This window comes from Prunus persica, chromosome G1 (genome assembly GCF_000346465.2).
Source record: "Prunus persica cultivar Lovell chromosome G1, Prunus_persica_NCBIv2, whole genome shotgun sequence".
Classification (NCBI taxonomy): domain Eukaryota; kingdom Viridiplantae; phylum Streptophyta; class Magnoliopsida; order Rosales; family Rosaceae; genus Prunus; species Prunus persica.
Window position 1 is genome coordinate 1261250 of NC_034009.1, and position 68414 is coordinate 1329663.

A 68414-nucleotide genomic window follows, 5' to 3' on the forward strand; every position below is an offset into this window, starting at 1 on the left:
ATTAATTAAGTATATCAATGAGTACCTGCAAGGAAGTTCCTCATGTGGTTTTGGGCATTGATTCCAAACCCCACCAGCCTCAGGTTCTGGTTTTGGTTGCCATTGTTGTTGTTGTTTTGGGCAACAATGGCAGTAGGATGAGCAGCTGGATCACAAAAACATCATGGTGATAAGTCAGCACTGAACTTCCTGTACTGTTGAATTTCTTGTACTTGATCCATGCTCTCTTCTTGGCCTTAGCTCCTGAGGTGTGGGCAGGTACCTGCCATTTCATAGCGTCCCCTTCCTTCTGTTAATGTGCAAAATGGTAAACTGATTTAGTAAGTAATTGTTGGTTTAGTGTTATACTTAGCTCATAGGCTAAGCTGTCTATAATAGTGTCAAAACGGTTTGTTAAGTCTCATAGGACTTGACTGGACAGGTGTCATAATCTTACCCATAGTGTAGTTGGATGGTTGAGATTGAAGCTAGGATTTGTCTAGCTCTCTCTCTCTCTTCTAACTGTAATATGAGCTGTGAGTGATACAGCTCGATATACACAACAACAAATATACGAAAAAGTTTTTACAGAGCATTATTATTCTCTTCACTCTCTTCTTCAATATTCTCAGTTTCCTCCATTTTTATCAGTAGCTTATTAAACACTAACATGGCCTCAGAGCCAGGTTGGGTCTGAATTTCTGGGCGTTGTGACTGTGAGGTTGGGTTTGAATCTCTGAGCAAAAGCTTGTTGTGTGATTCTTGAGCTCAAATCAGTACTCTAGACTAACATGTCTGGATCTGGAGGAGGAGAACTCAGGGCACCCATTTTTAATGGTGAAAATTTTGATTTCTAGCAAATCAAAATGAAAACCATCTTCCGTTCGCACGAGCTGTGGGATCTTGTGGAGAATGGGTACAAAACTCCGACGAAGGAGGCGGAGGAGCTCATGGAGGCAGAGAGGAAGCTGATGCGTGAGAACTTGGTGAAGGACGCTAGAGCTCTGGGTATCATCCAAGGGGCTGTATCAGATCAAATTTTTCCACGAATTGCAACTCAGGAATCTGCAAAGGCTGCGTGAGATATTCTGAAACAAGAATTTGTGGGTGATAAGCAGGTAAGATCTGTGAAACTTCAAGGTCTTAGGCGTGATTTTGAATATACTCGGATGAGTGATAATGAATCTTTGTCTGGATATATTGCTAAGTTGTTTGATCTGATCAACCAAATGAGGAGCTATGGTGAGGATCTGAGCAATCAACGAATTGTTCAGAAACTACTTATTAGTCTGCCTAAGTCCTATGATAGTATTGCAGCTGTGATAGAGAATACAAAAGATTTAGACACTATTGATGCTCAGGATGTTGTTGCCATTTTAAAAGGATATGAACAGAGGCTTGATAGGCATGGTGACAATAGTGCAGAGAAGGCTTTTGCTAGCTTCAACGTTGGATCAAAGGCAACACGGTCTAATGGTCACACCAGTAAGTCTCAGAAGAATGCCAAACCACAGGGGCAGCAATGGGGCAACAAGGGTGATGGAGGTAATAAGTCTAATTCCTCTGTGAAAAATGAGACAGACAACACTGGAAATAAATGCAAATTCTGTGATAAATTGCACTATGGAGAGTGTTGGTTTAAGAACAAGGTCAAGTGTCACAAGTGTAACAAAATTGGGCATATTGCAAAATATTGTCATACAAACAAGGCTGTGCAGCAGGTGAACTTTGCTAATCAGGTTGAAGAAACCGGAAACTTATTCTTTGCTAATCATTCTGGAGAAGTAAAGAAGATGAGTGATGAATGGTACATAGATAGTGGATGTAGCAATCATATGACATCCAGGGAAGACTTGCTTGTAGACATTGTCAGAGGAGTGAAAGCAAAGGTTCAAGTAGGCAATGGAGTTTTAGTTGAAGTGGCAGGAAAAGGGACACTGATCATTGAAACAATGAAGGGTAAGAGGTATATAAAGGAGGTTATGCTTGTACCTAGTCTAGCTGAAAATTTGCTAAGTATAGGACAGATTACAGAGCATGGCTATTTTCTTGTATTTGGAAATCACAAGGTTGACATCTTCGATGATAGTTCCCTAAGTAACATGGTGGTAAGTGTAAAGCAAAAGGGGAACAGGTGTTTTCCTTTAACTTTCAACACAATCAAGGAGATTGCCTTGAAAACAAATGTGCAAGAATGCTCCAAGATATGGCACAAGAGGTTTGGGCACTTAAACTTTCGAAGCCTCCAGCTGCTGCAGAGCCAAGCAATGGTATTGGGGCTGCCTGAAATCCAAAATGGTGAAGTGTTGTGCCACGGTTGTGTATTTGGGAAGGGTCACAGGGAGCCATTTCCTAAGGAATCAAAGTGGAGAGCCAAGGAGCCATTAGAACTGATTCATTCAGACTTGTGTGGTCCAATGCAAACAGCAAGCCTATGTGGAAATAAATATTTTATCACATTCATAGATGATTTTTCAAGGATGTGCTGGGTTTATTTTCTGAGAAATAAGTCCGAGACATTCCATGTGTTCAAGAAATTCAAAGTAATGGTGGAGCTTCAATCCGGATACCATGTGAAGAGGTTGAGGACTGATCGGGGAGGAGAATACATCTCAGCTGATTTTCTTCAATTTTGTGAAAATCTGGGAATAGAAAGGCAACTCACAGTAGCTTATTCTCCACAGCAAAATGGCGTTGCGGAGAGGAAAAACAGAACCATTGTAGAAATGGCAAAGTGCATGATTCATGACAAGGAGCTTCCCTACACGCTTTGGTGTGAGGCAGTGAATACCTCTGTGTATTTACTTAATAGAAGTCCAACCCGAGCTTTGGAGAATACTACACCTTTTGAGAAGTTTAGTGGGAGAAAGCCTGGAGTTAAACATCTCAAGGTGTTTGGCTCAGTGTGTTACTCACTTATTCTTGGAAAGTTAAGGCATAAGCTAGAAGCAACAAGTGCCATAAGAGTTTTTATTGGTTATGGTACATGTGAGAAGGGATACAGAATATTGAATCCTGCAACTCAAAAGGTTTTGCTTTCAAGGGATGTGGTTTTTGATGAGCATGGCAAATGGGATTGGGAGCAACACAAAGTGAAAGAAATCTGCATTCCACTTCCTGCGGATGAACTCTCAGATATGAGAACAACTGAATCAGAAGAAGAACTTGTTTTCCAAGCACCTGAAACAGAAGAAGAACCTGCAGATGATCCCTCGGTTGATGACACACCTTTGAGGTACAAAAATATGAGTGAGATCTATGCAAGTTGCCATTCATGCATAGTGGAGCCTGAGAACTTTGATGAAGCTGCACAGGATGAAGCTTGGAAGAAGGCAATGGAAAATGAGATGAACATGATTGAGAAGAATCAGACTTGGGAATTGGTAAATAGACCTTTCAACAAACCTATAATTGGAGTAAAATGGGTGTACAAGACTAAGTTGAACTTGGATGGTTCGATTCAAAATCATAAAGCTAGACTAGTTGCAAAGGGCTATGCACAAAAGCCCGGAATAGATTATAATGAAACCTTTGCACCAGTGGCAAGGTTGGATACTATACGAACTCTCATTGCCTTGGCTGCAAAGAATAGTTGGAAAATGTATCAATTAGATGTGAAATCAGCCTTTTTGAATGGAGTGCTTCAAGAGGAGGTGTATATAGAGCAGCCCGATGGTTTTATTGTGCAAGGTGAAGAGGATAAAGTGTATAAATTGCACAAAGCCTTGTATGGCTTGAAACAGGCTCCTAAAGCCTGGTATGGAGAAATAGACTCTTATCTCGTGCAATGTGGTTTTAAAAGGAGCACAAGTGAGGCAACATTATATGTTAAAGGCAGGGGAACCTCGGATCTGGTCATAGTATCTATCTATGTGGATGATATAGTTTATACAGGGAATTCTCAAGAACTAATGCAAGATTTCAAGACTGATATGATGCAGAGGTATGAGATGACAGATTTGGGTTTGCTACATCACTTTCTAGGAATGGGAATTATCCAAAGTGAAGACTACATTTTCATACACTAGAAGAAATATGCTTCCACACTTTTGAAAAGGTTTGGTCTGCAGGATTGTAAACCAGTTGGTATTCCTCTTGTACCAACTGACAAATTGAAGAGAGATGATGAAAGTGGAGCTTTAAATGAAGCTGAATACAGAAAACTAGTGGGAAGTCTACTCTACCTCACTGCAACTAGACCGGATATAATGTATGCTGCTTGTCTGTTGGCTAGATTTATGCATTCCCCCACAAATAAACATTATGGAACTGCCAAGAGGGTACTAAGGTATGTTCAGGGTACACTTGACTTTGGTTTGGAATATAAGAAAGGAGAAGGATCGGTTTTGGTAGGCTTCTGTGACAGTGACTGGTCTGGATCAGAAGATGATATGAAGAGTACATCGGGATATGCTTTTACATTCGGTAGTGGAGTATTCTCTTGGGCATCTGTGAAGCAACAATGTGTTGCTCTATCCACAGCTGAAGCAGAATATGTGAGTGCATCAGAGGCAACTGCACAAGCTACTTGGTTACGGTTTGTGTTAGAAGATTTTGGTGAAATGCAGACTGTGGCAACACCCCTAAACTGTGATAACAGCTCAGCCATTGCTATCACCAAGAATCCGATCTTTCATCAGAAAACCAAACACATAAACCGGAGGTATCACTACATCAAAGAAGCTCTACAACAGGGTGTAATCAACTTGATTTATTGTCCTACAAAGGAGCAAGTAGCTGACATCTTCACTAAGGCTTTAGCAAGGGAACAATTCTCTTATCTCAGAGAATTGCTTGGGGTGAAATCAGTTCACAATTTGAAGGGGAGTGTTAATGTGCAAAATGGTAAACTGATTTAGTATGTAATTGTTGGTTTAGTGTTATACTTAGTTCATAGGCTAAGCTGTCTATAATAGTGTCAAAACGGTTTGTTAAGTCTCATAGGACTTGACTGGACAGGTGTCATAATCTTACCCATAGTGTAGTTGGATGGTTGAGATTGAAGCTAGGATTTGTCTAGCTCTCTCTCTCTCTCTTCTAACTGTAATATGAGCTGTGAGTGATACAGCTCGATATACACAACAACAAATATACGAAAAAGTTTTTACAGAGCATTATTATTCTCTTCACTCTCTTCTTCAATATTCTCAGTTTCCTCCATTTTTATCAGTAGCTTATTAAACACTAACACCTTCTACCACCATCATCAAGTATATTGATTTTGAATTGTAGTGTGGCATCATGGACAAACAAGTACAGCCGCGCGGCTATACCCGGTTTTGTTTTTAAAAATAGTCTAGCCGTGCGGCTTTACTACGGTAATTTTTTTTTTTCAAAAAAAAAAAATTAGCCTTGCCGAGCGGCTATACTTGTTTTGACACACATGGGCGCCTAAGCGCTAGGCTGGTCCTTTTTTTCCTATAAATAGCGGCTATACTCTCGTGAATTTTTTAAAATAGTAAAGCCGCGCGGCTATACTCGGTTTTTTTTATATAAATAGTATAACCGCTCGGCTATACTCTGGTATTTTTTTAAAAAAATAGTATATATTTTATTTTATTTTATTTTATAAATAAATAGTATAGCCGAGCGGTGATACTTTTTGTATATAATGGGATTTTTTTCAAAATAAAAGAAAATTTTCCCTGATTTTCTTTTATCGATAAGAGTAGTTTAGAGCATTATCCATTACTTTTAGGTCATTATCCAAGTCTCTATTGTCCTCTTTGATTTTTTTTGCTTTGCTATAATTGTTACCCATGTAAAGAATTTAGCATTTTCACGTTTAATACTCGTATTATACACCATTGAGAATTATAAGTGTAGAATTATGTCAGTTAGTTAATGGTAATTATATAATTAAATTAGCCAATAAAGGAGCTCACCATTGAGAGCAATGTAAATTGCTTCAGCATTACAATGGTGTGGAAGAACGAAAGTGTTAGGCTTTGCCTCAAAGATGGCCATCCAATAGTTCTTGACGCGGCGGAGAGCCTCAGATTGCCTCTTGGTGAACTTCTCGAGCACATAAAACCCACCTTCATCAGACTTGAATCTTGACTTAAACATTTGTGACGGGAAGTAGAAGGGGTTGTCCCTCTCCTCCTCTTCCTTTTCTCTGCCTCCATGTTGATGTTGCTTAATTATAACCAAAAGTTGAAGACACAGAGGCAGCAAGGAAAAGAGTGGAAAGGAAGACCAGCAAGTTGCTAGCCTTGATCACCATGGTGATACAAAAGGTTTTTGGTGGCATGCAGAAAGAAGGTTTTACAAGCCTATTTGTGGTGGAGACAAGTGACATAGCTTAGGTTGCTTGGAGCTTCTACTAGCCACAAGTTTATGGGTTGCTATAAATTTTGCAGTAAACCTAGTACTCAGATGTTTGGTAGGATTTCTGTAATATAATTATTGACATAGGCCATCTCCATTCTCCAGAATTATGTAGAGATTGTGCAAATGTGCATTAGCTTTTAACAATATAGTTTCATACTAAAATGGATTCATTATATTTTCATATTAGAAAAAGAATATCTCTTTTTACAAATAAGCCCATTATAACATGACATTTTATTTACTAAAAAAATTCTTAAGTCCAATACTTTAGGAAAACTTCATTATGTACTTTCAAGTGAAAAAGTTGTAACACATGGCATGTTTACTAATCCGTAATCAGATTAGGAGGAATTAAATTAAGGAGAAGTTGGATTGAGGAGAGTTAGATTACAAATTCCTATTAAAGTTGTTCACTAAACTATATGGAATTAGGGTAGGAGTGGTTCTAATTATTAAAATGTCCTCGTTGTTAGGTTAAAGTTGATGGCAAATTTGGAATTTTTAAAATTGCATGAGGATATAATGGGTAAAAAAAGATGGATTCCTAATGGGTTAGTTCTTCATGAATTAGAATACCACCTCCCATCCAAGAATCCAATGTCTCCAAAATTAGGAATTCGCGGGCCCCACTTACTTTTAAATTCCTTGATGTGAAGTAAACGCATGAATTATCCATAATTTTAATTCCAATTTGTGATTAGCAAACACACAATAAGAACCAATTAGATAATGACAAGTGGCTAATTGAGTACTGTTTTTCTCTAAATAGGCTCTCTAAACGTTGTATACATGTTTAAATGGATCTATTTTCTCTCTTTTTCTCAAGCTTCCCCCTCCCCTCTTAAGCCTGGCTTTTACGAGAGCTCGAAATATTCAAAGATCCCGACAGGCTTAGCTAGCCCAATTTGAAATCCAAAGTTTCAAAATTTAGCCCAACATGTCGTTTAGAAATTTTGAATTTATCCAAGCAAACAAACAACCCCCAAAATAACAGAAAAAGAATGTAGATAAACACAGAAATTTCGAAAAACAAAAACTGGAGGAAAAATCCATTTTAAACACAAAATGCAACTAATCACAATCCGTAAGGGACTCGAACACAAACTTCTTCAAGTGGCGGCAAATCGTGTCATAACCGTTATGGGAAAAGAATTCAGAATCCTAACTTATTTTCAAGAGAAAAATCCTTCTCCACATTCTCTGAGGATTAAATGAAATTCATGTATAAATAATATAAAGCCACCTTGCTCTCCCATGCTCACTGCTCCCTCCGATCAACCACTAACCACCTAGAAACCCAATAGTTCTAACCTAGCAACTCCCTCCCTCTTTCTTTTACTTTTCCTTCTTCTGCAAGTCTAATACTTTCACACAAAAACCCTAATTCTAGCTCACTCTCCCCAATTTGAATAACTAAACATAAAAAAGACTTCATCTTGAACATTTTTACCCAAAACCCATATCCTAATCCCTGTGATTTCTGCTTCAAAACCATTAAAAGCCCAAGCCTTTTGTTCTTGAACCCAGAACCCAGTTGCAAGGCAATGGTTTCAAAACGGTGCCGTCTTCTCCGCTCATCAAGTCAGGGTGAGACAGGGTTGTACACCCATATTCAGCCTCTTCAGCCGTCTGTGCCTCTTGGGGAACCGGCGCGGCAGAAAAGGCCTCAGAGCCAAACCATAAAACAGCTGGAGAAGCAGCCTCAGTCTCAGCATCAGCCGAGTATCTTTAGGTTGAATTCGCCGACTGAGGAGAAAAGCGACTACGTCTTTAAGGAGCAGCCTGATGAAGGGTTCAGAGCTTTCCTCAAATGCTGTTCCTTGTGCAAGAAGCAACTCAAACAAGATGGAGATGTCTACATGTATGGGTACGTAAGTCGACTTTGCTTTAATTTCTTTTTTCTAATCGGGTTTTTAGGCAAATAGGATTTAAAATCTTGGAACTAGTTTATAGCGCCAAAAATGTTGATATCAGCTTGTGATCTCCCTGTTTTTAGTCTAATCTAATTTTAAAAGTTCATATCCCTTAAAAAATAATTTATATTGATAAAATTATGTGTATCCAACGTTGCTAATACAAGTCGGTTTAAGAAAAGAATGTGATTCGTGTAGCATTACTTGTAAGTTATGTAGAAGCTTTCTTGCTAGTCATCAATTTTAGAAACTATGTACAAATGTGGAAAACTGGAGGGAATGAAGTAGATTATTTGTGAAAACAGGGTAACCCCAATTATTTGTTTTATCTGGTTTACCTTATACATTACAGATACTTGTTTTTGACTGATTTCATGCATGTTACGCATTTTTAACAACTTTTTGAAATGTTGCAGGTTTTCCTTGTTTGTTAGATTAGATTACATCAAAATACGTGATGTTTCACACTGATACTAATATGACCTGAAATTTTGATGATGCAGATGCCTAACTGCATATTGCTCCCCTGAATGCCGAGACAATCAGATGGCTTTGGACGGGTTTGACAAAAAAATTGCTGCAGATCTTGAAATAAGAAAAATGGAAGTTTTTGGCAAACCAAATGCACCATTGCACTGAAGCTGGCACTGTAGACTACATTAGTGTAGGAAAAACTATTTTTTACAAATTCTTTCGTAGCTTGGCATGTTAATTGTCAATGGTTTCTGAATAAACAGAAACCAAGATGCCAGCTACAATTCTTAATGATAAGGAGACGTCTGCTAATCTACTGATAATTTTTTATTCTTATTGGATGGCAATTAATTGTAGGAAACTTTTTAGGCCTGAGATCATGTGATGTTTATTTATTTGATTGATGTATAAAGCCAAATATCTGTTTGTATATTCACTTCCAATTGCCACTTAAAATATTTAGGAAATGTGACTGCAGAATAAATTAAACTTCTTTACCACTAGCTTCTCATTTGTTTCCAGAAACAATTAACAATATGACTTGGAAGCTCCGTTTTAAAAACCAATTTACTAAATTTGAGTTATTGTTGCTGTTGGGTTTTTGAGTCCACCGCCAGAGCCCATGGATGGATCATGGAAGGAGAGATTGGACAGACAAAGAATAAAAAGAAGGAACCACACTGACACCTAATGCAACCCAAGTTTATTTAGTGGGTTTCAACTTTTTAATTTCTGAAAAATAAAAAAAAGTTAAGCACCTTCTCGGCAAATTTGGTTTTAGTGCTTCTGTTGTTTCAGACTTTTAGCAGAAACATACAGAAGTGATGATAGGGTGATAGCAATCTCTCCGTTAGGAAAGAATCTCTAAATCATGACTTCTCGACATAAACTGGCAGGACTGTAAAATTTGGTTTGCTTGTCAAGTCTATGAAGATGAAGTACACTGCATTTTCAGTAAATAATCACCAAGGCCCAGATAGCTATCAGAAAACTTCCTTTATTCTGTGCTGCTACTCGCACTTTATGTAATAAAAATTCATGAATTCTTTTCCCCTGTTATTTAATTTTAATGTAAAACTAGAAAAATAATCCCACCCTTCACGTTTTTAATGATTTTTTTTTCTTGGGCGAGGGTTCTAATGCATGCGTTTGTTTTTGGTTATTTATTTGTCCACTGAGTATAAAAATCATGGCAGTTTTCTTTTGTTGGCTGCTTGCACCTGTTCTAAGTGGTCCTTACTAGAAGGTAATCATGAGAATTTGGCGCATGCAAACTGGTAAAGACAAATGTGGAAATGCAACCCACTACAAATGAAAGCAGTCTCTAAATCATGGTTGCTCATCCATATACCTGTCAAAACCTGTAAAAACTGACCCATGCTTTCCTAGTTTATTTACCAACCTCACAGTTAAAAAAGGAAAAGCAGATGCAGAGTGGGGATGGGAGACTATCAAGAGCAGCTCCAACTTTTGCAGTAAAATCAATTGCCACAACAGGAAGATACAGGAGGCTTTAAACATTTTTTCTATTTTTTCTTCTTTGACAATTGCCTCAACAGGCCTCCATCAAATCTTTTACTTCTTCTTTTGCATTTAATACAAAAAGGATGTAAGAAAATGATTATTTTGACCCTTTCACTTTCATTCACTCATCATATATATTCCTAATTCCTAAACACAAAGAATCATGAATAAAAAAATCCTTCATCTTCCCACTTGGCTAGTTCTGGTTGGCTGAGATTACCCTGCAAGAGAAAAGTTTTTAATGGTAAGCTTATGGGCAAGTAATTATTACCATAAGCGTAGAAGTATTCACTTTTCAACAAAATTATAGTACCTAATAATTGTGCAGAAGACGAAATGCTCGAGTTGCCAGTGGGGTAGGTATCTGTTAATTGAGTGACCAAATAATGCAGTGTTCTGACTGCTGAAACTGTTTCTTACTGCTAACCAACTGTTGTTACTGTACAACTTGCTGTTGATGTATAGAGTTAAACTGACCAAAATTGCAAAATTAACACCTGATAAGAGAAAGTAAAGCGTCAAATTAGACAAAGCAAAACCAAGATGTACAGCAAAACCAAGAAAAGTGAAAAAGAAAAAAAGACTAACCTTTTTCGGTTTGTGGGCTAGGAGAAGTCTCCATCACCCTTCAAGATTAGTTCTTCAAAGTGATTCCCGCCTGCAACTGGGGACCAAATTGTAAATTAGGAACATAAAGAAGCAAGAGATCTACTGCTCAAGAAAATAGAGAGAGAAAATTTGAGAGACTTTCAGGTTACTTAAAGAGGCATCATTCCTCTCCTTCAATGAGATTTTTTAAAGGTATATTCTACAGGATGACAGATGTATAGATTGAAGGATCTGATTGAGCCGGACAGCGGTGGAGTTAAAAGGTTCCTATACCCCCCAGACAACCAGAATGCTCAGGAGTGTGACAGATGAAACTTTCATGAAACAAGGGTCAAATGGGAGAAAGGGAATGGGTCGCTTGAATAATTTAGGATGCAAAACCAATTATGGTTTGCAGGAAATAAAAAATGAACTTATTCAACATGTATTGGCAACCTAGTGGAACAACTAAACTATATAACTTTAAAATATTAAAATATATATATATATATATATATATATCTCTGCAAGTGAAACACACACTCAGACAACCATATCATTTGTGTGCAGGCATCAGAGAGGGAGAGAGAAAGCATACTTGAATGCAGGACCGGTGTCGGTCATCATTGTTCTCTCATCCTTCAGAAAAAGTTTAGCTCAGTATATCCATGAGAATATGGAAGAAGCTCCTCCACTTCAATCCTGGAACTAGAATAACTCGTGCTTTTCTTCAACCGGCTCTGGCTTGACTCAACCTCAGCCCAAAATACACCATAAACTGGTCTGTGATCTGAGAACCTAGATTCTCCACGGACATAAGATAATTGTTGGAGACCTTCACCATACCACAATATTCGATCACACCTTCACCGACAAAAGTGAACAAATTAGCATTGCAAGTTTTTGGTTATTGGCATGCCCATGCATAGGCTGCAGTACCAACTTTCATCATTTTGCTCTAAGATCAATCCATTTTTCTTCACTTTACACCCCATTTTCCCTTCTATTTCAAGCATAATTCTCCATACAGTAGGAAAGAAAGTCTTACCAAGCAGGTGTTCGACGTTTCTCCTTTGGGTGCATATCATCCCCTGCGTATCTGTCTGAGTTAGTTGAATACTTGTAAGTTGGTGGAAAATAAATCTTCCCCTCATTCCAGCCAGCAAAGACACGACCACGTTTCTGCTCTAGCCGTAACTGTCAAAAGAACCAACGTCAATTTATGATGAAACTTTTACTACTGCAGTAGTAAAGAACAAAGGCAAGGATTTAAAAACAGAGAAATATATTGGGGGACTTGAAAACATGCCTGGTCATTCTCTAACAAGGCCCTCCAATTTTGCATCTCAACTAACGCTTTAGCAGAGCGGTATGAGAGGGAAATTCGATAATTCAAATCCCCAAGCCATATAACTCGACTAGATAAGAAGTGAGAGAAAACATTATTAGTTTATTATAAGAAAATCATTGGGCAATGGTACTTATAAAAGAGGCATATACACGCAGCTGAACACTATATGTAATATGTAATCAATGGTTGATGAGCAAAAATCTTACTCATGCTCCAGGATTGTTTCTGGGGATTTCAGCGCGCGGGAGCCATTAACCCGTGGAAACCTGGTCTTCCGAAGGATTTCCATGACATCTGAATTCCTTCTTAGTTCATCACCCTCCTTCTGTCCCGATGTTAAGTGAGTACAAACAAAGCAAAAGGTTGTATCGTGCAAAGACATACTTACAGAGATGGATCCCTGTTAATCCAAACAGAAAATTTGCATTTGCTAAGTTGATTACAATTGAAAAAATGCATTGAAAAGAATCAAAACAACCATATAATTAATTCAATCAATACCTTATTCCCAAGATAACCCATCAATCCTCTTCCAACACATGATACTTTCATGTTTTGAACATAATCCCTCAGTTCACTCCTGACCCATACTGTAAGAAAGATGCCAACCATTTGCTTGCTTGCAACTAAGTTGTACCTTGAATGCCCTCCTGGCATTCTATATCCATTTTCATTGGATGCAGATCCACCATAGGACATTGGTGAGAATAAAACAGTACTTGGTGAATCACCTGGTCCATTATCATCATCAGACGAAGCCCACCTAGAATAGTCACTTGGCCTTGAGTAGTCACTTGGCCTTGAGTAGTCACTCGGCCTTGAATAGTCACTTGGCCTATGACCCCATCTGAAACTGGGATCATAGTCACTTGGCCTGTGACCAAAGATCACTCGATCACAAACACTGAACCTTCGATCAAGTCGAGGTTGTGAGATTGAAGGGTCATTCTCCGTTCTCCAGCTTTGGGTCGCCTGGAATGATCGGCGTTGAAAGAAAGAAGAGCTCTTCTGCCTACTTGATCCTTCAAAATCTGCATGCAGTTCTACAATTGGATGAGGGATGGGAGATGGTGTATAGCACCCACTACCCCCGCTGGTACCGGGAAGATTGTTTAAAGTCTTTCGAATGAGAGCCAGCCATTTCTTGGCAGGGCCATTGTCTTCTGCTCCCAGAACATTACCAGCATTTAGGGGAACTATCTCTTGAAATCTGAAAGAGAGAAGTATACATATATCTTTTAGCAACGGGTCAATAACAGAGTTTGTTCAGAAAGATGATAGCATATAAACAACCAAACCTTACCCAAGAACATAAATGTCTGCAGGAGGTGAGGCATGAAGCCACTCATCTAGTTTTAAATTACTTGGTGGAGATCTTCCAGCCACATTCCATGTAGCAACAAAAATGCTGCTCCAAATCAAAAGGAAGAAAACTTGTCAATAAATAATATATTAGATAAAGTACTTTATCAAGAACATTGTGAAAGAAGATATAGACATTTACCTATGGTTTTCTACATCTATGATTCGAGGATGGTCAAGATTCATTTTTCGTCGACGGACCTGCTCTGGGTTCTTGCTAAATTTCTCTGTGCAATAAAGTGAGAGAAAATAATATGAGGAAAAGAGACCAATAATGCCTAGTCTTGAGACATGAAAGAGAGGGGCTGATTCAAATAGTTTCTTTCAGATTATACCCAACCTGTCTTGCTTTTCTTAATTGTGCACGGTTCCCTCTCTGAGAAGCTAGTCCTGTATTCGACCTGATCACCTCCTGAAGAAGAAAATTATTGGCAATGCATTAATTTTGAGTTCAAAAAAGAAAACACAAGAGAGGTCAAAATAAGCACCAAAAGAGATTTACATGTTTCAAATTGGTTTCATATATAGCCAAACCAGATAGGACAATAAGAATAGCTATGAGAACGAAAATAAGTCAGAATTTAGAAGTTAGCATTTTACATTACTTCTGAAAAATAAGTCAATTTTAGAAGCTATAGCAGCATTTACCAATTACTTTTCTTTTTATAGTTTCTCTCAGTTTTCTGTAGTGAGCTTAAGATTATGTCACCCAGAACCCCAATAATGATTTAATAATAGCAAGAACCAATCATGTACCGCATGGGTAAAGAAAACAAAGCAAAGATTTCGACCTCCAGAAACAACATCATCTGCCTGAAAGTCCTCAGTTTTGCTCTTGATATTGAACCACTTTCTGACCATTTTCTTTGACCATGAGAGCTTCACCAAACAACAAATTGAAGAATCAGCAAACCATTTCCAGAAATCAAAACAAAACAAAACAAAAGAATAATAAACAAATTCATAAATTTTTCATTAAAATAAATACTTTTTCCAGCAGAAGAAAGTAAAAAACCTTGCTTTTCTTGGAATTCTCATCTCTCATTGTTTCACTATTACTTCATACAGCTCTGCAGTATTATTCTCTGCAATTCTTGGGCTTCTGGTTTTTTAACCAGTATCAGCCAAAGATACTCTCCCCTTCCCCAATTTCTGGGTTTTCACTCTGAGGAGCTCTAGACTATGAACAAGTTCAGTCCTTTGTGTTTTCCCAATAGCTCCTTAAACTCTCAGAAATAATAATAATAAAAAAAGCTCCAAATATTGAAAGAAGGAGAGCAAACAACAAATGGGTTTTCTTGTTTTGGTCTTGTTGTGCTATGTATACACACACTCTCTCTCTGTGGCTAAGTGTTGAGGCTCAGAGAAGCAAAAGAAGCGCAGAAGAATATGAAAGCACAACGACTGGAATGAGAAAGAGAGAGAAAGAGAGACAACGCTTTAATGCGTGGAAGTGAGATGAGATTCTGAAGTAGAACAAGACAATGCGGCAGACATGGAGAGAGAGAGAAGCGAAGCTTTCTCTTTCTCTCTCTTTGAACCAAAGGGCCTCGTTCTTAGTAACAACAGCAAAGTATCGAATTTGAACAGTATAAAGTGCCCAGAGACAGAGAGAGAGAAAGACACAGTCTTTGTGGGCTTTTCTTTTTAATTTCTATTTATTTTTTTAATTTGAAAAATATTTTACCTCAAAGCTCAAGGCAGGCCCAACATGATGGGGCAACGGGCATGTCGTTTAGCTTTAGCTTCTGAACAGAAACGAGCCGGTCAGCAGAACAAAGGCTGCCCACGGTCAGCAAAGTGAAGGGCAGGTTTGAGAACCAGACATATACCCTCCTCCCCTATAGCTGTATCCTTCTACCCCATTTCGGTCTACCCATCAAAGTAAAAAGCAGTTAAAGAAGGAAAAAGATAAAGGGAATGTATCTGCTCTTGTTCTAGTACTAATACTATATTTGTTTTCTGCTGCTCTTTTTTATTTTATTATTTTCTTCTTTTTGCTGGCAAAGAATGTTTGGGGTTGAAGAAATAGTGTCTTGAGTCTTGACAATAAACAAAACAAATTGATACATTCCCTACTTGGGTTTTTTGTGTTTTTGTGAAATTGTTGGGTTTTTGTGGTTTTGGGAGGCATTCAACTTTAGCAATGTATAAAATTCCCTCAACAAACTTCATTTTTTGTCCTTTTAGGTTTTTCCAAAGTTCCAAACTTTAATTTTTTTGAGCAATGTGGATGTATGTGTCATGTGTGCGATTCTCTATGTTGTTATTATAGATGAAATGATTGTGGATGTTGGGTTGGGAACTTGGGAGAATGTTTATTAAGCAATTTTGAGGCTTTCTTGGCTCAATCTAGGTTTTGTGTCTTTGGAAACATATGCAGCTGTCCCAAATTTTGGGTGTTGGGGTTCTCTTTTTAATTCTTTAGAAGCTACCAACTTATAAAGATGTGAGCTTTTTTTTTTTTTTTTTTTTTTATACAAACGATATTGGGAGAAAAGGGATACTGTCAATGTGTCATGAAAATTCGAACTTGAGATCACTTATCTGCAAGTCAAGGCTCTTTCCACTAAACTAGACCACATTAACATAGATTTGAATTTATATAACATTATCTTTAATTTTTATTTTCATTATTATAATTATTATTTGCACGGGGATCTTTTGACTTAGAAGGCATTTGAGCAATATTTGTGTGGTCACACAAAGTGTCCTACTTCTATAGTTTGATGTGCCCGCCGCCCATGCCAAACTCTAGCTCTTCTTGAGCCTTCAACAACAACATGTTTGAAAGCCAATCTTTGAACAAAACAAGGTCTTTACCCTTTTTGGTTTAGGATAGGCTCTCAAATTTGAAGTCCTAATTTTTTTTCCCCAAAAGTTTGAAGTCTTAATTGACCAGTATTAAACTCTTAATACCCATGACCCCATAAGCATCCAAGAGGCAGAGAGAGCTAGGCTGTCTCTTGCATTTTGTATTAGTTGTCGCAAATCCTCATGATTATTATTGGGTCTTAAACCATTGATTAGGGGCATGCTTTACATGTTAGAGGACAAAATGTATTGTGCAAACGGCGGAACAATTGTTGTTGGGGGCACCACAAAGGCATAAATCAAAATCCACCCACATTCCAAATGGAAATCCTTAATAGCTTCATTAGCCTCCACTAACTACTTGTAGTTTTTATGATGACCAATTGGTCCCAAATAGATATGCAAGATTGGGACTTGCATATAAATGCATTGTTTGCCTTTGTTATGAAGATGAAAAGCCCAACTGTACCACAATTTCAGGCTCTAGCAAAAATAATTAGTAATAAATTCAAATTTTCAACATTGGAAAAAAAGTACCACTAAATTAAGCCATTCCACATCTATCCATGTGGACAGAAGTACGAACTCCCAAAACGACGCACAATCGCTTGTACTTAAAAAATAAATTAAACAAATTACAAACCCTTTGAAATAGCACTTAAAATAGCATACATAAAAAGACTTCCACTCAAAAACCTAAGGCATCCACAACCCCATTTATATACAGAAAACAATTAGGCCATGTTTTAGCCTTTTTCATTCTTTTTGGTCAGACAGTCCATGTTTTAGCTAGGCTGAGCTAAATCATGCTCAATATCCGCAAGAGAGTCTGCCACCAAATTACTTTTCTCAATCCAAAGTTTCCATTTGGGTTAAGGCCATGAAGTAGTAATGAGTGAACTTGCAAGTTTAAAAACTTAAAAGAAAAACTTAAGCAATTTTTTTAACTAGAAAATGGTATCATATACGCACTACCCCAAGTTTCAAAAACATGTAATAATGAGTTTACTTCCATTTTGCTCATCAAGGTTATCTAATCAGCATTAAATCATTCAATCTTCATGAAATGGTTGGTGAATTATTTGCTTTTGCTTTTGTATGGATGGATTTTAGGACGACATTGTTTTCAATTTGCTTCTGCTAATGTGGGTCTTAGGGAATGATTTGAAGCAATAACGAGAAAAAGTTAGTACTGAAATAGTGCAAAGGAACATGTAAAGTGAGAGATTGTATCAAAGACACAGAGCTAATGGGCCATCCCTTGTAATTGGATATCTAAAGGGAAAAAAACTCGAACAAAGTGGCCCCACTACGATTGGAAATATACTTCATTCTTCTCCACTTTGAGAACCTCACAATTGACGAAGGATTTCAGGAAAATTCAAATGGGTATCTAACAAAAATCATATTCTTTTGATTCAATGAAGACATGATAAAAAAAGGGAAATTTGGACATGCATACTCATCAATATGCGGATATTGTAAGCATATGAAAGGATGCTAGTATATAATTGTTTTTTCGTCCATAAATTTGGTTTGGTTCTGTGCAAATAAATGATACCATAGTGTATTTTTATACAAGCGATATTGTGGGAAAAGGGAGAGGAGGAAAAATCCAACACATGACTTCGGATGTAAGAATAACTGCTCTTAACCACTTGAACTATAATTAAGCCCTAAAAAAAAAATTACGGATATTCAAATTGGTAAATAATTTTCTATTTATTCTGACTTTTTTGCATGAATAGTCTTTGAAGGAATATACCTCAAAATGATAGGAAGGCCAATAGCTCCTAAACGTTGAATATGACATCCAAAATTCATAGAATAGGTCCTACAATAGACCTTAAATTCAAAATTTTGATCCATGATTCTATAGAGCACACAAGCATTCCAATTTCATGAAGTGGTATCTAGGGAACACCACGTTCATGGATTCAACCAAGCCATAAATAAATACATGATTCTGAAGATGAAGAAGTGTATCTCAGAGTTGATCGGATATCTTAGTCCCATCCCACCCATTGACTAATGAGAGCAAAGGGAGTGGGTATAAACAACCCTTGGCTACTCCCTTCCACAGTTCCAATGAAAGCAACTGATGAGATCAAAAGTGATGAACTGGTTTTTTCAATCAGCACCATCCATTCTGGTTGAGAATTGACACAAGGGATGACATTTCTATATAAAGGATATTCCAATTCCCCAAAAATATAACTCTTTCTCAATTTTGCTATTAAATTTATATTATTTATATATCAATTCCAGATTGATGGTGGGATGTATTATGCTCAACAGTTGATAATTATTTATGCGCTCGTACAAAATGCATATCAAATTAAAGGCAACCGAAGATGGTTTTATAATTAAAATTAGCCTTCAAGTTAATTTCCACGTAATCAAACATTGGAATAGAACATGATGATTACCAATTGTCTTCTAAAGAGTAAAGATTAAAAGATGCATTTGTTCACAAACCGTATGTGTATGAGATTGCGTTGTCCCAATAAAATAAGATTCATGCAAAATAGGTCAATAAAACATAAAGAACTCAAAGAAGATTTGGTACTGCTACTTTTTCTTTTTTGTTTCCCAAACTACCCTCCTTCCCCTTTGGCCTTGGTGAATCTGAGGCCAAATATAATGAAGATTTACGAGGCAGTCAAAGGTATGCAGCATTTCATTTTCTTCCAAGATTCCTTATTGCTTTTTTATTGTTTTCTTTGTTTTGTTGGCTTTCAGACCCATCCCCCATTCTTCTTCCTTCTTTTCCTTTAATGAGGTTTGTATCCGTTTTTAAGACAAGGTTTTGTTCTTTGTTTTCAAAATGTTACGAAGCTTTCTCACATGTCACTGTCTTTGGCATATTCTCTTGCATAAACAAAGTTCATTTTACCTCTGCATTTGTACCTAATAATATATTTATTTGTCCCTTGGATGTAGACCTCTCACATACGTTTATAATCCCAGACTACAAGAATATTTTGGTGTTCCCTTGCTTGTTTTTTACTCAATTTTTTGGATGAGATTAAAATTCTATAGGGTTTAGGAATGTATAGGAATGCTTGTGATTTTTGTAACTAATTCATCAAGGAAAACAATTTTAAGAGAAATTCTTATGTGTTCCGTGCATTGTGTCAAACTTTCACACACCAAGTATAGGATGCATCGTAAAGAGTGAGATTTACGTTATACTTGTGAAAGTTCAACGTAATACCTATCCAACAAGCAATTTTTTTCTTTCTTCAATTAATTACCATATACGGTCGGATTAAATCTCACATTTATTAAGATGACCATGAAGATCAACATTGTTGTGCAGTCACAATGTTACATGAGGGATATAAAACGCAAAAAGTTTTATACATAGAGGATCGAACATGGTGGAATATCAAACTTTTTATATTGGTTTTTCCTTTACTTATTTTTTTTACTATAAATATGCATTGAAACAGGAAATTTCTTTTGGCTATAATGATTTACTGTCTGAATAATTAGATGATTATTCGAGACTATTTTTGCTATGTTCTTCTTTCCACTGCTCCACACTTCCCTTTTGGAATTACGAGAAAATTTTCTTTTGTTTCTTTTGTACATTCCCAGATTCATTTGATTATTTCTGTATCTGGAAATTGATTGGCAAGTATATATACCTTTCACGAGATTGATGTGAAAAACTAGGGCATGGTCCAGACTCAAAAGTATGTTATAGGACCACCGTATTCAAAGTTTGAAAAAGAATGAAATCATTTGACCTTGTCTAAAACAATTGAAGAGCCCCTAGAATTTGAGTGACATTGTAGATTGTACAATATGCAATCATTTATAGGCTAATTCGTCTATGTCTATTTAGTCTTGAAATACATTTCGATTCAATTTTGAAATTTCGAAAATTTTGAATTCTGAAACTTTCCAATGTATAATTGTATGTAGCACACTTTTAAAGTGTAGAAAATTCAACAAAACTAATAATAATAATAATAATAATAATAATATCGTGTCGGTATTTGTATTGATCCAAATAGTAAAATATATGTGCCTCAACACTAACTATCACCCCTATTGATATTAACAGCATTTAATAGATGTGATGAGCTATATTCTTGCATTACATATTGACATATGTGAGGTAGGGAGGCATCTCTTCCCTCTCCCAGGCATTATATTTTCTACCAAATATCATGAGGTTCTGGCCATTTCAATAGTCTTGTCATGCATGTAGGTGTAGCTCCCTAACACAGCATTCAATATGACTTGGCCCAGCTAAATAGATACATTTGTATTATGTGGAGGATATATCTCAAGGCTTATGAAATTAAATTTGCTCCATTAGATGTAGAAGAAACATGCATGGGAATATTAGGATGGTCCTGTAATTGTGAGTCAACACATGAGACAAAGCTTTTCCCAACAATCAGACTTACAGCAATCAAATTATGAAACCATATGCCTCATGTCCAAGTGACAAGCTAAGTCTCTCCAGCCCAGTGGTGATTGGGATCGGTTCATAGCCATACATCTAAGAAGATGGGCCATGTTTGTTCATCGATTATTTGTGGGCTTCATAGTGCACCCAACTAATTAATCAATATACTTATTCTCAATTTGTTATTTTTCTACTTTCCCATAAGTATTATCGGCTAGCCATCATCCTTTTATAAACTTTCCCATTAGTATATAACCAGATAATTTAAAATTAATAATATCAAAAGTTAAGTTTTTGATATATGTAAAAAGAACATAAGATTTTTACTTCATTGGAATGATCGAACCAAAACGATCTTTAATCGAATTTATTTGGTTTGATTCGGTTATACTACTAATTTGAGACTAACCCGAACAAATCAAAACTGCAATGATTTAATGTCAAGCTAAAACTGAACCAAACCGCATCATATGTATAAATGTTGGTTTGAAACCAAACCGGCCCACCAATATTGGGCCGAAACCAAAGCAAACTGCATCTTGCCCTTATCATTTGGGTCATATGGGTTCTATAGGTATGACGTTAGGGCTTTGCTCAGTGTGAAACTGAAGAGACTTTGAAAAAGCCCAAAGGAGAGAGAAAATTTTTAAAAGAAGCAAAAATGGACAAAATTGCCCTTATTTATTTTTTGATTTCCTAAGAAATCCTTTACATTTACATGTCTTTGGTTTGAAAGTTGAGAGGTTATTCTGTCTTTTTTCAAAAAGCTTTGGCTTTTTCCAAAAGTGAAAGTTTTTTTATGGGTAAAACCTAAATTTACTTTTTGTTTTCCCTCCTCATAGGAAAGTTTGGAAAAATGAGCCAACATTCAATGCACAATTTTCATGACTATTTTGTCCCTATGAACAATTTAGAATTACAATGTATCATTAAATGCATTTTTTTTATTTGATTTAATATGGGTATAATTGGAAAATTATACAAAATTTGTTTTCCATTTCTACTCAAAACAAATATAGGAAAGGAAACAAAGTGAAATCTCCCGGTTACTTTTCCGACATTACCAAACGTGGGAAATGAATTTTTCATTCTCATTCCTTAGGAAATGACATGCGAATTGATTTCCTCTCAAATCCATTTCGTGAACCAAACGGGACCTGAAAGCTTGAGGACGTCCGAAAGGAAAGCTTAAATAGAGGGGATATTTATAGGGTTTGTATATAAGATTAGAGGTCGTCAAACCCTTTTCATTGGGTACGTTGACCTTCAAATCCCAATCATGAATGACAAATTGACAATGAGGGTTTGTATTATGGTATTTTAACAGCCAAGTATCCAATTTTCTACTTTTAGGACCTAAACGGAAAGTTGAGTGAGGACGGTGGAAGAGAATTGAAGCCCACCCGAAGAATGAGTTCGGCACTTAGTGTTTTGAGAGAGAAGAACCAAACCTTTTTCCTATAACATGTCTCATAACTCACAACGATTTTTTTTTTTCTTTTTAACACTTTAATCCTCATAAACGCAGCAACAACAACAATAGCAGTAACGTTTTTGCCATAATTTTCTTTTTTATTTTGGAAAATTTGAACCCAAAACAATGGCGGCATCGTTAATACTTTCCCGAAGAGTTTCATCTGTGGGCGTTTCTCGCACTCTCCACGGTTCGTTCCTTCAAACCCACATTTTTTTTTTCCTTTCATTTAGTTGCTTTTGTAGTTATAAGGTGTTTGGTTGCTGAGAGAACGGTGGAGAAAAGAGCAAGCTTTATGTTGCTTTTTATTTGGTTACAGAATGTTCTTCTTTTAGGATGAATAAAGTCAACCCAAGTTTAGAAATTTGATTATAGTGGGATTAAACTGCGGGTAAGTGTTGAACTTTTGGATTCTGCATTGCAATATCAGTTTTGCTAGCCTAGAAACTGCAGGAGTGTTCGTTATGTATCATTCCTGTAACTTGGGAAATCACCAGTGCATTCGTGAGTCTAATGCAATCATCTGACTTGCGTGATTTGATTTGATCATGTTAAATATAATATTATCCAATAGGCGGGTTCTGCTATTTGTCATTTTTAATTTGTTTCAAATATTAGTACTTACAACATGTTTGGAACTCATTGTGAAACAAGTATAGTTTTTCCATTTTCCAATTCTCATGTGCTTACTTTTCAGAAATTTTAGCAGATTTATTTCAACAACTTTGTTGGGTAACGAGGGAAAGGGAAACGCGAAGTGAAGATCAATTATACTGCTAACTCTAATGCGCTCACTGCACACTTGTTTTGAGAGAAATGTGGCCTGACTTCCTCTCTTGGCCTACTTTTTTTTCTCTCCAAAAAAGTGGATAGAGATGAAGAGAACATTAGATCGGTGTTGTTTACCTTTTTAATGTACCAAAAAAATATTCATTAAAATTTGTAGATGTCGCCCGCTTCATAAGCCGACATGTTTATACTTGTAATTAGTCTGTAAAGGATGTTATGAGCTCTTGGGATTTGCTAATTCAGAATTTCTAGATTGATTCATGTGTAATTTCATAATCCGAGTGTTGCTATAACTAGTTTTTTTTTTTTTTGGATATTGTTTCTTATTGTTACATTTCCACAGGCCTAGCAGGTAATATGGGGCCCTTTTGCCTGCACTTGGAATTGAAGGTCGCAACTTTGGTTGATGTTTTTGATAAGACAAAGCAGTATAGTAGCTCCAGTGGTGCCACAAAGTTTGATTTTACAGACCTGACGTAAGAAATTTGTTGCTCTTAACTATTTATTGCCTTGGATATGCAATTGTAAATTATGTAAGACTTGTTTGGAAGCAAAGTATAACTACCAGTTTCCTATTGTCTTGCATAGCATTCTGGATGAGTTTGTTCTTTTTTGTATTTTCTTTTGTTCCCGCTTTCGAAAATGATTTTATTATTTTCCTTTTGTAGGTTCAATTTAGATATTTAAACAGTCATTTTATAAAATAAAAAAAATCGTATGTAATATGTGGTATGACAATTTTACGATTCGATATAATGTGATTTCTCAACTTCTTACTGTATCTTTCTAGTTTTGGTCACTCATATTGTACTTCAAGTGGATAAATGGAGCCAAGCTTGGAGTTTACATACAGCTGTTACTAGAGTCTCAAAGCTTAGGACTTAGGATCCAACAATGTGTCATTTTCCTTTTACATTCCTCTTTGGATTGTTATATTCTTTTTTTCCATGAAGAGCATTTAGCATCCTTTAGTTTTATCCTCATGATTGAATGTGGTCAAATTTCAGTTCTCCTCATACATGGTATCCAAAAGCTCGAAGTAAGCAACGCAAGGTTATCCTGCACATGGGTCCCACGAACAGTGGTAAAACGCACAATGCTCTGAAGCGACTCGAATCAAGTCCATCTGGTATGTTGTGAGTTGCAGTGGTTTTGATTATTCAGTTTACTCAGGTAATTAATGACAAGCTGTTATAATAATGCCTTGAATATAGTTCGGTATTTTTTTTCCCTTCTCTGCAGGCATATATTGTGGTCCTCTGAGATTGTTGGCTTGGGAGGTTGCCAAACGGCTGAACAAGGCAAACGTTCCTTGTGATCTAATTACAGGACAAGAAAGAGAGGAGATTGATGGTGCAAAACATACGGCTGTGACAGTTGAGATGGCTGATGTAACCTCCCACTACCATTGTGCCATTATTGACGAAATTCAGGCAAGTTGATTTTATTTATGTGGACTCTAGAGATTTGCTTCCTACCTTTTAGAAACCTTTTAAAGATCAGTCTCTGTTGTTTAATTGAGATTGTGGTGTTTGGTGGAAATGGAAAATTATTGAGGCATATGGACTAGTGCACATTCAAGGAAATGATCTAAGTACTTGTTTGTATCCAAGTATGAGTCAGAAATTTTGTTTAGAGTTTTCGGTCAGACCGCCCGAGAACATTTTTCCTTCACAAGTTAACTCAAGAGTTGGTTGAAAGCTTTTCTCTGTTTTCTGGATTAATTTTTTTATCTTTTTCTCTTTGGTCAGATGTTGGGTTGTAAGACAAGGGGTTTTTCATTCACACGTGCTCTTTTAGGAATTTCTGCTGACGAACTTCACCTTTGTGGAGATCCAGCTGCTGTTCCTCTTATTCAGGAAATACTGAAAGTGACTGGTGATCATATTGAGGTAATAGGGTTTTTTGTAGCCAGATTTGCTAAAGTCTTTCTTGTTTTAGTAAAGTAGTTTGTATTGGACCAGAGGGATAAGGATGCTACATAATTACTTGTTAGGTATTTTTCTCTGTGCATGTGTTTTACTCATTTGAACTATTAATAAAGACCCCAAACTGTAATGTCCATGCTGTAAGTTCATTTCACTTTGATTGTTTCAGAAAGACAATAATGAGAAGCCTACTGCAATATCAATAATATATTTACTGTATTTTCAGCCAGAAACTAGGTGTTAGAGGATTTTCCTTTGTATTTATTCTGGTTTCCACTTATGAAAGTTTGCTATATGAGTGAGAGGGAGGGATTTATAATCTGAATTGTATTTTGAGAAATTTTGAGAGTGTCCACATACTTTCCTTGGATCGTTTGACAAAAGTATGTATTCAGGACATCATTGATTTGTCTAAAATTTTGAGGATACGATGGTTTGACATTTGAATGAAAATTTCCCATCAACTTCAATAAACCTGAAGCTCATGATTTGTATCTCCTTAGATTGATTGTATTGGTTAAGTGCTTTTATGAGCATATGATGTGTGTATTCAGTAATGCTCTTCCGATTTCCTTCTGTCACTTGTTTTTATCTTTGTTCCTCTCAATGTGTTCTTGTTTTTGGTTTTGATTAGGTTAACTTCTATGAGAGACTTTCACCTCTTGTTCCAATGAAGGTTCCTCTCGGTTCCTTTTCTAATATAAGGACAGGCGACTGCATTGTAACTTTTTCACGTCATAAAATATACAAATTGAAGGTAGTGATCGACAATCTTGTATTTGTTTTTGTATGTCATGAAATATGTAGGTGCGCGTGTCAGTTTATGTTTAACGCAAGACCTACTTTCAATATTTTTCCTAGTTACATCTTCTTAGATTAGTTTCCTGATGTGTTTGTGTTTGAAACTCGAGCTTATCTCTGTACAGTATGAACTTTTATTTATTTATTTAGGTATGCGATGCTTTATGTCCCAAAGAATAAGAGTTTCTAGAACTTTTGTTAGTCATAAGCTCTTCTCTGGAGGGAAAAGAAATGAAGATGAGAACTGGCATCCAAGTTTCTATAATGCTGGGTTAACCTAAAGGATAGATTTTGAAAGACTGAACTGACTGTGTGTCTCTTGTATGAGATGCGTGACTTGTCTTTGTTGGCTGGATGGGAATAATTGAGATTGCTTCTCTGAGTCTTGATAGTGATAATATATATTCTACTTTGAGGTACATATGAGATCAGGCTTGGAAAAGAGACACTAGAAAGGAATTTGGGTGTTAAAGGAAAATTTTGAGTCTAAAAATGGTCATTGGTTGAGAAAGCTTTATTCTATTCTCTCAAGTCTCAGTAGAAAATGTTTCCCTGCTATACTAATATTTACTTTTGTTTCGGGGCTCAAAAAGGACTTTTTTTTATATTATATTATAAGCGTTTTATTGCTGATGCTGTTTGAACTTCTGTTGATGTTCTTTGTCTTTCTTGATTCTATTCATTTACGGTATTACTGTTGTACTAACTTGTCAAAGTGCATTTGTATTGTTTATTGTATTGCTAGAAAGAAATTGAAAATGGGGGAAAGCATCTTTGTTCTGTTGTTTATGGTTCACTCCCACCAGAGACTCGAACAAGACAGGTATTAGTTCCTTCTTGCAAATAGGTATCTTTTTTCTTAAATGATTTCCTTTGGTGACAAGCTTACTGTCTTGCTAAACTGTTTTGAATGTAAAAGAATAAAATGCAGATTCCAATTCAATTGTGGATGTTTTTGGTCGTAATGATTGACTTTCTAGTTTCAACCTTCTATGATCCCCACAATTTCTCAGTTAATATACCCTTTAGGACTGCAGGCAACAAAGTTCAATGATGCAAGCAGTGAGTTTGATGTTCTTGTGGCAAGTGATGCAATTGGGATGGGTCTTAATCTGAACATTTCTCGGATCATATTTTCAACAATGAAGAAATTTGATGGTTTTGAGAAGCGGGAACTCACTGTACCTGAGGTCAAACAAATTGCAGGTACTCCTTCTTTGGGTTAATAGCATATACTTTAAAGTTTCAACTTGTAAGTCCATATAGGTGAGGTTCATATTTTAGTTTGATGCTAATGCTAGTAGCCTATTTGTAAGTATATCTGTATTTAATTTCTTCAGAATTTTATCAAGGCAGCCCAAATACATCTTCCTAAAATCTAGGTCTCCGAACATCGATCCTAAAACCCTGGTTTTATATAAACCTATATAATACCTGTCATACACTCTAGTCTATGCCGGTTCTGTGAGGCATTTTCCTAACCAAGAAGCACAACCTAAGTCTTTTTCATGGTGTAAATCCTTAGTCTATTCCTCTCCCACCCCATGAATCTTCATCAACTTCCACAGCAACAATTTCTGATCTACTCTAAAGTTCCGAGCTATTGTTTGTAGCTCTCCTTCACTCTTCCCCTTCTCTCTTATCTTTATGTTGGTTATTTCTTGAAATTTTTAACGAACCAATTTTTGGAGTTGGTATGTTATGAGGTTTTTAAGCTCTCTTGATGGCATGTGTCTATTACTCTTATGGTTAATGAAAGACTCAAGGGGGTGTCACCTATGTACACATGAAGTACATCAAATTAAAGATGTAGAGAAAGGGCATAATCTGACAAATATACAAGGAGTATAGGTGGCTTGTCAAGACGCTATTCTGAGTATCCTTTGGTCCTTTGGATCAGCTCCTTCAAACGCTCTACTACTCTCCAACCACAAGTGCCAGAAAAGGCATCATGATAACATCTTCCTCGTCTAAAAATGAACAAGTCTGTTATGAGCTTGTTTCGTCTTAAATCTTTTATTACTTTTAGCCCAGACTGCTCCTGAAAGAATACCTACGGTTAAAAAGATAAACCCTAGACTAATAATACGATAACTCCACCGATCCAATTGTTGAATCAATTGATACCTGTAATTAAAAAAAGAAGAAGTTAATGATACAATCAACCAACGAATTATGACTTAATTATTCCATCTCTAAGATTTATTCAGTTAAACTAATCAGAACCCCGAATTGAAATATTTCAATATTGAAATGACCACAATTTCATGGTATCTGTTAGTGCTCTATGTAATCGTCATATAAAAACCTATGAGGGGTGTGCATCATTCATACTCCCTGCTTTTAAGGATCCCTGATTTGCTCTAAGGCATTAATGTGTCATTACCATGCATTCTCATAACCTCTAGTTGCTGCAAGAAATACTTCATAAATGGTGGATACTTTACCATAATGATAAGAGCTAAAATTATAGGTTCCCATATCCTTGTGATGTATCTATAGTGCATGAAGGTGCTGTGGTGTGTTATGTTGAAAATTTCGTAATTTCCACTAACTTTAATTGTTTTGTGTAAATAGTAACCTTTTATACTCTTACCTTGAAATGATGGGTTCTGTATGTTTGGACGAACATACTGGTTTTTCTGACAGGAAGAGCTGGCAGGTATGGATCAAAGTTTCCTGTTGGTGAAGTGACTTGTTTAAATGCAGATGATCTGCCCTTGCTTCATTCATCACTAGAATCCCCATCTCCGACTCTTGAGGTGATTATGCTATTATCTATTGCAAAGAACATTTATTTGATTCTTATGATGCATCTACTTCTACATCTTGGTTCACATTGATGTGTCCCTTGTCCTCTAACCGGGTGCAATTGTTATAATGCAGAGTGCTGGATTATTTCCTACCTTTGATCTTATGTATATGTATTCACGTTTACACCCAGAATGTGGTCTCTACCAAATACTGGTTGGTTTCATTATCATCTCTATATTCTTTATAACTTGTATCTGTTCTTGTGTATGTGTTTATTCATGGGCTCTGTATCTTTGAACGCATGCATACGAGCTTACATATGTTTGTGTGTACATGTGTGTATTACAGAGGAACACTACAAAGATATGCTCAGGGTGATCAATTCAACTAAATTAGTGTCATGGAATACTTTATCAAATAAAAGAAAGCGTAAGAAATAAGTATCATTTAGGGCATAGGTGAAGCTTGTTGACAGTTGAAGCTACTTCAAAAGTAAAACATGGGAAATTATTCCGGCTGATTACATTTCACTTGTACTTCACACGGACAGCGTTTTGGATCTTGTTGCTTTTTGAAACCAAACATATAATAGATTTCACAGTAGCAGGATCTATAAGTGGATTTGAACTTTTTAGATGATTTACACATCTTGAACAATAGTAAGAGATGAATCCAAGATTGGTCATTTCGTGTTTGCTTTGAAAACTTCAAACAAAATGAAAATTATAACCAAAAATTGATTTGATTGTTGACATTCTATTTTATTGAAGTTTAAGCCTCCTGTTTAATGAGATATATTATGTATGTATGTATCATTTCCTTCCCCTACGTGTTGGCAGGCACATTTTGTAGAGAATGCCAAATTATCAGACAATTATTTCATTGCCAACTGTGAAGAAGTATTGGTATGTTTGTGCGTTTTGGTTAATTTTAAATGAGTCAGGGAACTCAACATGGTATTTCTTGTTAACAATTGATTTTGATAACTTTTTTTGTTGCTTACTTCATCCTTCACTTTGATCAGAAAGTTGCAGCTGTTATTGATGAGTTGCCTCTTGGGTTGCAAGATAAGTACCGTTTCTGTATAAGGTAAATAAAGGAGAGACTTCTACCTGAGTTTGTCTTTTTAAGTTTTAGAATGAAATTTACCTTTTCAATAGGTCTTCTCTTTGATTTAGAAAATTTAGTTAACAATCATGTTGGGTAAGCTTTTTAACTTGTTCAGAATTAGATTCATTAATCATTGTGATCTGCAGCCCAGTTGACATGGATGATGAAATTTCATCCCAGGGTCTTACACAGGTAAAATTAATATACTGTCCTTGAGTGTGTACTGTTTAATTTAATGGGCAGCCATTATAACAAGACTGTCCTGGTACAGTTTGCTCAAAGTTATGCAAATACCGGCATTGTTCGGCTTCGAGAAATATTCACACCAGGGACACTTAAGGTACCACAAACAGAAGCTGCACTCAAGGAGCTTGAATCCATTCACAAGGTAATATTGTTTCTTTAGATTGCCTATTTCCTGAGAAGGAATGTGGGGTTCTAACTTCCAAATTTCACCATGGAATGTTTCACTCCCAAACCCATTTGATGGAAATCACTAAATTCTACCTCGTACGAATTAGTTTTGGGAATGATTTCCAGAATGGCAGATGCCAAAAGACAAAATCCATCAGCTTTAAATATGTACTTGCACTTTACCTGAAAGTACTTGGTACCATACTATGTATTCAGAACGATAAGATAAATGGTTTCTTTGACTTGAGCTTCTTAAAAGTAATGTCTTTGCACTTGAAACTACTCTGTGAGGTCAGCCTCCGATAAGATCTCTCTGTTGGTGCCAAAATTGAAGGTTTTGGATCTCTATGTTTGGTTGAGTTTCCGGTTAGAGGAATCATTCCCAGACCGTGAGCTGGCATCTTCGCAGAAGTCGATGTGTAGCATGTGAGTTCACTTGCAACTGGCATTGGTTTTTGGGTTTTGGTTTTCTTTGTATCTCTAATTTGTTCTACTTCGAAATTGTAGGTTGATTGAAGAGTTTCTGGAGAGATTAGGATGGCAGAAGCCGAGGTCCAAGAGATTAGCCTCACGTACTCCCTTAACTTCGTTATTCCGTAAAACAAGACAGTTCTTGTGAGATATTTATCGTTCCTTCAGCATGTCTATTCCCTCTCTTCTATGCTCAGTTGGATCACTCGGAGGCCAGGAGAAACCTTTGGAATCTTCTCTTCACCTTCACTGTGTTATATGTCCACACATCAACTTCTCAGAAAGAGCATTAAGCTCCCAAACTGAAAAGTAGTTTATATTCTTTCACAAAAAAGTAGTTTATATTCTTTCACAAAAAAGTAGTTTAAATTTGTAATTATGGAAAGTATTGTATTATTCTTTGTATGTATGCAACATTGGATGACATCATGACAATAGTGGTTGATGGATGAGTTTTCTTCTTTCCCCATTCTCCTTACAAGTTCACACTGGAGTTCTCGTTACTATTTTATTTTCCTTTTTTTGGTTTTATGGTTAAGTTACAACTTACACGGCAAAATATGTCATGATTCTCACCAAACATGTTTTTTGGATGAACTGAGTACAAAATAAAGAGACCAACATTTCAAAACAAAATTGCTCTTAAATGATCTCTATTTGTTTACATCAAAGACATGCATCTCTGTTAACAGCAATGTCTTGGGAATTCTCTGGGAATGGTCAAGATTACCAGTTGTGTCTCAGCGCAATAATTTGATAATAGTGAAAAAGGGATGCTATAATTTGATAATGGTCCAAGGGTACAAATCCGCATGACTCTTATGCATTACTCATCTTGAACATCGGGCATTCAGTGGCGGAAAGAGTTGCCTATATCTCTTGCTCTTTTGCCTCCAACATTAACTTTTCAACATGTTTCTTCTCTTTCTCCATACTCTTCCCCTCCAATTCCTTTATCAACATGTTGTATGTGCTATCCTTCGGAACGAATCCCTTCGACACCATTTCCTCAAAGAATGAGCAAGCATTTTCAAGCTTACCATTGCTACAAAGCCCACGTACCAAGAGTGCATAAGTTCCACCTTCAATGCTCACGTCGTTCTTAAACATGTGGTCTAACAAAAAGCAGAGCACCCTCATCCTCTTCTTTCTGCAAAACAACTTCAACAATGGGGCATAAGTCTTAAGATCCGGCTTGCATGATTCCTCCTCCATATTCTTGAGCAACTTGAGAGCAGCCTCTTCCTGCGAATGTGCACAAGCAGAAGAAATCAGGGTATTATGCGTCAAAGTGTCCGGCTTTACACCTTGATTTGTCATGTCCTCAACTACTTCCTGAACATCCTTGAGCCTACCAGCTTTACCAAGAAGGAAAATCAAAGAGTTATAAAACGAAGTATCAGGAACACAACCACTCCTTTTCATCTTCTCATAAACCTCCAAAGCTTTAGTTATCTCCCTCGCCTTCCCTAAAGCATGCATTATTATAGTGTATGTCACGGTATTTGGCTCACAAGCCTTGTCCTTCATTTCACCAAGAACTTCATCAACTTTGCGAAAATCCTTGTCATGACAATATGCTTCAATGAAACAGGTATAAGAGAGAACATCGGGATGAAAACCGTGCTTCTCCATCTCCTCCATTGTGTTTCTAGCAATGTCTAGCTTCCTGGGTTTACACCACCCATGTATCAGAACATTGAAAGTTTGAGGATTCAAAGGTATAGATTCCTTAAACTCCAAGAAAACTTCATGGGCATGCTCAACACTTCTTTCCTTCACCAATGCACCCATGAGAGTGTTCAAGGACAGCACGTCTCTCCTCACGCCAAATCGCTCGATCCCCCGAAATGCATCTATTGCCTCCTTGTACCGACCAGCCCTTGCAAGCCTCCTCATCACCTTACTCATTGTGTCCAAAGTAACATACCCTCCTCCAATTTTGACCATTTCTTCAACCATCTCCCACATGAGCTCAAAATTCTCGGACTTGCCTAAAATGTCAACCATTGAGTTATATGCCTCCGGCGGATGCCTATAACCTGTTTGTGCTTTTGCCCAAATGAAGAATCCGAAAGCAGGAACCCATTCATTGCTAAACCTCTTCAAAACCCGTTCCACCAAACTGTTTGATAAATCCGAAACACACCCATCCAGAGCTTGAGCAGCATTTTCCAGTGATGGGTACCCATTTTTCAAGATTCTACAGACTTTATCGATGTCGTCGGTATCAGCGGTCTCGCTGAGCGGGCGCTTGACAGCTTTGCTGGGGTCTCTGAGCTTCTGAGCCTCGACCCAATTGGCAAGAGAAGGGATAACAAAATCCTCATCAAGAACTGCCTTTTCTGGGCGTTTAGTGTCGAAGAATTTGACCCAGTTTGGAAGCTCGGGAGACTCGGTGACTTCACTGACTGGGGTTGGCTCAGTCAAGGTGCACAGAGGATTGCATAACAAGTGACGCAGCAGTTTGATGTTGGTTTTTGAAATGGAAGAGAGGTTGGGATTTTGGAACCTTGAAAGCATTTTTGGGCGAGAGATAGGGAAAGACTGCCAATCAGTGTAACATTTTCTGTCAAATTAAATCATTGTGAGCAGTACATGCAACCTTTTTAGGGGTAAATAGGACTTTTGACAGCTATTCCAATTCTAGATGAGGAGGTTGAGATGGAGAGGACGACGAGGAGAAGTATGAGGTTGAGATGGAGAGGGAGAGAGATAGCGGAGGAGGAGAAGAAGGGTTGAAGAGATTGGCGAGAGCGATTGAGAGGTTCGGGGAGGTGTATCAGAGAGTGGAGGCCGAGAAGTTGAGGCAGATGGTGGAGTTGGAGAAGCAGAGGATGCAATTCGCCAATGATTTGGAGGTGCAGAGGATGAATATGTTCATGGACACGCAGCAGAGCAACCACGGCGAGCGATCGGGCTCTAATGGTGAGCCAATTTTTTCCTCTTTCTTGTGTGTGGATTCAATTAGATTGAATATTTGTTTTTTTTTTTTTTTTTTTTTTAAATTTTAACTCTTGCTCATTTCAGTTTTTAGTTTTATTTATTTATTTAAAATTTTCTGATTTTTTTCTTTATATTTTTAATTAATTTATTAATATTTTAGAATAAATTGACGATTTTACCCTTAAAGTAATAGCAATATTGACGGAGTTAGACAATAAGACCAATTTGCAAGAGTTGAACGACCATTAGAACAAATAATTTAGTTGAATAACCAACATAGAACTCCACGTTGCGTGAATAGCCCGGATATTGAGAAATATTCAGAAAAATATTTAGAAAATCGATCTGATTCTATTTCTATTCATTCTGTTTGAAAAAAAGAAGGATTTCAAAGAATCGATCTTTCTTTTAGTTATTGAATTTCATCAATGTGTGATATTCTGAATCCTCATTACTTCAGGAATCATTTGAGCCCTAAAATGCAAATCAAAGTGTTTTGTTTCTGTTGTTTCTGAGTTGTACAATTCTTTCCTCATTACTTCAGGAATCATTTGAGCCCTAAAATGCAAATCAAAGTGTTTTGTTTCTGAGTTGTACAATTCTTTTAAGTCTTTTTTCAGTCTTCCTAAACAGGAGCCTCTTATTTATGGTCAAAGGTAGAGACGGTCCTCTACATATTAGGGTCGGGTCGGGTCGACCTATGAATTGTAGAGTAAAAACATTGAGTGGACGGGTCTCGGGTGGAGCCCGCAACGGAATTCTCTCTCTCCACTTTGTCCTGTACAAATACGACCCGAATTGGTAAAACTAACTGAAGAAACTTCGACAGCAGCAGAAATACATCTTCTAATAATAATCGTTTTCCGTTTGCTGTTTAAAGGTCAGTCCCGTTGCTCTCTTTAGTGATCTTTCTGCAATTCATTTCTTCGTTCTTCTTCTTTGGGCCTTCTAATTTCTACAGTTAATTGTTCCCGAGAAAGGAACTAAATTTCTGTTCTTTTCTTTTTCTAATTAAGCAGTTGGGTGATTTTGTTCTGCCATTTCTGGAAAAGTATGAAGAGTCAAGAAAGTAAATAGGAATGTGTTTGTTTTGTGTTTTTTAATTGTTTAAAATATCATGCAAACAAGTCAGGCAAATGGGTCATTGAAAATTCACTGGAAGCATGCTGTGCAGAATTGACAAAATTGGTAGAATTCAGTGGTAAAAAGGACAGAGTTGATGAAATCAAAAGATCTGTTTGCATGAAATCATATTGAAAGTTCATGTTTGGTTTGCTTCTAGGAGAACCCATTTGTACCCTAAATAGGGTGTATCATGAGAATTGAGTGACCTGTGATTTATAATTAAGAGATTAGCAGTCCAGCATGCCTTATCTAGGTGTGCAGTTTATTGCATGCCTTTTATCTGTTATTCATATGTCTAATTTATCTGGTTGGCCTTAGTTCTTGCCTATGGATTCATTTATGAATTAATAGTAGGCAAACATTATTCGCAATTGTTCCCCTGTGGTCAGCCATGTTTTGGAATTGAACAGCCTGCAGGCATTGTCTCGAATCTGATTTTATCCGAATATTATTGTCTTTGTATTTAAAGATTAGTGACAGAATTGGTGATAGGATGTTTCGTGTTCCAAATGCCACCAGATTCTGTTATTTTCTCTAAAAACCTCTCCAGTAGCTAATTTATCGCACTAATGCTTTATGGTGGGTGGGTGGTGTTATGCTGCACAAAATGAGTAACTTATGGTTCTTTTGGGAGCTTTAAGTTTTTCATCTATTTTATATCGGCTCCCTGTTATTTTAGCTCATATGAATGCCGAATGAGTTATCCTATGCAGGTTACAGTCCATATACCATGAAGAGGGCATTTCCATGGGATGAGCAGGTTGATGTTATATCATCAGATGACTCTTCTTCCTCAGACATGGAGATGGAAACCAATATTGAGTCTGATAGCAAGCAGTTAACCAATAATACCACATCTGATCAACCTGCCAAAGAAAGAACATCCGAAGGTAATTGCACAATCAAGATTTAGAGCCTTGTTTTACCGAAACTGGTGAACTAATGTATGTTGAAATTATAGTGTCAATTAAGATTTATTTATAATGTTGCAGAGCAAATTTATGTTTTCTTTTTCTTTTTCTAAAATAATATATTAACAAAAATGTAGTCCAACTGAAATGGTAAATTTCAAGTTCGAGAAACAAAATAGTTGTGTAAACTTATGCACGCTCTATCATGTTTAGACTACATCAACGTCATCGAGAAATTATGAATCTGTGAAAATCTCTGATCCAAGCGATGTAATACTGTTGTTCCAGTAAATGAATTACCAGTTTTTACCAAAATGCTTATTTGCTAAGATCAATAGTCCAACAAGTTTTATTTTTCCTTATTTTGCACTGTAATGGGTACATAATTGGCCATTCTTAAACTTGTCAGTGACAATGCTATTAACTAAGATGAAGAACTGTGTACTCGTAAATGTCATTGTTGGGGTTGTTTGAGCTTTTTTTTCGCTGAATATAGTAATCTCAATATGTGATAACCTCTTTAGGAAAATGAGTGGCTAATAGGTTGCTGTTTATATCCACTATGGCACTTTACCATATTTCTTTCCTGGTACCATATTTCTTTCCTGGTACCTTAGTAGCCTTGATGACTCCAATGCTGTTAGGGTGGTTTGCTTTTTTGGCCTCTTTAAGTCCTCTAAACATGCTTTAAACTATAGGTGCTTTGACGCGAAGGGCAGAGATGTATCAGGAGTACATGAAGCAGATCCCGATCCCAGCGCACCGTGGCTCTGTTATCCCATTCACCTCATGGATGGGGTTAGGTAAATCCATTAAGCAGTTATATGGACAACCTTTGCATTACCTCACCAATATTCTCCTAAAACAGTGGGACCAATTGAGGATGGGCAGTGAGGAAGAGTACAGGCCCTTGGATACCATAATTCATCCGTGTAAAGCCGAAGCCACCATCTGGCTCATGGAAGAAGTCCACCGGCACACCTCATCTCATTATCATATAGCCAATCTCTGGCTATCAGATCCGATGCACCATGCCTTTGTGGATTCCATCTTTCCGCAGTTAAGAAGCAAATCATGAAAGGCCTTTTGGTTTTACCAACTGTTACATTCTGCTTGTTAATTTTGTCATGTAAAATGTTTGTTAAATTCGTAGATTTTTTTGGGTCAATAAATTCGTAGATTTGGTCTCTTTTTCTTTTTTTTTGGGTAGTTCCTGATGAAATAAAACGCATATTTTGTTTTCCACCCTTCTCTTCCTACCTTAATGGCTGTAACCCAAAAAGAACAAAAGATTATCAATGAATTCAAAACGCAGGCTTTAGAGTGCCACTTTGTAAGAAGATCCTCAGCACACACAAAAATAAGATCATTCTGATGGAATAGGCTTTCATTTCTGAGAGTGACAAACAACCAACGATTGGTTGCCCATGATAAGAGACCAAGCCACTAGATCATTGGTGAAGTTGAAGTGGATGGTTAATCCTCAACATCCTTCTGTTTTCTATGATGCCTTCGTTCCTCATTATGCTTCCGTTTTCGAGGATTCGTTGGTTCCAAAGACAAGTTAGGCAGTTGCTCTTGCTGATGTTCGATGTTAGTATCATCGATTTTCCTGAGAACTGAGGCTCTTTGTTGTAGGTTTTGCTTTTGAGGATTCATCGGTTTCGAAGACTCTGAAAGCAACTCCTCTTGCTGATGATTGACTGCCATGCCGTAGTTGAAATCATCCTGGTTGCATACTAGGAGTAGGTCAACACTTAAGCTTTTCAACAAAACTGGTCGTGTGCTGCTCCCAAAGTAAAATCTAACTCGACAGGTATGAGGACGAAACCGAGGCTGCGTTTCAAATATCTGTGACTTCTTCCAAGTTCTTAATGGAATATACTTGAGCCACACATGAGCAGACGTTGTCTTTCTTGAACAAGAAAAAAACTCATAATCACGCTCTAAGCATACATCACTGATGGAAATTGTAGCTCCAAAATGCAAACCAGTAAAACTATTCTGTACGACCTTAAAAACAGCACAGAAAGCCAATCCCGTGCTCTCCCATTGGACTGTTGCAGGAATTTCAAAAGAAAATTCACATATACCACACCTATATCGAGGGGTTTCAACAAGAAGTTCACATTTACGACAGGGGAACCACTCCGGAACCTCATATCCAGGAAGTACAATGTCAATGCAGAGTCATGATCGGAAGATGCCTGTAACACACATAACAATGTTAACTACATGTGTGTGTGTGTGTGTGTGTGTGTGTGTGTGTGTGTGTGTGTACACATATATATTTGCGTAGAGAGAGTGAGAGAGGATATAGAGACCTGATTCAGTAAAACATTTTCAATCTTTGCCACGCCATAGCCCAGATTAGAACACAATCTATAACAATTAGACAGGTTCACCCAATAAATCCCCCGCGATTCTTCTCTGTGTTTGAATATCTTTGACAATTTTGAAAACCTTTCCAATGATTCACAATCACTCGCAACTAACCAACGTATCTTTGGTGGAAGCTCTGGAATTTCTCGAAGCCTCTTGCAGCAATGCAAGTCAAGAACCTTTAGATCTTGCAACTCATAAATGCTGCATGGCAGAGTTGTAAGATCTTCACAATTTGATAAGTACAACTCTTCAAGCCCAATGAGATATCCAATTGATGAGTGCAATTCTTTAATGGCAGTGCCTTGTAGATTCATATATCTTAAGGATTCCATCTTTTCTACAATTACTGGAAAATTCTCAAGCCTAAAGCAATTGCCCAGCTCCATAACTTCTAAAGATTTCAAGCTTATTTGTGCTGGAAACTTCATGAGGTTAGAGCAGCCCCTGAGACTCAACATAACAAGTTTATCGAGGAATCCAACGGAAGGATGAACCTCAACTAAACTTGTACAGTAATCTAGATTCAAGTTTTCTAAGTTTATGACTCCAGTAAAGTCCGGGATTTTCTCCAAGAACTTACAGCCTTCAAAATTTACAGATGTCAACTTTGGCAAATTCAGTGCAACAAGAAAGAGAATCAAATGAAGCTTCAAAGAAAGCTTCAGCATAAGCGTTTGAGAAAAATAATGAATGAATACTTTTAAGTACCATGAATCCCTCCCATAGTCTGGTGATACAGCTTTGAGGCATATTGAGCACAGCAAGCTTCTTTGGATGAAAATTAGATGGCAGAGACGGTAAAGAACATCCAGGCCAGTCAAGCCACCTCAACTCGTTTGAGAGATAATAAATGTTCCCAGAAAAGTGCGCATCATAGTTCACAAATAAATTAAGACTTTTCATCTTTGAGAAGCTTTTAGCATTCAAGCATATCTGATTATATGATTCAGGCACCTTTATCATAATGCCTTTAATTGTATCTGTTCCCTATAGTAGAAACAGAAAGAAAAGAAAAAACAAAAACAAAAACAAAAACAAAAAAAACAAAAGAAAAACCATTAGTGTAAATTGGTTACACGTGTTTCCAAATTATAAATATTTTGCTTCAGAATTTTGACAAGAAGAAAACTATATTCATATGGGCTTGCTTCTCAAGCTAAATACACAACAGAAATTATACTTACTGTATTTTCTGCCAGCACGTGATCAACATCCTCGTGAAGCCACAATCTGCTACGCTTTCCTGGATTATTGGGCGATTCTTGACGAACTATTTCTTTACCCATTTCTTCTAGCAAGTCATGCATCAAAACCCGACATCCATCTATAGTTATGAGAGCCTTTTCTACAAGTAGTTCAATACCAATCATAGGGTCACAGCATTCTAGCATTTGTGTCACGTAGTGTACATATTTACCTTTAAAGAAACATGCAATGTGAAGGAAAATTTCTTTCACAATATCTTCCAATGCATCGAAACTTATTTTGAGAATCTCTTGTATCTCTTTGTTAGGAACTCTCTTGTAACTATCTAATGCCGCTTGCCATTGATCTATGCTTCTACCACATAGATGAGAACCTAAAACTGTTAGAGCTAGTGGAAGGCCTTGAACATAGTATACTGCACGTCTAGCAACTTTCACATAATCGCTCGGAGGTACATTTCTTTTGAATGCATTCCAACTGAACAACTCAAGAGCTTCATGATAATCTAATACTTTGACATTGTATATCAAATATACTTAGCGATTAGCAAATGTTTATCTCTTGTCGTTATGATAATTCTACTGCCTGATCCAAACCAATCAGACCCTCGAGCTAAGCTGTGTAACTGTTCCAATTGATTCACATCGTCAAGAATCAAGAGAACCTTTTTATTGCTCAACCTCTTCTTTATCATAGCGACTCCTTTATCAACATTAGTCACCTTCAACTTTTTAACCCTCAGAATATCAATTAGAAGAGTCTCTTGCAATTGGACTAGGCCTCCATGTGGCATTGAGTTTTCTCTAACATTTGCCAAGAAACAACTACCATCAAACTCATGGACAATTGAATGATAAACAGCTTTAGCAATTGTTGTCTTACCAATTCCACCAGCTCCCCATATCCCTACCATGCAAACACTTTCTTCCCCAACTTCTAAAAGTTTATTGATTTCTCCTACATAAGACTCTATTCCAACTGGATATGTAGCCACATCTAAATATGCATGGGATGATAGTTCCTCTAAGACATCGTCAACAATCTTACGGATAAACTGAGATTCATGCCTGTCACTTTAAAAGAATACAAAAGATTTCATAAACCAACACGACATTTTAAAAGAGACAGAATATTTTACCTCAACAATTAGTCAACCACTCGACCCAATTGTTTTAGTCAGCCTCAACCTTAGTTTTGACTCTTTTTGCCTCCACTTATGTTAATACCTTCCAATTAGAATGTGTCAAAATTTGTCCTTCATACGTTATGTGTTCTTGAAGATTTAACAAATCAATATCCCATTATATGTTAAGCAATTTAACAAAAAGAAAAGGCTTAAAAAGGAAAATAGCCTGGAAATATATACACACAAAAACAAACACTAAAGTCGTCGGAAATATACATACCCATCTGAAAAAGTCCACCCAGACAAATTGGCTGCTTCTGAAAGAGCTTTCCTCCATCTGTGCACTTTGTGAATATTATTCTTGAATTTGCATTCATGTTTAGCAAGCGCTTCACCAAAAGATCCTCTTTGGTGCCTTACATCCGAGGGCTCGACCTTGTAAAAAATCGGCCACACTTTCTGTTGCCTCAATTTTTTACACTCAAGGATCTTATCGAGTACATCCAGGCACCGCTTGAACGCTGCATATTTTGTAGAGAATACGATTATAGAAATCCTTGACTCTTCAATTGCTTTGAGAAGTGATGCTGATATTTCTCCTCCTCTTCTGAGCTTATCATCTATGAAGGTATTGATTCCCTTCTGAACCAAAGCACTGTACAAATGATCTGTAAAATTATGGCGTGTATCTTCACCTCTGAAACTAAGAAACACATCATACGTGCATGAATTGGAGAAAGAAGAAGAGGAAGGAGAGGCTGCTTGATTGGCCATAGAAACCATATTCATGTCAGAAACTATCTCTTGTTATATATTAAGGCCTTGTGCTTTATCACATATAGGAAGCAGCTTCCTGCTGCCTGCAAAAATGAATGTCAAGTCAAAAGTGAGGAACCTTCGTTTGATATTCCTTTGTCACTGACGCGTTCACATGACTGAACCAAGTCAACAGCTGGGATTTCACAGTTTTTTTATATACTGAATTTATACTTTTATATTCCTTTTTTATAATCTACAAGACCTGAAGATGAAGATAAGAATGTCTTAAGTACAAATGCGAGCCTTGAATTATAGTTTTATTACCAGTAATCACTACAAGAGCAAAGCCCCTGATTGAAAAAATGAAACCTGTTGTTATCCCGAACTATAATTTCCCGGTTGTATATTCTTGACACTAACTTGGCAAAGGAGTGACAGTCAGAGCACATTCTGAGATTCTTAACCACACGAATCGGCACGCCTTGCCCTGTACCTATCAGCCCAAAAGCTATGGCAAGTTTCTCACTATGCCGACTGAGCAAGTACTCTTTTTCCTTCTCATCAACATCAAGCAGGACATTGTCCAAATCAGGAACATGGCCAGCTTCTCTCAGTCTGCAGTTTATTTCTTGTAGCATCAATGTAAGCTCGCTCTTCTCTGTGTTTGTATCACCACCAGAAATAAACTCATGGATCATTCCATTGACCTCTATGGAGCTTGATCCGGGCACCTTGTGTATCCCTTTCTCCTTCAAATGTAGCCTCACTTTTGCAACATCAGCCCATTTCTCAGCAGATGCATATATGTTTGATAGAAGCACATGAATCCCAGTCCTCTGAGTAGGCAACTTGGATAACCGTTTGGCTGCATATGATGCAATTTCGACATTTTTGTAGGTTCGACAAGCGGCTAAGAGAGTCCCCCAAATGACGTCATTAGGCTCCATTGGCATGCCCTTTACCAGATCAAAAGCTTCTCCCAAGAGCCCGGCTCGGCCTAGTAGATCAACCATGCAACCATAGTGAATAATATGAGGGGAAATTCCATGGACTGACTTCATTGACCTGAAAATGTTCCACCCTTGTTTCACAAACCCAACATGGCTGCATGCTGTTAATACAGCCACAAAGACTACTTCATCTGGTTTCACCCCTTGCCTAATCATTTCATCAAAAAGCTCTAGAGCCCGTTCACCATTTCCCTCCATGGCCATTGCTCCAATGGCTGCAGTCCAAGCAGAAACATCTCTTCTTGCCATGCTACTGAACACTTTCATTGCACTTTGAGGATCTCCACATCTAGCAAACATGTCAACTAAGGCTGTGCCAAGCCGCATATCACAGTCAATTTTATTTTTCTCAATATAAGCATGGGTCCACTTTGCAAGATCAAGAGCTCCTAGATATCCGCAGGCAGATGCCACTTCCACCATGGTCACCCTATCTCCTTTTATTCCGTCAGCCTGCATCACCCGAAAAAGCTCAATTGCTTCCACAAACATACTCTCTTGGACTAAAGCACCAATCATGGTGTTCCAAGAGACAAGATCGCTCTTCGGCATCTCATTGAACATCTGCCAAGCTGAGTTCACATCACCACTTCTGATAAAACCAGCAATCAATGAGTTCCATGACACTACAGTCCTGTTGGACATATTATCGAAAATTCCGCAGGCCATCTCTTGTTTTCCACACTTCATGTACATGTCAATCATGGCATTACAAATAGCATCCCAACCTTCGAGTCTATTTCTGATCACATAACCATGGCAGCACTTTCCGGACAGAGAATCACCTAGTTGTGCACAAGCTGAGATTGCAGACAACAGTGTAACCTTGTCTGGTCTTGGACCTTGTCTAAGCATTTCATCCAATACAGCAAGTGCCTCCCTAGCCAGTCCCTGACGCACATAATTGGACAAAATTGTATTGTAAAGAACCAAGTTTTTATCCCCACATTCGTCAAAAAGCCGCTTTGCAGCATCAGTAGCTCCACATTTCATATACATATCAACAAGTGCATTTACTACAAGCGTATTAACCTTCACTCCCGACTCCCCAATGTAAGCACACACCCTCTCACTCAATTCAAGATCCTTCAACTTTGCACAAGCAGAAATGACACACACCATGGTTACCGAATTTGGTTTAATACCAGCCGCCACCATCTCAAAAAACAAAGAAACAGCCTCCTTTGGAAACTGCCTCCTAGCATAACCACAAATCAAACTAGTCCACGACACGATATTTCTCTCGGCCATTCCATCGAACACCTTTCGGCTATAATCCAACTCCCCACTTTCAGCATAGAAATGGATCAAAGAATTCTCAATAAATGCATCTTCCTCCAAACCCATCTTAACAAGTGCTCCATGGAGCTGAACCCCTTCACTGAAAGCCACAACCTTGGAGCAAGCGCTCAGCACAAACGGAAATGTGAACTTATCGGGCAAAATACCCTTCACCACCATCTGAACATAAAGCAAAACGGCCTCATCACTAAGTCCAGCACTAGAGTAACCCCTTATCAAAGAATTGTACATGAACAATATATGACCCTTTGTTTCTTCGTCTTCAAGGAACAAGTTGAAGGCTTTCCGGGCATAATCTAAGCTTTCAAAGGTGCCCATTTCGGCACATGTAGTAATTAGATTGGTAACAGTAGAGGGTCTGTTTCTGAGGCCTTTTTTACTGATTTGACAGTGAAGTTGCTTGACTTCGTTCATGGTTTTACAGTTTCTGAGTAACCCAGTTGGGGAAGTGTCCTTGGCCATAGCTTTGGATTCCCTTTGGTTTGTGGGAGCTACGAAGCTTGGGGTGGCTGAGACCAGAGGACTTAGTTGAAGCGTTGCAGCCATTTTGGGATGCGTCTGTTTTGCCTGTTTGGGGTTTTGCACCAACTGTCAACTAACTTAACTGAAATGCTTCCTTTTGCATTGCGGTTGGGCTTGAACCATATTGACTTACGTCAAACTTGGTACGCCGACTGTTCAAAGTTCAGAACTTTTTTTATTTTCTCTCTCTCTCTTTTAGAAATTTTGAATTACCTCTTTTCCTCTGTTTTCCTGTGAAGGGAATGACATCTAAAATATCCGTCATTTAGTAGTTTTTGAACCCAAAAAAAAAAGTTGACAATTTCTTCAAACATTTAGAAAAATAAATTATTGATTTTTAAGTTGAAAGAACAAAATACACCAAATACCTCTACTTAAATTGAGCTAGTGGAGATAATGGTAACAATTGCAAGTTGGAGATCTCAGTATGTAGGTATTTCGCTTGAGGGTGGCTTTTTTGCTCAATACGGGTTGCACGCGTATATGTTAGATCATTTCCAACTCAAATGAGGCTAAATCTAAATTTTTTCTTTCAAAATATAACTATTCATGTATTAACCAGACTCAAACAGCTTTTTCCTCCAACCCTGCAGGACTCAAAATTTGAGTCTGTAACTTTATTAATTATTTAAGAATCGTTTAACTCTAAAAATATTTTGTGTTTAATTTTTCTTAAGTTAATTTTGGTTTATACCATCGTGATTTATTAATCTAAACATTTTAACATAATTTAAAAAAATCTAATTTTGAAAACAAAAATTTAATTCATAAATGATAAAGGACAAACACACATACTATGAACAAACAAGTGTGTATTTATATACTTTAGGATGATATTGAGGTTAGATTATTTAATTAACATTTTGGCTGAGATTTCGTTTTGGTCCGTTGGATCTTTTTTATAAGGCTAAATCATGGGCATTTGATGGGAGGTAAACGTTTAAGTTCTGATTTAAGAAGGAAAAAAAAAAAAAAAAAGCAAACAAGCAACATGTTGCAAAATTTAGGTCCGACTCAAAAGTTGAGCGGAATTCCGCCTAATTTAGTGCGTGGGTGGAAATTATGACCTGGCCTATGTATTGGAGAAGAAATTTAGGGCTAAAACTCAATTTTACATTTGGCCCTCCGTTGGAGATGGCCTTACCTCTTCCTCTATCACGCGAGAATATTATCAAAATGAGTCATTTTTTAACTATTTCTAAAAAAATTGGAAAAAGGATTTGAAGGCCCTTTTAAAATGAGTCATTTTTTTCATGATTCCCCTGTTTATTTGGCTACATGTAAGAATGCAACAGAATAAACCTAAACCTCAAAAAGTGCCAGAAAATTTTACCCTTGAAATTAACACTTTTACCACGGTGACATTTTCACTACTTCCTCTGAGTTACAAAACAAGGAAAGGAAGGGATATAAAGCTTTTATTCTTAGCGGATTAGAGAAATATTTACATCTCAGTTTTGGAACTCATTTAAGCATCCTCGTTAATTGCAGAAGACTTCTGGTTGGAGAGAACTCTAGATATGGCCCTTATGGTATTTGGAGTTGTCCTGCAGCAGCCTCCGAATAGAGAAGCCCCGGCCTCATGCCACTTGCCTATCACTATGTCTGCAAACTCTTCATCGACCTCCCCGCTTGATTGCTGCAATCGAAAATTAACATGCATTCAGAATTTTTCAAAACATTTGGAACAATTTAAGACCAGATTTCATATGTTTGACAAGAATTTGCTACTCTTTCTACGGTAAGTATTTTCAAGCAACAATCAACATGATCAATGGTTCAGATTCAGAGTCTTGCAACACAAGTATTTTCTGTAAAAAGTAGGGAGACTCACCACCCATTGCTTGGTCAGACCATCATAAGTCTCACCACTGTTGGGGTATATGACTATTGGTTTGCTTGTAACCTGCAATTTAGATGGGAACAGGACCATTTTATCAGAAGTTCAAGGGGCTAATTGAGTATATAAACTAATAAATTGACCAAAAATCAGACCTTCCGAATCAATGAAACCAGTCCATGGATGAATCTAGGAGGTGTGCAGTTGATTCCAACAGCAACAACTTGCTTGCATGAATCTGCAATAGAGGTGCACTCTGAGATCGAATCGCCACTGACCACATTGATTCCATCCTTAGAAGTGAAGGAAAACCAGGCTGGAATGTCTATTCCTTCTTCCTCAAGCAACTCAGCATATGCCTGCATCACATTCAAGCAAGGAATTTAGCCAAAACCAGAGTGGAATTTTCCATGTTCTAGTCTGAACATGACTGAAACACCCTCATGAGTTATATTTTCCCCATCAATAAACAGGCATGAGCCTAATTCAAGATGCACGTGGCATTTGGACAACAATGGGGCATGAAATGCCTTAAACATATTATGTTTCACATAGGCACAACTAAGGGAAATGGCATCTACCTTTGCTTCTATCTTATTCGGCGTTGTCTCAAATGCGATAAGATCAGCACCGGAGTTGGCCAGAATCTGTACCCTTTCCCTGTGGAAATCCTTCAACGTCTCTACGGTAACTGCATCACCGTAGTTTCCACTGCGAAGCAGAAACAGCAAAATCATAATGCATGAGATCAGGTAATCATCTAGGAACATAGTAACACAAACCAGGCCAGAAAAAAATGAACCACAAACCATATAAAACAATGCACAAGAAAATAACACATGCAGGGGTGCTTCCATTTTCTTGTTCCAACTACAAAATCATATGCTGAAACATTCAGGAATTTTTTAGGGTCCTATAAATTACCATTGCTCAGAAATCTAGCTATTGCTTTGTAAATTAATTTGGTTCAATGAGTGAAACTTTTATGGATCACTGAGTTCACTGACCTATACTCAGAGCCATCAGCCAAGTATGCCCCATAGCTGCCCACAGATGCTGCAACTAGAACTGGACGTCTTGATTGCAATTTGTCATAATAAATTTCCCTTGCCTCAATTGCAATTTCTACACTTTTCCTAATCAAGGCTTTGGCTTCTTCTTTAGAGAAACCTTTGGCCTCAAAACCCTGAATGGTGGCCTGTATCACAGAAAATATAACAGCATAATTAAACTTTGTTATTAAAAAACAATTATAAAGTAATGAGGGATAAACAAAATTAATTACCTGATAAGACGCGGTTATTATGACGTTTGCGCCAGCATCAAGGTAGTCCAAGTGTACCTTTTAATAGAAGAAAAACGAAAAAATATTCTAAAACACGGCACAAAAATGAATAATTGCAAGGATTTGTAGCTCAAATAGTTAAAAGAATTTTAAATATATATATATATATATATTCACATTCCCCTATTTTCATATCTTAAAAAAAGAATAAATATTTGATGGGCCTAAGCTTCGCTGTGCCCAGAAGGATATGAAATGGGATTGGACTTTAAGATGGCCCAATATTTTTGACCGTCATGAATGTATCTAGATAATATTTTTTGTGCACCAAATTTTTTTATTAATTGTTGCATGAAAAATACAGGTGTCATGAGAAAATGAGACGATCTGAGTTGGATATTTGTGCTTTTCCACGTCGCTGTCAGAAGCTGACGTGCTTCACTTACTATGATACAACCTAGGATGACTCAGCTCTCATCTTTAATCGAGATTATAATACAAACACCCACTAAAGATATATTCATGCATTAAAATACATCTCAAGACAGAAAAAAAAATATATACTTCTAGTTTTAGAATATGATTTATTTTATTATTTTGAAATAGCAGCAGATTAATTTACCTTATCCACAAAATGGAAAAAGAGAAAAATAGAAAGGGCATGATTGAAAATATATACGTCATTATATTCGCATGTTTACTTATCATAAATAAGTATTAATTTCCCTTCGTTTATTAACACATAAATCAAAAGATGTATAAATCCCACTCTCCTTTCGAGTAAATAAACATACTATTTTTCCTTCCGAGTAAATAAACATGTCATAAATGCAATATAATATACATAAAGTAGAAGATATTATTGAGCATTTATTCGCATTTCTTTTTAAGTTTTTCCCTTTATGGGATTCTAGAAATAATAAAAAAACAAGCAAGCAAAAGTGCAGAGAAAAGATTTAACCAAATAAAAAAATAAAAAAGTTGAGAGTAGGGCAACTCAAGAAGAAGTACCCTTCTGACAAGGTGAGGAGAACTGATAAGGCATTTGGCGCTCCAGAGAGGGTCGTTGAGGTCAGCTCCATGTCGTTCAAGCTCAGTGGCAAACCCACCGTCAAGAACAGCATAGCCACCACACTTTTCCAGAAAATCACTCACAAACGACGACGTTTCCTGGCCTCCTAAGCCCATGGTACAAGGAGTAAAAGCGGAACAGAGAAGCACTCTTGGCTGCTTTGCGTTGTAGTTGAAGGGGCAGCAGAAGTTCTTTATGATTTTGTAACTGACAGCAGCTTGTTGAATAATATTAATGAATGTGGCCACCTTCTTGAAGCATTTTGTAGAGGGAATACAATGAAGCGTGGAATTACTAATATGCCCCCACCTCCCCCATGTTTAACCAAATTTATGATATTCTTTCTAATCTAATCTCTATCGGATTTTTTCTTTTTTGGGTCAGACTTTACAACCGTGACTCTGTGATATTCCCATAATAAAGGGTCTAGCATCAAGGAAACGTGACATAAAGGTTAGAGTAGATATTACGTAATGTGGGATATGAGTAGATTTGTTAAATCAATAAAAAGAAATAAGGTTAAAAAATAAAAAATAAAAAAACAATGCCAGACAAGCATTTATTCGTTAAAGTAAATTTAGGTTCTAGTCACAAAAAAATTTTCATTTTTGAAAAAAAGCAGAAAAATCTCTCAACTTTCAAACCAAAGACATGCAAATGTAAAGGATTCCTTAGGAAATTCAAAAATAAATAAGGGCAATTTTGTCTATTTTGATTTTCTCTCACCTTTGATCTTTTTCAAAGTCTCCAATTTGTTAAACTGTGAATCTGAATCGCATATTCAGATAAATTACTGCAACATAAGCAAGAGTTTAATTACGTTGAAGGATTAAGATATATATGCTAAGCGTTCCAACTAATACACTAATCAACTCCAAGCGTACACTTGGAGATTTCCACCAAATAAGGATTAGGCAGCACCATGGCGTATGGGGTACTAAAGGACAACCAAGAAAGCAAGAAAAACAAAACGAAAATGAAGTTTGTTGGCAAAGGATATCGACATTTGTTCTTATCTCACCACAGGACACAACATTTCGTGTTGAAAATTCTTACTCATCAATATAAAGAAGCACTACCTGACGTTCCTGTCTTACATTTTCATACATCTGATTGCAAGTTAACATGTTTTAATGGGGCCTTGTATGATTAAAGTGGACAAATTTTTTTTAATTGCATACTTTTTATCACCACCTCAGCCCATTTCTCCATGTTTTTTTCTTTCCCTTGTGTTCTTGGTGGGTTTGTTTTAGAATTGTTGTGGAGCTCCCTTTTTTATAATTCTCGACAGACTTGAAAGTGCCCCTTTCAGCATATTATTTTCCCACTAACGAGCCTGAGGGTATGACTAATTTGTCTACATAGTCCACTAGATTCAAAGATCTTATTTATGAATTGACGCATGCATGAACTTGGGATTTTGGAGTCACTGTAAACATATATATTATCCCTAAAATCTGGACACAAACAAAATTAGAAATCATTATCTTCATTAATCCGCCAATAGAGGTTCAATCAAAATAAAATTTTCAGTGCAGACATGATTTCAGCTAAGTTGGTTAAAATAAATATGCTCTCAAATTCGAATCCCCTGTAATTTATATTAAATTAAAATAAAATATCACTTTTATAAAAAATATAAAAAAAATCTCAATTTTTTCCTTCTATGTTTTTTTGGGGAGGGGTGTGTTCTGAGAATATGCATATGGTCGATTTGACGTCCACATTCTTGACAGCATAAAATAAGGAACAATTCTACTGCTGCTGTTTGCTTTTGCACTGTCGCATGGAACCCAATAGAAGATAGAGTCTGGGTCCAGTGCTTTATTTAGAAAAATATAAATATATTTCATGGGGGTTTTCTTTTTATAAGGTGCCCTACCTCTAGGATCTTAGTCTTAGCTTAAGATAAGGTGAAGTGGTAGAGGGTGCAGATATGGAGAATGACAATGATATAACTAGTGCAAGTGGTGACACCCACTACTTCCAAAAGGGTTCGGTGAAAACAAACAAATATTATTCGATTAGGTAAATAATAGGACATCGTATCGGCAGCAAGGACAAATCTTCTTATAGATAGTGGCATTGACAACATGAAGATAAAGGATGATTTGTTTACCAAATGAGAAGTTAGTACAGAAAAATATAGGGACTCTTTTCTGTGCTTTCGTGGGAGTAAATTCAATTTTGTACCAATTATTGTATATAATTATGCATCTATCTCTCTCATCACGTTATTTATCACACAAAGAAAAAATGAGAATTCGAACTTGAAACTTCCTCTAAAAAGTAGAGAAATACCAATAAATAAATAGTTCGTTGGTATTATAGATACATCGTTGATTTGGTGAACAATTTTGATGAATAAGTTTGATAAATAGGAGTGGATATAGTTCGGTTTGATGCACTCCACCTTAAAATCACCAACGATCACACTTAGGAGTCATAATTTTATACAAAAAGGAATTGTTATTGGCACTTCAAAATAATCATCATGCATACACTCTTTCAAGTGAAACCTTTTCCTTATATTTTCATAATAAAGACGTGTAAGATGACTTTTTTAGAGTGTGAACAACTGATCCCTTATAAAATTTACCAGTTAACTTATCTTCATAATAATTGGCATTGGTTCCACTTCCACCACTATAGGAACACAGAAGCAACCACAGGCGACAAATGAAGGTAGGTTCATGCTCATCCATCACCAAATTAATCCGACTACAATTCCACTTGTGTTATATGGCAAGCGCATGACATGAGAAGAATATATCAGAGATATGCTGTCACATGTGAGATGATGATCATACAAACAAGCTCTATTTAATTGGTGTTCAAATTAATAATACTAGAATCCCACTAAGCTGGTGCATCTCTTCATCTTTTTCTCTCTGTCATTTATTTGGTCTCTTTTTCTTTCTGTCTTTTATTTGGTCGAATTCATGCGTTATTTTTCTTCTCAATATTGAAAGATATCTCAAATTTGCACCACCCCTTAAAAATAGAAAATAAATTTAAAGATCACTCAAATAGAACCAACAATCAATTATCGCTTGAATTGTTTTCTATCCTTTCCTGTCACCCTCTCCACCTCCAAATGAATGGGACGTGAGCCAAACATTTGCTTTGCTTGTGTGTTGCTCAATGCCGTAGAATTACATTCTTGCCCACATAATAGTCCTTAGCATACTTGGTGTCCAGATAAGTTTCTATGTTTCGTTGCTAAATAGTATATGCATTAAATGAAAGGTCAAAAGGCCCAACAAACAAATGCAAATATTTTCGTTTAAAAATCAACATACAAAAGGCCAATCAAATATATAGGAACATAGCAATGCTACAGAACCATATATAATACAGCCCCTAAACACGTTTCAATAAGCTGCTCAACTTGTTTCCATCCAGTCACTGCTTGTTTGTTCCTAGGCAATGATTCCCTCGGCTCTTTGTCATGTGCAACAACGCATTCAATCCCAACTCTCGAAGCTCACTATCGAAACAGACCCACATCACAAATACAAGCTGGAAAATCAGATTGATACACAATTCATAAACCTTTCTTTGTTCATTCACTAAAGAGACAACTTTGAAACTAAGAGGCAAGGCTGCAACTGCAAGCATATCTGGAAAAAAACTTTACCATCCTTTTCTTTTCCCTTGTTTTTCTTTTCAATCGTCTTTCTGGCGAGAAAATAGCCGATCAATTTCCTTCGGCAACAGGAACAAATCAAGATAAAAGCTCAGGGACCACGAGTAGGGGCAAAACAGAAACAGCCCGGAGAACGGTCTTCAGGTATCATCCCACCTCCTTTACTCGTATCAATTGCTTCCAACATTCTCACCACCTCACCCATTTCAGGACGTTTATTTGCATTTGCGTCCCAGCACTTGCGCATGATGTTTGAAAAAGAACTCGGACAGCATCTGGGGATTTCTGGCCGTAAGTTCTGTTAACAAACCATATAGTACGTACAATGAAACGCCCATGAAGAGTTAGATGTCAAATCTTCGACTAGATATACAACTTCAATTACAAAGACCGCCACAAAAGTCCATTCATTAAGACACTGGTAACTCAACTAACTAAGCCTCGATCTTTGGAGTCTTAGACCCAACCAACAGGCAGAAAAGTACAAGATATGAGCTAAATCTTCATGCAATTTTCTTGAGTCATTTCAGATTTTTCTCATTTTGGTTATTGTCAGCAGAGAAGCAAAATAAATAAACGTTGCTCATTAAATGAACAATAAGCAGTCTTATAAAAGCAGATAACTTTAAACTGGGTGACCTAACTTAGCGATTTGGATTTTGACAATGAAGCTACATTTTATTGGAAAAGCAACAAAAATATTGAATTCAATTTATTTCGGAAGGCGACAATGGAACATTTTGAATTTGAAATTATCAGATACAAAGAATCATCAGAAATATATATGCACAATGCAAATACGAAAATTCAGGTATCATGCAATGTTTACATATAAAACATAAGCCAAAATCCCTAGATTTGAAATCCCACATTTCAAAAGGACCTTTAAAGTTAAACCTGGACAAGTCAAACTCTAGATCATGCCAGTTTTTCTTGTATTTATATAATGTAAAGAGATATATATTTATTTCTTTAAAAAAACTGACCTGTCGGACAACTGCAGATGACACATCAGCAAAGCTAAGGTCTGGGTAAGGCATATCGCAGCAATAAACTTCCCATAAGCATATGCCAAAGCTGTAGACATCGCATCTTCTATTATAAGGCTTACCATCCAGAACCTACATATATATCTTGTCAGCTTAATGATTTACCACTTAAAACCTCACAAAATATCACACAAATTAAGAGAAATACAGAGAGGAAAGAATAAGAGAGGTTTTTCTTTTCACGCCCAATAATGTACATAAAATTGATTTTTTTTTTTCTCTTCTCTTTTATGGAGGTATTTGTAAAAAGCTAACAACACAAATGATAGGTTTACCTTATCACAGGGGGAACACAATATCAGAGTCCCAGACAAAACCAACCCCAAACCCAATAAAGAAGAATCATCTTTAGCACTATATGCAAGATGGAAAACATAATTCAACTCAATAGTATCTCCTTGTTGCTTCTTTCTTTTTTTTTTGGAATATAAAATTAACCCCCATAAACTTTAGGCTAGTCCCAATGTTCCCCTAAACTTCTAATTCTATCAATTAACACACGTTAAAATGGATGGAAATTTCATGTGCCTTTCACATGACATTAAGGAAAGCTCTCATACAGACTCATGTGACGAGCCTCTCCTTCCAACAAGCACTGTAAGGCAGGTCACCTCATGGGCGACTATGGTGGCCACATCATCCCACACCCACATAACAGGTCATTTGCTATGTTGGTGGCAAAACCAACATTGTCGTCAACTGCCGCACGTTCTTCTTTTCTTTTTATCATAGCCATAAGCCCCTCTCCCTCTCTAGCCAACTCGCTCTAAAACCCTTCTCAAAGGTAGGCCCTTCATGCTCTAAGTATCAGCTCCACAATTACAATCCTGCAATCCTCAATTCTTGAACTAAACCCTCTCACCTTTGACGTCTCATTCCTTCATCTAAAGCTCAATTTAACATATTGATCAAGCAGACTCCCGGTAACACGAAAAGGTCAAAGGAATAGTTCTTAAATGCTTAGTGTTGTTGATGTGTGTCGAATAAGAGGTTATCATACTTGACCTCAATGAATTACTTCTCTTGATGCCTAGGAACATACAGAATACCGAGCAAGGTGGTGCACAGGATATTTTTTTCATAACCAACTTTAATGGCTCAAAACAACATCCTCATTTGGGTCCTTGTCTTCATCGCCTTCACAAGCGAATTTGGTGGGGAAAGAGTAAAGAATCAGAAGCTGGGAACTGAGAAATAGTTTGTACAAATAAGTGTTGGTATTTTGGGGGAGAAGCAAGAGGAAGGTGGCTTTGTTATATGTTGCTCTGGTTTCAACATGGATGTTGAGAACCCTGTGAGAGCATTTTTGCTGAGCCCATGTGCCTTTGCACATGCTCACAACAGCCTTATGCAATTTTTGTGGTTTTAAAATATGTTAGTGTGGTTTCGGCAGGTAGATTAGGCTTTCTCACATGAAGGGCACACGCTTATTCACATGTGAAGGTTGCATGTCATTTCCATCCATTCTAAAGTCCAAAGCTTAAAAAAAAGATGCATACACAGGTAAGGTGTGAACTGATGAAATTAGAAGTGTAAGGGAGATTTAACCTTATGTCCCCCCCCCCCCTTTTTCTTTTTGTGTTAATTTATTTCAAGCTCGTAGAGCACCAGACAGTTACTTTTTTAGTGTGAAATAATATTCCAGCTACACAAAAACACATACCAGGTTTTAACTAGGCATACATACCTCTGGGGCCATGTATCCAAGGGTACCAGTTTCACCAGTCATGTCCCTTGGATTCTGAGCTTCAACACGAGCGACACCAAAATCAGCTATTTTAAGGTTTCTGCGAGTATCAAGCAACATATTTTCTGTTTTGACATCACGGTGTACAATTTTTTGAGAATGCAGATAGCTAAGACTGCAAGAGGAAGGGTAATAATCCCAGATCAATAAGAATTTTACTAGAAACGTATGTAGATGAGAAATGTATAGAACAATCGAACTCACCCTCTAGCCAGGTCCAAAGCAAGTTGGATCACAACCTTAAAGGCAAGTTTCTTTTGCCTGTTTCTTATCAAGTATTGCTTTAGTGTCCCACCAGCGAGATACTCCACAACAACACAACATGCTCTTGCAGGATTAGAATCTAGACCATCACTTGAAGAGCTTTTTGAAGGAATCTTAAGATCTGAAGTTCCCATTGAAGCTCCAATGAACTGATACAAAGAGGAGGGGTGGAAGAATCGTTGAGTGATAATCTCCACAACTGTCACTTTTACATTAATAATGGAGATTGCAATAAACTGAATATAAAAAATCAAAAGAAAACTGGGTCTGTACCTTTGTAACATTAGGGTGGTCAAGCTTGTGCCAGACAGCAACTTCTTTTTGAAATGATTCCCGCGCAGCATTAGTGTCATTAGCTGTGGCATAACCATCCTCCCCCCAGTCCAACACCTTAACTATAAAATTCAGCACGAGATTGCAATGAGAATTTGATATGCATGCCAACAAAGTGGCAGAGCACTACTGTGCCACCACTGCAAACAATTGCTATCGATCTCATTTAACATCAGTTTTTTTTCTGGTACTCTAGAAATGAAATGACTAGTGTTAGAACAGATTAAACAGTCATGCTTCAATCATAAAGTTTGCAAATCACCATGTAAAACAATTCAAACTCCACCAGGTTCCTGACAAGACAATACTAATGCAACATAATATACTAAATTGACATCATTTGCAGAGTTCTATAACTATACGCAAAGTTATAATATAAATAATCTTTAGAATGACGTTTCCTTTTTCATTTTACAGAAATTAAGCTCTAGAATAATAATCCAAAATAAAATATCCATTATTAATTAACTGGCATCCTGGCTCCTCAAGTGTTTTTCTTTAACTTTGACTAATATATATTCTTTAATAGATTTGCTTCAACATTATAATGTAACTCAAATAAGATCATTCATAATACGAAGTGGTAGCTCCAATTTATATTGCATAAATCCAAAGAATTTCAGAATTATCAAAGAGAGTACATATGATATGAGGTTGAGCACCGACTTTTATGGCTGCTAATGATTGATTGGAAACAGAGTGAAACAAAGTGATTGGAGTAATATAATCACATGATGGAAAGTGCCATAAACAACATCAGTACAGAAGTTTAAAAAATTCAACAAATTAAGACTGGCTATGGTTTTCTATCAGGATTATGAACGATTTTAATGTATCGATCAAAATTCTACTAAGGCCTGAAAGTATGACAGGACTTGTCAATCACAACACTCTTACACCAATAATACAGAATATAAAGATAAATTATATGTAACACTTCAATATCATGCGTTCAACGTTGAAGTGGAACACATAATTCAGTTTCACCTAGAGACTTGATACATGCCAAATTAGTGTTTTAACATGACTCACCAAAAGCAAAGGGAAATGCTAAAAACAAATTGTTATTTTTATTCATATAAATCCCAATTCAACTCCAGAAATGGCCGAAAGGGATTCAGCGTAGCGGTTCTTAGAATTGACAGCCAAAAAACTAGTTATTCAATGCCAAATTAACATAAGGGATACACAGAGAAGATGGATGTATTCAATACAATATGTAAAGAAAGCTCCTTCCTTTTTTTTTTCTTTCCATCATGTCCTACACAGCCAGAAAAAATCAAAATCACAATGCGAATGGGATTATCAGTGATTACCTGCAACGTCTCGTTCATCGTAGGTACCCCTGTATACAATACCATAGGTCCCTCTAGCTACAACATATCTTATATCCAATTTAGATAAATCAATCTCCCACTCTTCCTTAGGCCGGGTTCTCTCAATGTTCTTGGACCAAACCCTGCTCAAGTGCTTCTCAAGCTGTATATCTATGTGCTTCAAATCAATTTTATCAGCTCTGAAGATCATCTCTTTGCCACTAATACTTCCTGCACCCTTAAATTTCGGATCCATCTGTTTGTTACTAATGCTTCCCGTACCCTTAATTTTTGGATCCATATCTTTGAAACTAATACTTCCTGTACCTGTACCCTTAATGTTAAACTTCATATCGCCTTGCTGGAGATCCACCTGCTTTGATACAATGTCACCTTCAAAATTCTCACTTGTCCTTGAATCCATTGCTGACAATCAATACAGAAAAATCGACAGAGAAAATCCAAACTACCAACGGCAATGGGAACAGCCAAAAGAAATGAAACGAAGCTAAACCCAGAAACAATCTGTTAAGCTGTTGTCAACATGATCAACAGAAGACTTCAATTTTTCATCATCATCTTTGCCAGATATGCATGCAGCAACCCATCAATGATAAAGCTCAAAACAGATAGATTTGGAAAACCCTTCTTTGGTTAACAATAGAACTCACCAACAAAGCTTTCCTTAAATTTAACAAATGAAATAAGATGGAAGATGAAAAAGGAATATATGATGTAATTGAAAACCAATCACACCACCCCAAATGTCTCCAATGTTGACCTCATAACCCAAAAAACAATTTCTGTTAATATGCACCAATAAAAATATCAATACCGACTTTCCTTTCTTTTATATTCCAAATTAAATAAATGAAAACAAAACAACCTTCAAAATCCCAAGTATTTCATCACCAACCACTTTTCTTTGATTTCTTTTCTATAAATAATAAAACAAAAGAATGAAAGTAGACTCTCAGAAAACGACACAATTTCCACAACGGTGAGACCAAAGACCAATGACCCTCAAAAGATTGAAAATTCAAACACAAGCCCAAAAACAAACCCACGGAGAAGTACCAGAAGAATCACGCGTGCAAAAAAAAAAATCCCAATAAATCCCGAAACTGGAATATATTATAGGGAGACGAAAAGGTTTACTTTGAACACCAGAGAATCGAAGAAAGACAAAGTCGTTGGAGGGCAATGAAAAAACAGAGAATGGAACAAACTTTAACAACAATAATGAGCAGAAAACAACGTTTTTGGGGGTGTTGGGCAGTTTGGGGCTCATGGGTTTTTTGTTTTCCTTTTGGTTTTTCCTTTGTGGATGAGATTTCGAGGAGGATTAACCAAAAAACCAGAACAGGAAACCACAGCCCAGAAGGCAGAGGCGAATGAATGAGAGTTTTAGAGAGAGAGAGAGAGAGAGAGAGAGAGAGGCGAGAGAGATGCGCTGGTTTGCCTAATGTACGGCTTTGAGGGAGAGAGACTGTTTCAAAACAAGGAAAAAACCAGAAGAGAGGTACAATTGACAGGTACATACGAGAAAGGTGGCCAGGAGAGAATAATTTTCGTAACATTGACCCAAAAAAGAATTCGTAACAGAAAAACAACAAATTTGTCTGATTAAAAAAAAACAAAACAAAACAAATCTGTTCCACGGCGCGGGAGGACCCAAACTCTGTCCGTTTACCTAGCTTACGTGTATTGTTTAGACGGACCCAACCCAAGTCAAGTCTATATAATAATAAAAAGTGGGAATTTTTATCACTAATTATTAACCCATCTCAATTTGGTACTTTGAAAATTGTTGGGTACTAGAAACTTTTCCAACTTTTGAAATATCCTTAATTCAAATTAATTTTTATATCTAAACTTTTAAATTATATCGATTTGGTACTCAAATTATATCTTTGTACATGCTCAAATTAGGGAAGAGATGAATATTTTGACTGATGTGAGATATTTCTAAGTGTTGTAGGTCATTGGATTTTTTCTAAAGGTATTGGATTTTCTCTCTCATGCTTACCTATATGTTTGGGCTTAAAAAATGAGCTTAAGTTTTGATGCTTCCAAGCAAACCAAAACTTCCATTCTCAATGAGCTTCGTGAATATTTGTAACCATCCATACTACAACCCGTTCAGCAAACCCTAGGCATTCGCGTGGCTTGAGCCCACTTAAGCTTGTAACGTGGCTTGGTACTAAGATAAAGGTTTTCCGCTTAGCGTTGCATATTATTTGGTGTGCTTGAGCTTTATCGTATTGTAATGGGCTATGGCCAGGCCAAATGGCACTCAACTGGATAATAAGCGCGGGTTCATAGAGCCAATACATTTTACGGGCTTCTTACGACCTTTCTGTGTGGTGTGTTGGGTATTTGCTTAGTGTGGCACGTGTGCAAACGCATATGACAAACTCTTGCGTGCCCAAGTTAGGTTTCCTCTCAGTAAGGTGTCGTACTGGGCCAGGAATATATTTGGGCTCAGCCTTGGATTTTTTAGGCCTCAACAATTCTAAAGAAGATTATGAAGAATTAAGAGATGGATGTTAACTTAGGATCAAACATAAATATTATAATTATATATTTATTTATTTATTTAAATATAAACATATATATTTTCGGGTCGAGTTCGGAGATAGGGACGCCAATACCATCCCCTACCCATATCCATCGGGGATTTTTCAAGTTCGATGATCCCCGTACCCAATACCAGTTTAGCCCCGAAATCTCTCCTCGTTAGGGTCGGGGACCAGCCCCCGAGGGGATTTTTGTCATCCCTACCCAGGCTAGAATTCATTGGCGGAGATGTTTTTTCAGTCCAGAAGGCCTTTTGCCATGGCAAAATGCCATGAGTGGAAATGCTCTTAGGATCTTTCAAGTCAGATAAAAATAAGAGTAGGTCATATGCATCAAATGCCATCAATTTTTCGTTTTTGTAAAAGTTAGAAAAGAGTATCTCCCAGTGATGGTTTAGGATTAAATGAATTTGGAGTAGAAGATAAATTCTCATATTTTAATTTCAAATATTCTTCCTCTTTTTAATTGAAAATTTCCTTTACTAATAGAAGAGGAAGTAGACTTAGAGCGATCAGTACTTTCAAATAGACTAGGAGTGGTCCATCGATTAGGTTTTTCAGCAATTTCATCAAAAAAAAATTAAATGAAATCCTTATTCACGTAAATAGTATCTAGCCTAGCAATTGTTTTTGTGCTTTTCCACCCGTTGCCATGGCAATCCAAGAACAATTACTATTCACATGAATTTTTTCTTACACACTACTAAGATGTCATGAAATTCGAATATGAGACTACCCTATCGTCCAAATGCCATCAGACTTGACCTCACAAGCATACTTTTCTTAATAAATATCAAGATTTAAAGTTCAAAACAAAAACTCACAACTACAAGTCTAGGTCTTCTTCTCTTTTTCAAACTACAAGTCTAGGTCTACAAACTCAAAATTGGCCATCATTTACTTTTCTTTCTTTCCTTTTTCCTTTTTTTTGTTTTTGTTTTTGTTTTTTTTGTTTTGTTTTTTTGTTTAGATGTGATGTGGAATGTCACTTTGATGCATTGTAAATAGTTTGGGTACCAAATTATTATGGATGACAAAAATAGGACTCTAGTGCTAAAAACAAAGTTCTTAAGCATCGGACTCTACTGATTGGACCATGAATTTCTATGGGCCAAAATGTTGTTTTTGATGTAAAAGTAAGAACAAGACATCTATCTAACATTGGAACAGAACGAACAAAATAGAGGCAACCAAATGCTATTCTTTGTGATTAAAAAAAAAAAAAAGGATTGAAATGCAAGTCTTATTAAACTATTTGTTGGGCCATGTGACAACGACTGTTTGGTTTTCAAGTAGACTATTTGTTGGGCCAATGTCTTAACATTATTTAGGTGCAGTGCAGGATAGATTCTGGTATCTGAGAAGGCAAGGGACAAATTATTTGGGCACACTGTTTTTCTTTCTTCTTCTTTTTTTCTTATAAATAGCAACACTTTTCATGCTTTTATTTTAAATAGTGCTGGTCGATATGGGAAGCAGCTAGATGCATATGGTATATCCCCAACATTCGGTTGAACATAATCATTTGTCTTTCTTACAAAAAAAAAAAAACAAAACAGAATCATTTCTAATAGAAAATGATCAGACATACCTTACGTACTCATTTGTGTCTTTCCCCATCACTATGTTTTTCTTATAAATCAGCATTTTGTGCGGCGCAAATGGACATGCGATGTGGTTACAAAATGGTAGTTTCAATGTGTCATCAAAATTTGTGGGCGGCAAAAGAGAGAAGTGTCTTGATTAATCTTCTTTGGCATTTTATTTCCACATTGTGTTTCAAAGCCCCCAAAACAAAAATTCGGTGATTACAACAATGAAATGGAGTGCTTGCCAAGAAGAGAGCAAAGTAATGCATGTTTGGCAATCTTTGTCAACACTCGAAACTCAAAAGGGCCAAGTGACGACAAACAGGTAATCCATGTTGACATCCCACGGCCTATCAACCTAATGAATCCAACTAAAAATGTAGCTAAGATAAGCTTCATGGTGCATTGGATTCATGAAAACATTTGCCTGGCTCATGTCTGTTTTAGGTGAGGCATCTTGCAGTTTCCTTCAGTAGCCTCCAAGGAATATGACAATTTGAGAGGTTGGGAAGCGCACACAGAACAGAAGTCAGAACACAACAATAAGTTAACACTGGGGAAATAGTTAATCAGAACATGATTATTAGACAAAGATATTCTAAACATAGAAAAGAGTCATCGACTCCTAAATCATTGAACCAAAATATTATATAAACATAATTAACATTTTCTTAAAATATCCACAGATATTAGGATTGTTGGCCACTTCTGTTCGGCCTCCCAAATGGGCTTTTTCGACTCCTACAATTACAGCTAAACTTTGGCCTTCCTCTTAGTTGAATCATAGAGGTCAAATGAAATCCATCCACACTTTGAGCTAAAGCTGAAACCAAAGGGCTCCAAAGACTTTACTCAAATCCAAATCGCACCAAGTCATCATACTTGAAATAATTAATCACATCTACGCTCTCTTTACCTAATTACTATTTGCATGTGGAGTCAATAATTAATAAAAAAATATTAAATATTAAATATTAAAATAAATAGGGAGACCCCAAAGAAGCCTCCTTCCTTATTGCAGATGGATGCAGAATGCGTGCTGGTGTGCCACAAAGTACGCATGTAGTAAGTAGACACTGTGATTTCGCATGAACTTCCTCTTTTAAAGAATGTGGGGAGTTGGGAAAGAGCAAATTGTGTCATTATGTGCTTAACCAGCTGCTAGGTTTTCTGCAAATGGCCAAACCCCAAAATATTTATAAAAAGAAACAACCCAAAATTAGTGGGGTGAAATCAATAAATCACCATGGTCGAATCCTTTTTCATTCAGATGTTCAAGCCTTTCATGATTTCATCGAAAATTTTCTAGTATTTAATCTTATCCAATTTATTTTTCTCACGCAACGGTTCTTTTAAAGATCTGTTTGCCACATAATAAAACTATATGTTAGAATCACAAATCAACTTATTGACACAACAATTAATTTTATTTATACCTGTCACAAAGTTCCTGTTGAATGTAAAAATGGGGAACATTAAGGTGTTTAAGTGAAGAACTTCCTCGAGAAATTCCAAAATTAGGTGTTTCCACTACATATGTCTATCAAATTATTTTTTCTTCTGAATTTTAGACATGGGTGGAGCCACCTCATTTTGGGATTTTTGTGGGAGTTTACTTAAACATTTTGATGTTACTCATCTTTACATTCAGCATGAACTTTGTAAGAGGTATAAAGAAAATTAATTGTGTCAATAAGTTAACTGTGATTAACATATAGTTTTATTATGTGACAAACAAATCTTTACAAGAACCGGGGTGTGAGAAAGATAAATATGATAGAGTTACATACTGGAAATTTTTTGATCAAATCATGAAGGGCTTTTAATATCTCAAAATGGGTCATAATTTACTTTTCTTTCTTTATTTATTTTTTCCTTATAAATAGCAACACTCTTCACTGCTTTTATTTTTATATAGTGATGGTCGATATGGGAAGCGGCTAGATACATATATTCCCCAACATTCGATTAAACATAATCATTTGTCTTTCTTACCAAAGAAAAAAAAAACAAAAGAGAATCATTTCTAAAAGAAAATAATCAGATCTACCTTAGTCATTTGTGTCTTTCTTCACGTTCTTCTATTCCTTATTCATCCTGCAATGTGGTTTGATTATTGAGAGTTGAGACCGTATATTTTATAGGCAATTTTATAAAGGTCATTTTAATTGTGCATGAATCATTTTTTAAGAACGTCCTCCATTATCGTAGAACATCCATAAAAATAAAAAGAATGAAAAAAAGTCGGAAAGGAAGGTACACAAGGGAAATAGCTTATTTTTCCATAATTAATTTAAAATTATAAAGTTTATTTTCTGATTAGGTAGACACTTTCCATCTCAGCATTGCATAGAGGACAATTTTCTTTATTTGTTAGTATGGGGGCCGAAGCCAAAAAAGGGCATACAATACAATTTGCATTGTGTGCAGCGCAAATGGACATGTGATGTGGATGTGGTTACAACTTACAAATCATAGTTTCATAGTTTCAATGTTACAAAGCCCCACAAATGAAAATTCGGTGATCACAACAATGAAATGGAATGCTTGCCTTGAAGAATGACATATTTTATTTGTTTACTTATTAGGTTACCATTGAAAGAGCATTTTTGCTCAAATTGAAGAACGTTTAGTTATTTATGCATGACTTAATAAATAGACGAATATCTCGTTTTTAGTAAATAAGAAAAGATTCATGAAAAATAATTAAGTGGTTAAATGATTTTTTATTATAATGATATTTTTTTAGAGATGATCTTTGAATGAAGTCCTAAAAATTGAAATGTTGGAACATGGTAAAGTAGACATTAATATTAGAGCAAAGTAATGCATGTTTGGCAATCTTTGCCAAGTGATGACAGGGTGTATCTAATTCAAACTTTTAATGACTTTTATAGAGTTTAAAAGTTTAGAGGTATTCAATTTAGACTTTTAAAGAGTATATAAAAGTTTAGTGGTATTCAATCGTGACTTTTAAAAAGTATTTAAAAGTTTGGTGGTATTCAGTTATGACTTTTAAAAAGTATGTAAAAGTTTGGTGGTATCCAAAAAGTTAATGACTTTTAAAAAGCTTATTAAATGAATGACTTTTCTATACTTTTAAGGCTAATTGTTAAGAGCAAAAGTCTTGCCAATTTACTAGTGACTTTTATAACTCTATAAAAGCATTTAAGAATTTGTCATCTCTATGAAAGTCACTCACTTAAAAAAAGTCTTTATAAGTATGAATTGGATACACCTCCCGTAGTCCAACTGTGCAATGGTGTTGACATCCCACAACAACTGTCAGAAATTCACTTAGGTTTGAAATTGGATGATCTTTATTCAAATAGAACTAAAGTATTTATACAAGTGGTGGGTACTTGGTCTCCAAGTACGTTCCTATTTGGGTACAATTACCTATAATTACATGGAATTATAATATCACAATAAAGGGAAAGTAAATCACAGAGATTGGAGTGCCTGATTTTGTGCAGATTTAGCGCCATCTCTATTAACAACTACAAACATATTTGAAGTGAAACAGGAAGCAGCCTGTCAACCTAATTGATCCAACTAAACAAAGTAGCTAAGCTAAGTTACATGGTGCATTGGACGCCTGGCTCATGTCTGTTTGGTGTGTAAGACATTTTGCAGTTTCCTTCAATAGCCTCCAAGGAATGTGACAATTTGAGAGCTTGGGAAGCAAACGCAGATAAGTCAGAACACAACAATAACAACACTGAGAAAGAATCATTGGGCCTCCTAAATGGGCTTTTCAGTTCCAAGTCTTTGTTTCTCGGGCTCCTCTTTGTTTATTTTCTACCAAAGTTTGCTGTTATTATTTGGGCCTAGCCTAATCTTACCTAGGTCCAAATCCTATGAGCTTTATTATTTACTTTTTTCCCATACAAAAGCTGGAAATTGTACATAGAATTTCAGGTAAATTGACGAATTCTCTTAATTATTTGAACTATGAAGCCCTTTACAATTTTAAGAATAGAGCATTTAATCCTACAATTACGTCTAAACTTAAGGCTTTCTCTCAGTTGAACCGAAGTACAAAACGAAACTCATCGAATGAGAACGTAAGTGATGAATACATGGCTACACAACAACATACAAAGATAAAATGAAATCCATCCACACTTTGAGCTAAAAAGAAGGATGACCACAACCCATTGATATGGTAGGGTAACATGCAAATGGTGTTACACGTTCGTCAGCAAGAAAACTTGTTTGTGCAACATAACACAGAGAAAAACAAAAGGCCTTCAGAATCCTAAAAAGCTACAAGGATATCCCAGCTCAGCTGAGATAGCCTTCTTCCTTCCCGTCCCAGGATAAAATTAATTAATTAACACATACTTCCTGCCAAAAGGCTCACTCCACAAGATCTGATCTGCATTCTGCACCAAAAAGAAAAAGAAAAAATTAACCTCACATAAAATAAAATATCATTAGTTTAATTTTCTGAATCTTCTCCTGGTCACTTGGTAATTACAAGAGCATCCAGGTCAATAATTAAGAATTAAAATCCTAAGTATTTGGGTCAACCCAGCTTTATTCTAATAACCCACAATCTGACAATTCACTAAGGCCTGAACCAAAGGGCTCTCCAAAGACTTTACTCGAATCCTCCAAATCACAACAAGTCATCATCATCATACTTGAAATAATTAATCACCACCTAATTACTATTTGCATGTGTCAGTCAATAATTAATCAACAAATAATAATAAAAAATAAAACCCAAAGAAAAAAGAGAAGCCTCCTTCCTTATCGCCAGATGGATGCAGAATGTGTGCCACAAAGTACGCATGTAGTAGACACTATGATTTCGCATGAACTTCCTCTTTCAGAGAATGTGGGGAGTTGGGAAAGAGCAGATTGTGTCATTATGTGCTTAACCAGCCGCTAGGTTTTCTGCAAAGGGCCAAACCCTTAAATAAATAAATAATTTTAAATTTTAAAAAAAAGGAGAAAAGGAAAAAAAAAAAAAAACACAAAATTAGTGGGGTGAGGTGTCACGTGACATTGCCCCTTTATTTTTCATGGGACCACATGCTTCCTATTAAAGGTCACCTCACCCTATTGCATACCAAACTTTGTAAAAGTGGTAAAGTCCAAAGGTGAACACATTATGAGGCTCCTCTAATCTTATAAATATACATTTTAGTTTAGCTACCTTACTTGCAAGTGTGACATTAATGTAAAAAGTCATGATAGGGACCTTGATCGCACCGTACACGTGTCATCATGTCTCACCGATCGATGTCGATTTGCTTCGTGGGACCCGGAGAAGGTTTGATTTTCCCCTTGATGTGAAGGGCCAACGAACAAGACAATGTCTTATGTTGATGTTCCTTTGTGTTTGGGGAATATCGGCCTAAATATTTCAACTAAAAACCGTATTATATATATCCTATTATTATTAGGAAAGTTTCTAGGGTAGGATCCATGGAGTGTGATGGACCTCAAACCTAGCGAATCACCGACCTTTCGAAATCTCCGCGCGCCAAAACTACATTGCCTCTCGCTGTCGCTACGCCAGGCACCAAAACTAACGGTAGAGTAAATGCTAAGAAATATTAAATTACTTCTACATTCTCCAAAAAGCCCTTTTGCATATATATGCCAAAGATTTGGCTCCAGTGTTATCCATAGGGGTAAGAAAGTAATATCGACTAACATAATGACAAAATGTAAATAGGGACCAATAATAAGTCTCATTAATAAAATTCACGGGATTTTTCATGGTCAGTGTTTACCTTATAAATGTTGCATCGGTTCAAGATTATTGCTATGAAATTTATTAACCAATTTTGATAGGGCCCTCCTCCATAATATTTTAGGGCGTTATTAAGGGTGTGTAAATGTTTATTAGTCATGGTTATCATCCAATGGCTAATGTGAGAGGTAAACATCACTTCCTTTTGGTCTTAAAACATATAGAAAAACTTTTTTTTATGAAGAGAAATGTATTACTCGTATAAAAAACATGTTGCATTGAATCTTTGCGAAATATGTGTGGTATTAGGAAGTAAAGTGTGAAATGAAGAGGGCCAATGCATATTGGGGAATATGGGCCCATTTTACTAAATCGTCTTAGGATATGAAATTATGAGAACCGGCCGTTACAATCTAAATAAATAACTTTAAGATACGGCAAATATATGACTAATTAATAACAATATCTGAGAAATTGAATATAGACTATAAGTTCACATTTACTGACTTTTATCTAGTGTCAGATGATGAATAGACAATTTTAACCATGTGTCAGATGTTGAAATAACGATTTTAACCTTGTGTCAGATGTTGAAGTGACGTTTTTAACTCCGTATCAGATGTTGTAGTGGCAATTTTTACCCATAATGAGCATGCAATTTGCACAAAAAATGGAAATATTTTGTTGGGTTTAACCTTGTGAAAACAAAATCGTTGGTTATTCTCTTAAGGATGTGATATAGAACATATAAAAAATGTAAGAAGTTAAAGTAATTCTATTGGCATAGACTGCAACCTTGGGTTATTACCAAAGGCCAAAACCACTGCCAAGTTACTTCAACATAGGCAAAATAGTCAAAGACTCAAGGGACAAGTATTACACTTTACAAAGTCAAGTAGTAAAAAGAAAAGAAAAGAACGCAGACCAAAGTAATTAATATAAAAAGGATAAAAGCCCAAAAGGGCAAAAGACCAAACACCAGAGGAGGAGGGAAGCGGGTGGTGAATGAGTGAGAATACAGAGTCTACCCTGCAAGGAAAAAACACAGAGAAAGAGAGAGAAACTGAGAAAGAAAGAGAGATTGAGAAAATCCATACACAGTAAACTGTACGTTACCTTTTTTTAAAGTTGGGTGGGTGTGAGAAAACGCAAACATATATACATACAGACAGCTGTGGACTGTGGGGCTTTGGTGGTAGGGTCAAGGTTATCCCCACAAGAAAAATCCATAGCTACTCCTTTCTAACTCTCCCGCCTTCACTTCTACTTGAATCTCAACCTATTTGCAGCAGAGCAGACCCAGTCAAGTGACCCACCTCACCATGTCTTTCCTTTTTACAATTTAGAGAGAAGAACAAATATTCACTGCCAAAAAAGTAGAGAGAGAAAGTAGTGGTAGTGGTAGTGGCTGATGAAGTAGTAGAGGTAGAGGGCTTGTGGTGGAGCTGCCTCTCTGGAAATGGACACCCCAGAGAGGAACCAGATCGGCACTCCCAAAGCCAAATTTGAGGTCAGCCTTTGTGCCCATTTTCTTGTTCTCCTTCTTCTTCTTCTTCTTCTTCTTGTTTTTTTTTTCTTTCAAATTTTAAGGTTGTTGCTGAATTGGGTTTTGTTATGTTTCTGAAGTTTTTGCCTTGGTATTTCTCAATCTTGTGCAGTTTTGAGAAGGTTCTAGGCATTTTTGTATATATATATTTTTAAGGTTGTTGCTGAATTGGGTTTGTTTTGTTTTCGAGTTTTTTGCCTTGTTGTTTCTCAAGCTTGTGCATTTTTAACAAGGTTGACCTAGGCATTTTTTTAAAACAAAATTTTAAGGTTGTCGCTGAATTGGGTTTGTTTTGTTTTTGAGTTTTTTTGCCTTGGTTTTAAAACTAAATTTTAAGGTTGTTGCTGAATTGTGTTTTGTTTTGTTTTTGAGTTTTTTGGCCTTGGTTAAGCTTGTGCATTTTTGAGAAGGCTAGCTGAGGCATTTTTTTTCCTTCCTTCTTTTTGGTTCATGGGGTGTTGCTCTGCATCACTGCATGTGGTTTAATCTTTGATTTTCAGCTGGATCAGGGCTCATATATATTTTTTAGGTGGTCAATTGTATGTCCTATAGAAAGATTACAGTGATAATTCGTTTTAGATAATTTGTTGTCCTCTTTTCCTCTTTTAATTTTTTTTTGGAAAATTGGTTTGCTTTAT

At 36.6% G+C, this 68414-nt stretch overlaps 10 protein-coding genes across 15 annotated transcripts in view; 3 read left to right on the forward strand and 7 right to left on the reverse strand.

The window, feature by feature from the left end:
* On the reverse strand, positions 10135 to 15276 carry LOC18792171 (type IV inositol polyphosphate 5-phosphatase 7). Its single transcript, XM_007221934.2, has 13 exons — positions 14540 to 15276; positions 14316 to 14403; positions 13865 to 13936; positions 13667 to 13751; positions 13466 to 13570; positions 12664 to 13372; positions 12369 to 12562; positions 12121 to 12229; positions 11860 to 12008; positions 11410 to 11675; positions 10812 to 10887; positions 10537 to 10720; positions 10135 to 10444 (listed from the first exon to the last, which is right to left on the reverse strand). The coding sequence occupies exons 1-10, from the start codon at positions 14567 to 14569 to the stop codon at positions 11453 to 11455; spliced, it is 1764 nt and encodes a 587-aa protein (XP_007221996.1). The 5' UTR covers positions 14570 to 15276; the 3' UTR covers positions 10135 to 10444; positions 10537 to 10720; positions 10812 to 10887; positions 11410 to 11452.
* On the forward strand, positions 22078 to 30971 carry LOC18788520 (DExH-box ATP-dependent RNA helicase DExH16, mitochondrial). Of its 2 annotated transcripts, none has more exons than XM_020562659.1 (16): positions 22078 to 22428; positions 23371 to 23503; positions 24035 to 24156; positions 24270 to 24460; positions 24779 to 24919; positions 25590 to 25712; positions 26502 to 26579; positions 26794 to 26962; positions 28406 to 28518; positions 28643 to 28723; positions 29350 to 29415; positions 29535 to 29599; positions 29767 to 29812; positions 29892 to 30008; positions 30369 to 30460; positions 30542 to 30971. In XM_020562659.1, exons 1-16 carry the CDS (start codon positions 22365 to 22367, stop codon positions 30651 to 30653), a joined length of 1713 nt encoding a protein of 570 aa, XP_020418248.1. In that variant the 5' UTR covers positions 22078 to 22364; the 3' UTR covers positions 30654 to 30971. The 2 variants fall into 2 exon arrangements, with proteins under 2 accessions (XP_020418248.1, XP_020418252.1); XM_020562663.1 differs by lacking the exon at positions 22078 to 22428 and adding an exon at positions 22605 to 22629.
* On the reverse strand, positions 31070 to 33450 carry LOC18788567 (pentatricopeptide repeat-containing protein At3g22670, mitochondrial). The gene has a single exon (XM_020562670.1). It carries the CDS (start codon positions 33026 to 33028, stop codon positions 31376 to 31378), a length of 1653 nt encoding a protein of 550 aa, XP_020418259.1. The 5' UTR covers positions 33029 to 33450; the 3' UTR covers positions 31070 to 31375.
* LOC18788131 (protein RDM1) lies at positions 33123 to 36685 on the forward strand. Of its 2 annotated transcripts, XM_020562685.1 has the most exons (4): positions 33175 to 33433; positions 35290 to 35466; positions 36186 to 36290; positions 36356 to 36436. In XM_020562685.1, exons 1-4 carry the CDS (start codon positions 33205 to 33207, stop codon positions 36379 to 36381), a joined length of 537 nt encoding a protein of 178 aa, XP_020418274.1. In that variant the 5' UTR covers positions 33175 to 33204; the 3' UTR covers positions 36382 to 36436. The 2 variants fall into 2 exon arrangements, with proteins under 2 accessions (XP_007223423.1, XP_020418274.1); XM_007223361.2 differs by having other exon boundaries at positions 33123 to 33433; positions 36186 to 36685.
* LOC18789860 (disease resistance protein RPP5) lies at positions 36771 to 39599 on the reverse strand. Its single transcript, XM_020562693.1, has 3 exons — positions 39057 to 39599; positions 37812 to 38859; positions 36771 to 37694 (listed from the first exon to the last, which is right to left on the reverse strand). Exons 1-2 carry the CDS (start codon positions 39261 to 39263, stop codon positions 38458 to 38460), a joined length of 609 nt encoding a protein of 202 aa, XP_020418282.1. The 5' UTR covers positions 39264 to 39599; the 3' UTR covers positions 36771 to 37694; positions 37812 to 38457.
* On the reverse strand, positions 39586 to 41002 carry LOC109948882 (TMV resistance protein N-like). Its single transcript, XM_020562677.1, has 2 exons — positions 40485 to 41002; positions 39586 to 40151 (listed from the first exon to the last, which is right to left on the reverse strand). The coding sequence occupies exons 1-2, from the start codon at positions 40991 to 40993 to the stop codon at positions 39605 to 39607; spliced, it is 1056 nt and encodes a 351-aa protein (XP_020418266.1). The 5' UTR covers positions 40994 to 41002; the 3' UTR covers positions 39586 to 39604.
* LOC18792947 (pentatricopeptide repeat-containing protein At3g22690) lies at positions 40996 to 44024 on the reverse strand. Of its 2 annotated transcripts, XM_020562650.1 has the most exons (2): positions 41288 to 44024; positions 40996 to 41064 (listed from the first exon to the last, which is right to left on the reverse strand). In XM_020562650.1, exons 1-2 carry the CDS (start codon positions 43819 to 43821, stop codon positions 41037 to 41039), a joined length of 2562 nt encoding a protein of 853 aa, XP_020418239.1. In that variant the 5' UTR covers positions 43822 to 44024; the 3' UTR covers positions 40996 to 41036. The 2 variants fall into 2 exon arrangements, with proteins under 2 accessions (XP_020418239.1, XP_007225289.1); XM_007225227.2 differs by lacking the exon at positions 40996 to 41064 and having other exon boundaries at positions 41249 to 44024.
* On the reverse strand, positions 45096 to 48762 carry LOC18791688 (homocysteine S-methyltransferase 3). The gene is made up of 7 exons (XM_007225592.2): positions 47934 to 48762; positions 46923 to 46979; positions 46645 to 46835; positions 46219 to 46348; positions 45793 to 45996; positions 45632 to 45703; positions 45096 to 45436 (listed from the first exon to the last, which is right to left on the reverse strand). Exons 1-7 carry the CDS (start codon positions 48108 to 48110, stop codon positions 45266 to 45268), a joined length of 1002 nt encoding a protein of 333 aa, XP_007225654.1. The 5' UTR covers positions 48111 to 48762; the 3' UTR covers positions 45096 to 45265.
* LOC18792037 (serine/threonine-protein kinase HT1) lies at positions 51209 to 57926 on the reverse strand. 2 transcript variants are annotated; one of them, XR_002269561.1, is made up of 7 exons: positions 56353 to 57926; positions 54977 to 55098; positions 54644 to 54852; positions 54380 to 54554; positions 52630 to 52764; positions 51635 to 51941; positions 51209 to 51516 (listed from the first exon to the last, which is right to left on the reverse strand). XR_002269561.1 is itself a non-coding variant. In XM_007223294.2 (6 exons), exons 1-6 carry the CDS (start codon positions 56774 to 56776, stop codon positions 51735 to 51737), a joined length of 1272 nt encoding a protein of 423 aa, XP_007223356.2. In that variant the 5' UTR covers positions 56777 to 57926; the 3' UTR covers positions 51209 to 51734. The 2 variants fall into 2 exon arrangements, 1 of the variants encoding a protein (XP_007223356.2); XM_007223294.2 differs by having other exon boundaries at positions 51209 to 51941.
* The window catches only part of LOC18789798 (CRC domain-containing protein TSO1), a 5345-nt gene continuing 4186 nt past the window's right edge, over positions 67256 to 68414 (forward strand). Inside the window, exon 1 of one of the 2 annotated variants that reach the window (XM_020555276.1) lies at positions 67256 to 67740. In XM_020555276.1, the coding sequence (XP_020410865.1) occupies positions 67690 to 67740 (51 nt within the window). In that variant the 5' untranslated portion in view covers positions 67256 to 67689. The remainder of the gene's footprint in view (positions 67741 to 68414) is intronic. The other variant, XM_020555277.1, reaches the window with a different exon arrangement.

Bases quoted from the DNA above. Each gene is read 5' to 3' on its own strand.
- LOC18792037 (XM_007223294.2), bottom strand. From the start codon at position 56,776: ATGGATTCAAGGACAAGTGAGAATTTTGAAGGTGACATTGTATCAAAG. The intron at 54,555-54,643 runs GTGAGTTCGATT...TTCCTCTTGCAG, and splicing joins GCTTTGGACCTGGCTAGAGG to TCTTAGCTATCTGCATTCTC. The intron at 52,765-54,379 runs GTATGTATGCCT...ATATATATGTAG, and splicing joins TTGGATACATGGCCCCAGAG to GTTCTGGATGGTAAGCCTTA.
- LOC18788131 (XM_007223361.2), top strand. From the start codon at position 33,205: ATGGAGAGGGAGAGAGATAGCGGAGGAGGAGAAGAAGGGTTGAAGAGA. The intron at 33,434-35,289 runs GTGAGCCAATTT...TATCCTATGCAG, and splicing joins CGAGCGATCGGGCTCTAATG to GTTACAGTCCATATACCATG. The intron at 35,467-36,185 runs GTAATTGCACAA...TTTAAACTATAG, and splicing joins CAAAGAAAGAACATCCGAAG to GTGCTTTGACGCGAAGGGCA.
- LOC18791688 (XM_007225592.2), bottom strand. From the start codon at position 48,110: ATGGGCTTAGGAGGCCAGGAAACGTCGTCGTTTGTGAGTGATTTTCTG. The intron at 46,349-46,644 runs GTCAGTGAACTC...TCTGCTTCGCAG, and splicing joins GCTGATGGCTCTGAGTATAG to TGGAAACTACGGTGATGCAG. The intron at 45,704-45,792 runs GTCTGATTTTTG...TCTAAATTGCAG, and splicing joins TGGTTTCATTGATTCGGAAG to GTTACAAGCAAACCAATAGT.
- LOC18789860 (XM_020562693.1), bottom strand. From the start codon at position 39,263: ATGCTAGAATGCTGTGACCCTATGATTGGTATTGAACTACTTGTAGAA. The intron at 38,860-39,056 runs GTAAGTATAATT...TTTCTACTATAG, and splicing joins ACGTGCTGGCAGAAAATACA to GGAACAGATACAATTAAAGG.
- LOC18788567 (XM_020562670.1), bottom strand. From the start codon at position 33,028: ATGCTTTCAAGGTTCCAAAATCCCAACCTCTCTTCCATTTCAAAAACC.
- LOC109948882 (XM_020562677.1), bottom strand. From the start codon at position 40,993: ATGAATATGGTTTCTATGGCCAATCAAGCAGCCTCTCCTTCCTCTTCT. The intron at 40,152-40,484 runs GTATGTATATTT...ATTCTTTTAAAG, and splicing joins GGGTGGACTTTTTCAGATGG to TGACAGGCATGAATCTCAGT.
- LOC18792171 (XM_007221934.2), bottom strand. From the start codon at position 14,569: ATGAGAGATGAGAATTCCAAGAAAAGCAAG. The intron at 13,571-13,666 runs GTAAATGTCTAT...GATTTGGAGCAG, and splicing joins ATAGATGTAGAAAACCATAG to CATTTTTGTTGCTACATGGA. The intron at 13,373-13,465 runs GTAAGGTTTGGT...TCTCTCTTTCAG, and splicing joins GCAGACATTTATGTTCTTGG to ATTTCAAGAGATAGTTCCCC.
- LOC18788520 (XM_020562659.1), top strand. From the start codon at position 22,365: ATGGCGGCATCGTTAATACTTTCCCGAAGAGTTTCATCTGTGGGCGTT. The intron at 22,429-23,370 runs GTTCGTTCCTTC...ACATTTCCACAG, and splicing joins CGTTTCTCGCACTCTCCACG to GCCTAGCAGGTAATATGGGG. The intron at 25,713-26,501 runs GTAGTGATCGAC...TTGTATTGCTAG, and splicing joins ATAAAATATACAAATTGAAG to AAAGAAATTGAAAATGGGGG.
- LOC18792947 (XM_020562650.1), bottom strand. From the start codon at position 43,821: ATGGCTGCAACGCTTCAACTAAGTCCTCTGGTCTCAGCCACCCCAAGC. The intron at 41,065-41,287 runs GTAATAAAACTA...TCATTTTTGCAG, and splicing joins TGCTCTTGTAGTGATTACTG to GCAGCAGGAAGCTGCTTCCT.